Source organism: Monodon monoceros, unplaced genomic scaffold, assembly GCF_005190385.1.
Source record: "Monodon monoceros isolate NGI ecotype Baffin Bay Population unplaced genomic scaffold, NGI_Narwhal_1 Super_Scaffold_7, whole genome shotgun sequence".
NCBI lineage: Eukaryota > Metazoa > Chordata > Mammalia > Artiodactyla > Monodontidae > Monodon > Monodon monoceros.
The window spans coordinates 98,950,963-99,005,325 of record NW_021703784.1 but is presented as its reverse complement, the minus strand read 5'-3'; the positions used below and the strand labels follow the sequence as shown (position 1 = coordinate 99,005,325).

Sequence of the window (54,363 nt, the reverse complement as noted above, 5' to 3'; positions counted from 1 at the left end):
GATATCAGAATGATCTACAACACTTGGAATTAAATGACATACTTCTAAATAATCCATTGGTCAAAGAGGAAGTCTCAATGGACATTAGCAAATATTTTAAAATGAACAAAATGTAAACCCAAAATATCAAAATTTGTGTGTTATAGCTAAAGTGCCGAGAAGAAATTTATTGTATTAAATGCTTATACTAGAAAAGAAGAAAAGTTTAAAATCAGTATTCTGAGCTTCCAACTGAAGAAATTAGAAAAAAAGAGCAAAATAAACCAAAGCAAGCAGAAAGAAGGAAATAATAAAGAGTGGAAATCTATAAAATTGGAAACCGAAAACAGAAGAGGAAATCAATAGGGCCAAAGCTGTTTTTCTGAAAATGTCAATTAAGAAAAGGGAAAAAGATTCAAATTACCAATATCAGAAGTGAAAAAAGGGCTTTCACTAAAGATCCCCCAGACATTAAGATAAGAAAATAATATTATGCACTCTACCTACATATATACATTTGATGACTAAGATTAAATGGACCAATTTCTTGAAAAACACAAACTACCAAAACCAACCCAAGATGAAATAGGTACATAGCCTATTTCTATGTCCTATTACAGGAATTGAATTTTTAATTAAAAATCTTCCAAATGGAAATATCCAGGTCTAGATAGCTTCCCTGGCAAATTCTGTGAAAGATTAAAGAAATATCCCCAATTTTTACAAACTCTTCCAGAAAATAGAGGAGGGGACAGCATTACCCTGATACCAAAAACAGACAATGATAGTGCAGGAAAGTAATATTAGAGATCATTATCCTTCAAAAACCAGATGTTAAAATCCTCAAAAATATTTTAGCAAATCAAATCCAGCTACAGGCATACCTCAGAGATATTGTGGGTTTGGTTCCACATCACCACAATAAAGCGAATATCACAATAAAGAGAGTCACAGGAATTTTTTGGTATTCCAGTGCACGTGAAAGTTACGTTTGCACGGTACCGTAGTCTATTAAGCATACAACAGCATTCTATCTAAAAAACAGCATACATGCCTTAATTAAAAAATTATGCTGTTGGAAAAAATGGCACTGATAGACTTGCATGACACAGGGTTGCCATGAACCTCGAATTTGTTAAAAAATGCAGTATCTGTGAAGCACAGTAAAATGAGGTATGTCTATATTTTCAAAATGAATAATACACCACGGCAAAGTAGAGTTTATCACAGAAATGCAAGTCTGGTTGAATAACTGATTATCAACTATGTAACACACCATATTTATAGCCTAAAGAATAAAAAACAAATGTTCATATCATTTGATGCAGAAAAAACCTTTGACAAAATTCAACACCCATTCATAATAATTTGTGATAAATTCATAATAATAGTAATAATAATAAAAACTCTCAGTAAACTAAAATAGAAGGGTATGTCCTTAACTTGATAAGGGGCATCTACAAAAAATCTATAGTTAATATTATAAGGCTTCCTCCCTAATATTGGGAACAAGGCACAGAAGTCTACTCTCATTCGTCCTACTCAACATTGCACTAGAATTCTTAGCCAGCATAATAAGACAGGAAAAATAAAGCCTTATAGATTGGAAAGGAAGAAGTAAAATTGCCCCTTTTCACAGACAACATGTAAAAGATTTATGTAAAAGATTCTGTGTAATAGACAAAAACACTTCTATATATAGAAAATCAATCATATTTCTATATAATTACAATAAACAATTGCAAATGGAAGCTAAAAAATACCACTTACAATAACCCTAAAAAGATGAAATACTTAGCTATAAATCTAAAAACACATGTATAGGATTTGTATACTAAAAACTAGAAGATGCTGATGAAATAAATCAAAGACCTAAGTAAATGGTAAGACCTGTTGTGCTAGTGGATTGAAAGATTCAACATAATAAAGAGGTCAATTTTTCCCAAGTTGCTTTATAAATTTTAATGCAATTCCCTTCAAAATCCCTGCAGGATATCTTGTAGGTATGGACAAGCTGCTTCTAAAATTTATAAGAAAAGGCAAAGGATCAAGAAGAGCCAAAATAATTTTGAAGAAGAATAAAGTTGGAGGAATTACATTACCCATTATCAAGATTTACTACAAAGATGCAGTAGTCAAGACAGTGTGGTATTGGCCAAGAGACAGACACATAGATTAATGGAACAGAATAGAGTCCAAAAATAAGCTTGCCCAAATATGGCCAATTGATTTTTGACAAAGTTGCAAAAGCACTTCAACAGAGGATAGATAGTCTTTTCAAAAATGTTACTGGAATAATTGGACATCCAAATGCAAAAACAAAACCAAACCAAACCAAAAGAAACCTCATAAAACTTCAACCTAAACTGCACAACATAATTAACAATTAATTTAAAATGGATCATAGATCTATATGTGAACTATGAAGTATAAAGCTTTTAGAAGAAAACAGAGGAGAAAATCTTCATTAGGCAAAAACTTCTTAGATATGACACCAAAAATACGATTCCAGAAAAAATTGATGAATTGGACTTTATCAAAATTAAAAACTTTTGCTCTGTGAAAGAAACTGTTTAGAGAATGAAAAGATAAGCTAAGACTGGGAGACATTACTTACAAACCACATATTTAACAAAGGACATTTATCCAGCCTATATAAAGAAGCTCTTAAAAGTCAGTGATAAGAAAACAAACAACTCAATTAAAAATGGAGAAAAGATCTGAACAGGCACTGCACCAGAGAGAATACACAGGTGGAAAATTAGCACATAAAAAGATGCTCAACATCTTTAGCCACTAGGCAAATACAAATGAAAGCCACAATGAGATACCTCTACACACCGATGAAGATGGCTAACATAAAAAATACTGACAATTATGAGCATTGATGAGCATACAGAACGACTGGAAATCTCATAGATTGCTGGTGGGAAAGCAACATTCCCAAAACTACTCTGAAACAACTCTGGAAAATTGTGACAGTTTCTTATAAAGTTAAACATGCATTTACCATATGATCCATCAATCTCACTAGTAGGTATTAACCCAAGAGAAATGAAAAGTTACATTCATACAAAGACTTGTATACAAATGATTTTAGCTGCTCTATTCATTAATTGTCAAAAACTGAAAACCACCCAAATGTTCTTCAGTGGGTCAATTGTGGTACAACGGGATACTACTGAGTAACAAACAGGAATGAGTCACTGATACATACAGCCACTTAGATTAATCTCCAAAGGGTAATGCTGATTGAAAGAAATCAGTTTCAAAAGGTCACATCCTACCTGATTCCGTTTATATGACATTCTCAAAAACACAAAATATAGTCATGGAGAGCAGATCAGGGAGTTGCTGGGGGTTAAGGGAGCGGGTGGAGGAGGTGCAAGTACACAGAAGTAATGCCAGGGAATTTTTTGGAATGATGGAGCTGTTATATATCTTGATTGTGGTAGTGGCCACACAGATCTACATATATGTTAAAACTCAGAATTTTACCCACCCCCCCAAAGTCAATTTTATTGTGTTAACTAAAAAAATAAAATAAAAAGTAAGGATAACCACTAGAAGTATAAAATGGAATTTACAACTTCCAAATCAGCATAAGAAAAAAAAGGGGGAGGGTGATAAAGAAGACTTTATCAATCCAATAGCAAGTCCAAAAGCTGAAAATATGATGAAAAATAGCAATGGTAAATAGAAAACACAAAATAAGATGGTAAAATATAAATAAAACCAATATTCCGGGAACCACAGGAGTAGAACTACGGCCAGGCACGTGGTCATCCCGTGGAGGACACTTCCAGCCTCCCTTGCAGATAACGTGGCTGCGTGACTGAGTACTTGCCAATGAGATGTGAGTGATAGCGTGTGCTAATCCCAGGTCTGGGCTTATGACATCAGATGGGCCTTGTCCGTATTCTCTATTTGCCTTCTCAGCGGTTGAAACCTAGATACGGTGGCTACTGAGCTTCTGCCATGCAGGTGATGCTGATGCCCTGGGGGGTGGTGGCATGATGACTAGGATGACCCAGAAGGTCCATAATGAGCAAAGTTGCCCCACTGACCCGGACGATTTTTCTGTTTAGATGAGAAGGAAATAAACATCTAAATTTTTAAAGCTGCTGCATTTTGGAGTACCTTCATTAGGCTACAAAGCCTGCCTCCTTGTCTAGGCCCTGAAGGAAGGCATAGCCAAATCAGGCTCCTGGTGGAGGGAACTGCAGAGTTTCTGGAGCCTTCACACTCTTGTACCCCCTTTCTGCTGTGGGGTCCAAAGCACCTGCAGACTCAGGCTCCTGGTTCCAGAAGCGAGCCAGGCCTGACACCGTGTTGGCAGGTGGAGATTTTAATGAGGGTAGGAGAGTGGGGCCATCTGGTGGGGCCCCGGCTATAGGCTGCCCCTCTTCTTCTCTGGCTGGGCTCTCTGGATCCCTCCTCAGTAGTGGACGCAGTAGAGCTGGACGCTGCCACTGATTCGCAGCTCCCGCAGCCGCTCCAGGGCCTGCTGGCCCAGGCTGGTGGCCCCCACGCCCTGCCCACTGAGGGCCAGCTTCAGCTCTCCCTCTTGGCATAGGAGCAGAACCTGGGAAAGGAGGGCATGGGGCTCTGCAGGCTTCCAGACCCTCCCTTGCCTGCCTGATGCCCCACCTGGCAAGGACACGAAGACTGGACCCATGGGGCACCCAGTGATGGAAAAGACCAGGACTAGGGGCCCAGCTCATCATCAGCCCTCCCACAAGGATCTGCCCAGGCCTTGGCCTCAGTTTCACCGTCTGTAAAAGGGGTCGTTGCTCTCCCTGGACGAGTGATCTCAACCTCAGTGGCACACTGGAGTCGTTAGGGGGGCTTCTTGATGATGCTGAGGCCAGGGCCCCCCCCGATTAATTAAAGAGGGGTTTCTGGGCATGGGATCCCCAGCCCAGATCTCCTCTCCCCCAGCGGGCACTGGCTTCCCTGCCCTCCCGACACACCCCCAGTCTCCCGGATGCGAATGCGGCTCTGCACTCCACCCAAGAGGGACCAGGCACACTGGCTCCGACCCACCTCGAAGAATCGCTGCGGGTAGAAGAGGAAGGGGGCCAAGATCAGTTTCTTCCGGCCCCAGCGGGAGACCCAGGCCAGAGTTCTGTCGGCGAAGGAAGCCCTGAGCGTCACAGGAACGTGGGCGGCCTCGTCCAGCAGACTGAGTGTGAAACTGCGGAAAGGGGCCGGAGAAGGGGCTGAAGGCTTGCTAAGTGCCAGGGGCGGTGCTAAGCCTTAATGTCGGTGGCCCAGGGCTGACTTAACCTGTAGAAATGTTCTGGCTGGTCCACGGTATTCTTCAACTTTAAAGTAATACCATTTTCAAAAATTGAGAAAGTTCATATAAAAGATAGCTTTCAGCTTCTCTTTTAAATAATTAGAAGATCTGGATCTGGCATCAGAAGATCTATGGAAATATTCTTTCCACTTCACCACATTCCCAACCTGGTGCCTCACTATTTATGTGACCTGCCTGGCCTCTGAGGACACGTGAATCATGGCCCTTGAGAGAGAGAGCAGTAAAATCATTCCGTGTCACTAATAATAACCATGTGAATTGAGCTAAGATAAGCACCTGGTCTCCTGTCTCCAAGCTTGGGGAGGAGTGGGGTTCTTTCCTTCACTGGGAACTTTTTCATTTTCCCTGTAGAGTGGGATTATCTTTCTCCTTTTTTTCTGATGGGGGAACTCAGCCCTCCAGGCTAAGAGAGGTGTAGTGACTAGCCCAAGACCACAGTTTTTAAGAGGCAAAACCAGGAATCCAATCCAGTCATGCCTGGCTTTGGAGGCTCATGCTATCCAGGGCTGTGCTGCACACCTGCCCATAATTCACAGGCCTGATCAAGAGCATGCAGCACAAGGGTTAGTGAGGTCAGTGACTTCAAAAACAAAAACAAAACAGAAGCGGGTAGGGCAGGGAGAACATAGGGCACTAGCCTTACTTCCCTGGCCCTCCGCCAAAAGAATTCTGATATCACCACATTTGTGGACCACTTGCTATGTGCCTGGCACAAGTCTCCGTATTTACACCATCCCTGAAGCTGGCACTATTTTTATCCCTTTTTACAGACAAGGAAACTAAGGCACAGAAAGGAAAAGTAACTGCTGTGAAGTTGCACACGAACCGGGGCACGAACCCGCGTCCCCTGCATCGGCAGGCGGACCCTCAACCGCTGCGCCACCAGGGAAGCCCTGCACAGGTTTTAAGCGTCCTCAGCAGAAGTCAAGCCCAGGAAATCTGTCCCAAAAAAGTCATGAAATCCAATGCAATTCCAGAAGGAAGGAAGGGAGGAGGGAAGGAAGGATGGAGGGGAAGAAGGAAAGGGAAGAAGGAAAAGGGAAGAAACAAAGAAAGGGAACGAGAAAGACACTTGTCTAAGTGGCGTGGAATCCGCAGGTTTGGGAAATGAAGCACGAGCACCCCCTATGGGAGAAGTCAGGAAGCATCCACTTGGTTACTGTGTCCCTCCAAGTCCCCACCTCCCAGCACTGGGCCTCTTCTCTGGGGTCACCTGGCTGTGTTTCCTAAACCAGGGCACTGTGGGAGATCACATCCCCTCTCTGGGTCTCAGCCTGTGCCTTTAGAGGGCCTTTCCTGAGGCTCCAGCTGGGACCTGCGGTGAGAGGCTGGTTGGCCTGACCACATGCACAGGCAAGGAAGATACTCCCGGAGTGGGAGTTGCTGGTGCCACGAAGGCACCAGAGCCCTGGACCCGATCCCAGATCAGACTTGCACAAGCCCTGCGACCTTGGGCAACTTACTTCTGCTCTCTGCTCCTCTGTTTCCTGATCTGGAGGATGGGGATTGAGCAGTGGTGCTGGGGGTTAAGCGGTGATATTCATCAAGCTTGTGCCTGGCACAGAGATGCCCCTCCTTCCCCTCCTTCTGCATACTTACTCCTTTGGCTCCGGCAAGACCAGCCCCCTCACTATGATGACCTGTCCGGGCCAGAGACCCTGGGGAAGGGCACGCGAGCAGGGCACCTCCTGAGGGAACACGGGAGATGACTGAGAGGGGGACTCACAGAGGGGCTTGGGGAGGGATACTGCCCCTAGGAGCTGCTTCATGGGCTGCCCTCAGGGGCCAGGGAGCCCCGGGGCTGGTTAATCTCTGCCTCTAGGCCTGCATCCAGGAGACACTTCTGCTCAGTTATTAGACACCTACTGCAGGCCTGTCTCCAGTACTCGGCTCTCTCTGGCCTCCCCCCCCACCCGCCCAGCCCCCGTGCTGGGAGCCCCTAATGCTGTGCTCCAAACTGTAATGGCTCATTCATTGGTCTGCCCCCCTACCAGCCTGTGGGCAGCTGCGGGGGCGGCTGGGACTGATTTGTCCCTCCATCCTAGAGCCTGGCTCTGGGCCTAGCACAGGAGAGTATCAGATAATTGTGTGCAGAATAAATGGAGAAAAGGTAAAATGCAGCTGGAGTTTCAGCCTGAAGTCGACTGGCCCACCCATAGCCTGCAGTTTCCTATAAAGAAGGGGAGACCCTGATGCTGAGGCCATATGCCACCAGCATATGGGATATGAGTGGGAGGGGGTGTCCTCCCACTCCTGATGGAGCAGGTGAGGGACTGTCCCTCTGCCAGGCCGAGGAGGGTGAGGTCACTCACCAGGCTGGGGCTCTTCAGCAGGAAAGGCTGTCAAGGAAAGAAAGAGGGGACATGGAGGCCACATGGTGTTTGCTCATTGAAAGGGAACCTTGATATTATTCTTTAAAAATGGGGATATTTGGGGTTTGCCCCTCTCAGAGATAATGCGGGGAAATGACTGGAACCCCAGTGGGGCCCTCTTGAATTCAGATGGACACCAGCTCTGCAATAATGCAGGAGAACTGGACGGGGGTGGGGTGGGGGGTGGGGGGGCGGTCCTGTCATGCACACACTCTGTGGCTCTGAGCAAGTCCCTGGCGCGTCATCTCCCCTTCTGCCCTGCTGGCCAACCCGCTACGTCACAGGGACGCTAAGAACTGAAAGCTCCAATTGAGACGGATCTTCTGATAGGAAGACTGGGGCCCTGCCCGTTCCGGGAAGCCAGCCTACCCCAGCCATCCTCCCGAGCTGGCCCTGGTGCCGGGAGAGGCAAATCCAGGCTCCCAGGGACTGAGGTGGGGCCAGCCGTCTCCATGGCAACCGCACAGTGAGGGAGGGGGCAGCTGGGCCTTGTGCAAAATGAGCAGCAGCCCAGCGAGGGGCGGGTCCCGCTGGGGGAGGAGGGAGAGCCAGTGGCTCAGCTGGCGTGGCTGGGACCGCGAGGGCCAACCCTGCTCGCAGGAGACTCACGTGTCCAACCGGATACTCGCTACCGCCCTCCACAAATGGCTGTTAGGAGAGAGAAAAAGCAACAGGCCAGATTCGGGACCACTGCAAGCCCCAGAGCTTGACTGATTTCGCTCCCACCTGCCCTCCAGTGCCTGGGAGGGGGCAGAGGCCAGCTTTGGCCTTGATGGCTCCTCCTCTCCCCGAGGCCTTGTCGGGGCTTCTCAAACCCGGCATTTTGAACATGCTGATTCCTGGGCCCCACCTCCGACTTACTGAATCAGAATCTCTGATGGCGGGTCTCAGAAATCTGCATTTTTAATCAGCTCCTCAGCTGGGAATGATACTCCACGGGTCCAAGACTCCAAGTCATTTGCCTTTTGGCCACTGCTCCTCATTGACCAGACCCCATGCCCAGGCTAGGATTCTGCCCGAGGCTCTTGGACCCACCTTCTGTGGTCACCTCACCCCTCCTCACGTCCAACACCTGGATGGATGCCCTCCACCTTGGCTATAATTGGTGTGACAGGGCTTGTCTGGGGCGGGAGGGGATCCTGGGCCTGTCCAGGCATCAGGGGAAGTCAGAGGCTGCTGCCACCCAGGACTTGGCCCCAAGGGAACTTACGCTGATGTTCAGGAATCCAACGGCCGTCACCAGGATATCTCCATATATGCCCAAGGTGTCTACGCGAGACAGCGGGAGTTGGTAGCGGTAATGGAGAAAGTGTTGTCCATTTACACTCACCTAGAGAGACAGACAGACCAGGCTGGCTCAGCAGCAGCTGACGGTCCTGAGTTCATACTAACGTGCCAGGCATCATGAACATCCTTTCTGGAATTTTCCTCATTTAACTTCACACCAACTCTACGAGGCAGGCATGTTTTACAGACCAGGTGCCCGAGGCTTGGGGAGCTTAAGGAGCCTCCTCAAGTTTGGGGAGCTGGCAACTTCAACGCCCCTCCGGGCCCCTGACACCCCATGCTGGCCCCATTTCGCCTCTCAGCTGACCCACCAGCAGCTGGAGCAGCAGCCCCCGAGCCCTCCCCACCATCCACAGGTGAGGAGCCTCCGGAGGCTGTGTGACCCCTGTCCCACAGGTGCCCCCCTCCACTGTTGGCTCCCACCAGCTCCCTCTCCCCTAGAGAAGTCTGAAGATCTTCCTGGCAGGAGTTCACATCAGCGGTGGAAGCCTTGAGGCTTCACTCTCCCTGTCCCTTCCCCCTCTTCCGTGAGACGGGGAGAATGAAAGTGCCCTCCTCGTGGATTGTTGTGAGGATGCAGTGAGCTAATATTTAAGGGATTGGAACAGCGCGCGGCATACTGCAGGCGCTCTCTAGACGCTCCCTGTGACGGCGGCAGTGGTACCCTCTGCAGGGCCGGCACCATAGGGCCCGCTGAATGCTGCCATCTGTATCGGGCCAAGTGGGCCCAGGGCAGCTTGGGACCGGGCTTGGCAGCTCCTTGGTTCCCTGGGTACTGGACTCTGTGCGCCATCCCCCCAAATACCGCTTGACACAGTGACATGGGGAACTTGGCTGAAGGAAAGAGAAGCAGAGGGACACAAGTTCTAGACCCCCTGATTTCCCCTTCCGTTCACCTTCATCTCCTCATTTCCAAAGAGAAAGAGGATGAGGAAGCTCGCTCCTTTCTGCAGGGCCAGATGGGGCCACCGGGCCTCGGCTTGCCAGTGCCCACCGCGCAGGGTGTTGCAGATGACGTGCGGCTTGGTGGTGTGGAAGCGAGGGTTGAAGTGGATGGCGATATCTGGCCGGGGGTGCAGGCTGCAGCCGCACTGGAAGTCCACCTGGAACCTAGGGGAGATGAGGCCCCCAAAGGGCACCTCCGGTCAGAGACTCCCGGAGACCCTGAAGGTAGAGAGGGAGCCCTGCCGAGCACTTCCCTTACCTGCGCGCATTTAGGGGGACCGCTCCCTGGAGCACGACCATCTTGCCTGCTCGCAGGCCACCAAAAATTGTCGTGACATAAGGAACCACCTGAACAAGGGGAGAAACCCATCCATACAGGGTTGAAGAAAGGGCCTAGGGACCCCTGGGTCGGGGGGTGCGGTGGGGAGGAAAGAGGAACAAGAAGACTCAGCACTCCCACCCCAAACAGAAAATGTCCTAATGGGGAAAAATTAGTTTTCTCTGAAGTGTTCTCTTCCATCTTCTCCCCTTTCCTGGACCATCACACATCAAAGCCACACTGCACGGGCAAACCAGATTCAGCCCCACTGCCCCCTTGGAGCACCAGTCCAGCCCCTTACCCCAGCTGCTAGGGCACAGCAGTGCCCCCAGTGAGGCTTACTGTTCCCTGGTTGCCACCCTAGCCTCCAGAAGCCTGGTGTCGAGGCTTCCCAGGGAGTGTTTATTGGCCAGAACCTGGGAAGTGGGAGGCAGAAGGGTGGACAAACTGGGATCTGAGCGCAGACCCTGATATGGACACCTGGAGAGATACCTGATAATGACCCAAGCCTACCTTCCCAGCTCACCTTTCCCCTGGCATTCCTAAAATACAGCACACACTTTTACCACTCCTGACCCTTTCTGGGGTGTTTCCTCTGCTCTCCTTCTACCCTGTGAAATCTGACTTGACTTTCCAGGCTCTGACACCGTCTCCAAGCATCATCCATTTTGGTGCCTGAATTATTCCTTCCCTCACTGTGCTCTCCACTGGCATGGCGAGTTTGGCCCTTGGCCGGCTGGCTTAGAGGGAGCCGTGTGGCTGGCTGTTCATGCTGGAGGGCACAAGCCCTTCAAAGCCGAAGCCCTGTCTTTCGCTTCTACAGGCTCAGTGCCTGGCCTGGCACAGAGTGGGCTCTGAGCAGGTATGTGCAGAATAAATGTGAACATGCAGCAGGTACTCATTGGGCAGTATCTCAAGACTGGGCCTCGTGCGGTGTCCTCCAACTCCTAGCAGCCTTCAGAAGCCTGAACTGCCCAGAAAGAGCTGAGATCCAACAGTGTTGCCCTCCAGGTGGGATTTCGCAGCTTGCAAAGCAAGGAGCCACTGTAACCTGGGCGGCTGCTTCATCCCATCACTCAGGCACCTGGGGAGGTGTGGGAGACCCCGGGCTGTCAGAGCACCCACAGCTCAGCCAGGCTCAGCATGTCAGTCCCTCCTGCTTCCCAGGCTCTGGGCCTGGCCTGTAATTAACTGAGCCAAAGCAGTTCTCCTGGGAGGCGAGGACCAAGTAAAGGGAAAGTGATAATTAGTGCTCATTAGTGGGAGGGTGGAGTCTGCTGGGAGTTCAGCCTTCTGTAAAGTACTGTCAGGCTTCAGGAAATCTGCAGGGCACTGGGCTGAAGGAGGAATCGAGGAAACCCCAACACCATCTCTCACTTGGAGGTTCCGACCTGACTCCCAGGCTGGAGATGAGCCTGCCCTTCCTAGTGATCAATGTTCCCCCCAATGATACTACGCACTCCCCCAGACCCTCCTAGCCACCCATCGTACAGTAGGGGACACCACTCTGTCTCCAGGCCCTACTACTTTTAAAACGCAAGGACCCTGTGAACCCAGCAGTCATTGACACGCGAGTGGGAATGAGCTGTCAGCCACTTTGCTAAGCTCAGGATGGCCTTCCAGAGCCCATGGGCAGGGGCCAGGGAAACAGGACCTATGACTGAGGGCCTCTCCAGCCCCCAACCTGGGATACTGGGCCCAGCTGGAAGGGGGAGCCCTGAGACCCAGGAGGTTCCGGACCTGAGCGGCTGCTCACCGGGTGGAAGACTGGCGGCTGCAGGATGAAAGTGTCAGGAAGCGGGTCCAGTTTTTCTCCAGGCGACATGGTGGAGGGGGGGCCTCCAACTTGGGCTGCAGATCCTGATTCCAGGAGCCCTGCCCCCACTGGACTGACTCACCTTTCCCAGCCAGGTCCTAAATGCCTGGGGCAGCTCTCCCAGCTGTCAGTCTCACCTGCACCTGGCAGGGTCCTTCCTAATGGTGCTTGGAGCAGGTCTGGGAGGGCAGCTGTCCAGCACCCCACACCAGCTCCAGCCCCACCGGCTGGACTGGGTGTCAGAAGAGATCCGTGTTGAAGGGCGCGAAGCTTGTACTAACTAACCCTCAGGGTCTGAAACACAGAGCCCGTTGCAGAGGGAAGCCAGAGGCTGGCTCCTTTGGGGCCAGCGGGGTTTGTGATTTCCCCGGCTGCAGCCTGAGCCCTCCAGGGGTCAGAGGCAGGGGTGATGGTACACGGGGGCAGGTCCCAGGAGAAGCCCCGCCCCCAGCTTCCTGGACACCAAATGAGTGGCTTCCCCTCCCCTCCCCACGAAGGTTTCTATCTCTCTCCCTCGTTTCCCCACCCCTTTCCCCACTCTTCTCCCTTTGGCAAATTTTACAGTCCTTTGGGGCTCCAGTTCAGCACTGGGTGGAAATGTCAGGGCCCAGACGGGGTCACAAGAAAGTGGGATGGGGAGAGGTGAGAAAAGGCAGGGAGAGAGAAGACCCTCTTAGGCTCAGAAAAGGGAGTGGTGGGCAGTGGGGAGCACACAGCTGCACCGAAGGAGACCTGGGTTCTTGCTCAGCTTCTGCTCCAATGTGCTGTGTGCCCTGGAACAAGTCACTTACCCTCTCTGGGGCTCCCTTTGATTATCTGTATATAGAAAGGGTGATCACAGTAGCGTGTCTCCTGTCTCGAAGGGAGGTCTGTATCTGGGGGTGGGTCTAGATTTCTGTCTTTTTGTTTTTTTCAAGCTCCCCTATGATCCTCTGGACTGGAATCATTCCGGTTCTGGTTCAAATTCCAATAAGCCTTTCCCTTTAAAAAGCAGCACAACCTCTCAACTTTATCCTGAGTTGGGAGGCCCCAGGATCTGACCACAGCGTCAGACGTGGCAGCAGGGAATTGCTGGCAGGGCCAGGCTGGGCAAAGGCTCAAGGGCACGGGGTGGTGAGGGAAAAGTAAGCGGCTGCTCTGATGGTGGGGCGAGTACTTGGGCAGTGCTACGGAAAGACGCGTGTTAGCCGTGCTACTGAAGCTCTGCCTGGAAGCTTGTTAGAAATGCAAGGGCCCCACCCCACAACTACTGGGGGGCAGAGCCCAGGAATCAGCATTTTAACGTACTCTCCCGGTGATTCTGATGCATGTTAATGTTTGAGAAGCACTGACTTAGGTCCTAACCGGCAGGGCTTGGGATACAGAGCCAAGGTGTTTGTTCAGATCCTGCTGGGTAGGTGGAGCTGCGTGGCTGAAGGTGTTTCGTGCGGGAAATTTGATCAGAGGTGCATTGAGGAAGGAGGAGAAATGAAAGGTGGAGAAACCATTTGGGCAGGGACAAGGTTGGCCTTGCCGCTGGGAGTCAGATCTGGGTCCTGGTCCCAGCCTGGTAGCACCCCAATGGTGCCCCTCCCCCACTCCCATCCCAGCCTCAGCGCCTCTTCTGTGAATTGAGGAGCCAGGGCCACCATAGCGAAATACCAGGGACTGGGTGGCTGAAACAACAGGAGTTTATTTTCTCACAGTTCTGGAGGCTAGAAGCCCAGATCAGGATGTCAGCAGGGTTGTTTTCTTCTGGGGCCTCTCTCCTTGGCTTGCCGATTTTGTGTCCTAATTTCTTCTTGTAGGGAGATTGGTCATAGTGGATTAGGGTCCACCTACTTGACCTCATTTTACCTTAATCATCTTTTTAAAGGCCTTATCTCCAAATACAGTCACATCCTATGTACTGGGGGTTAAGACTCAACGTATGACTTGGGGGTGGGGAACACAGTTCAGCCCATAACAGAAGAGTAGTTATAACTGTTCTCTTTTTGAAACTCCAAGGTATTGCAGCAGTCCGGAGAGGGGGATGCTGAGGCCCTGCAGTGGGAAGGCAGCAGAAGGAAGGGGGATGGTGCATTTCATTTCTCTTTTCAGGTGACCCCAGCTTTTGACAACTGGGAGGGACCTGGTTGGCTTAAAGCACACGTCCAGAACTTGTTGAATCTGATCTAAGAGGCTCCAGAATAAGAGAGGGTCTTAGTGTCTGTTGTTCTGTCTTGGGGTGGACACAGGGGGGTAAATTCCTCTTCCTGAGCCAGAGTGAGGGGGGGACTTGTGGGAGAGCTCCAGGAAAGGGCTGATGGTGACCCTGACACTGGCAGGTGGGTTTCCCCTGCCCCAGACGGGCACCCTCCCACCCCATCCTCCCAATTCCCTCCACCCTGTGCTTTTTCCTCAGAGCACTTAACATAACTTGTCATTATATACTGAAGAATTGTTTGGAACTTCCCTGGTGGTCCAGTGGTCAAGACTCCGTGTTCCCAATGCAGGGGGCCCGGGTTCGATCCCTGGTCAGGGAACTAGATCCCGCATACCACAACTAAAAAACAAAACAAAACATCCCACATGCTGCAACGAAGACCTGGCGCAGCCAAATAAATAAATAAATATTTTAAAAAAGAATTGTTTAATGTTTGTCTCCCATTCCCCCTACTCCCCACCTATAGGTTCCACGAGGGAGATTTATTCTTTTTTTTTTTTTTTTTTTTTGGGGTTTGGGGCCCCTCCCTTTTTTGGCCCCTCCCGTTGCAGAGCACAGGCTCCCGACACGCAGGCTCAGCGGCCATGGCTCACAAGCCTAGCCGCTCCGCGGCATGTGGGATCTTCCCGGACCGGGGCACGAACCCGTGTCCCCTGCATCGGCAGACAGACACTCAACCACTGCGCCACCAGGGAAGCCCGGGAGATTTATTCTTACACTCTCAGTACCAAGCAAATGCCTGACACAGAGGAAGTGCTCAAAATCTATTTAAAGACTGAATGACTATAAGAGGTGATGGTTTATGGCTCCTGTCCTGTCTCTGCCTCCTTCTCTGTCTCTCCCCCAGCAGGTGTGGAATTGTGGCCCAAGCACAAAATTGTCCATATACTCTTCTAGCTGGCCACAGATTGTCATTGAGGCAATTTTATTGATATCTGTCAATTACCAGTTAATAGCCTGGGAAACATAACCCATTTTCAGGGATCTCAAGGTGCCCCACTCTCCCCCTTTCTATGATCCAACAGCCTCTTTCACAATCCCTGCTCCTGAATGGGTATAACTCTCTGGGCCTAGGGAGGGACTAATGCATAGATTAACCTACTTTGGTCTACATCTCCACCCCTTTCTTCTATCTGATTCCTTCTATCTGGAAACTCTCATGGATCCTCTTTCTCTCGGGACCAGTTTTGCATCATCCTGGAACAGAGGGTAGGATAATTAGGAGAAATACTAGGCAAGAAGAATTGACAGAACCCGACAGCTGCCTGGATAAGGGAGACAAGGAGAAAGGGCCCCCAAAAGTGACTCCAACACCTTGAATCAAATGATTGGGAAGGGCTTCCCTGATGGCGCAGTGGTTGAGAGTCCGCCTGCCGATGCAGGGGACACAGGTTCGTGCCCCGGTCCGGGAAGATCCCACGTGCCGCGGAGCGGCTGGGCCCGTGAGCCATGGCTGCTAAGCCTGCACATCCAGAGCCTGTGCTCCGCAACGGGAGAGGCCACAACAGTGAGAGGCCCGCGTACTGCAAAAAAAAAAAAAAGATTGGGAAGATTCTGGAAAAACAGGGAAGATTTACGTATAATCTGGGGCGGTGGCAAGCTGGCTAATTTCAGCCAAGACCATTTTGGAGGAGGTGGGCGCACAGGAATCAGTCTGGATGGAGCCCGGACACCAGGGATGTCCAGTCAGTGTTTTTGAAGGAATGGATGCTATTGCCTAAAAGCATGTTCATATACTCTTGAGAAAACAGTTTCAATTTCTTTTGGTGCTATTCTGCCCTGTAAGTGAGTTTTAGTGGCTGCAACAATTTTTCATAACTGGGTGCTGTGGCCGTTAAAGGGATCAACAATCAATCTTGCTCTCAGGGAGCTTCCAGTCTAATTGGAGAGAGAAGACATACACTTGGAGGGGAGAACCAATAGGACAAAGCCAGCTTCTTTTTATTTACCTTTTCCCCACAAAGAAATAGAACCATTTGATTAGAAATATAAAATCGGGCAAAGAACAAGCCTCACCCGTAACCTCAGTAAGCTAACACGACGCTTCTTGTTACTTTGATGTATATCCTACTGAACTTCTTCCCTCCCCCGCGGATCATATATTTATTACGGAATCTCAACTCAAAACCTGAAGTAGCTTGATTTTTTTCCAACCACTGCTTTTGCGCATATATGTTGACGCTCTCTTCTCTGATGGGTCGAAGACCCCATAATATCCCAGGCAGTTCCTATCAGTTTTGGTTACTGAAACTCAACCCTGTTTAGCGCTGATCATCAATGGTTGTTGACATCACACAAAGAAAGAGAAGCAGACATATTTACTTCCTGATGGTAGAACACATCATCACTCATGAAATCCTCTTGAAGAGAAAGCCATCTGATCTAAATTTGATTGAGCCTCTAGACTTCACCACCAGCGTACAGGGATACAGGGCACAAACGATCATCTTGAACAACAGCAGCAAAATTCAGACCCTGGGAGGCTTTACAGGACCGATGACCCAGTTTCTTCAATTAGAAGATTAAAAGGGAAAAAAAAAGGTGCAGGAGAAACCCATAAAACCAGAGGTTGGCAAACTTTTTCTGTAAAGGGCCAGAGAGTAAATATTTTAGGCTTTGAAGGCCATGAAGTCTCAGATGCCACAGCAACTATGCGACCCTGACCTTGTAGTGGGAAAGTTGCATAGACAATATGTAAACGATGGGCATGCCTATGTTCAAATAAAACTTTATGGATGATGAAAGTTGAATTTCATATAATTTTCACATGACACAAATATTCTTTTATTTTCGAAACCATTTAACAATGTATAAAACCAATCTTAGCACTTAGGCCACACAAAAACGGGCAGTGGGTGGTAGTTCGTGGGTAGCTTGCTGACTCCTGCTTTAGTTAAAAGAAAGTATGAGGCACATCAACCAGTTCTAACTTATGGGTTTTTTGTGGGGTTTTTTTATTGATTTATTTATTGGCTGTGTTGGGTCTTCATTGCTGCATATGGGCTTTCTCTAGTTGCGGAGAGCGGGTGCTACTCTTCGTTGCGGTGTGCAGGCCTCTCAGAGCGCAGTCTCAGTAGTTGTGGCACACGGGCCAAGCTGCTCCGTGGCACGTGGTATCCTCCGGGACCAGGGCTCAAACCCGCGCCCCCTGCATTGGCAGGCGGGCTCCCAACCACTGCGCCACCAGGGAAGTCCCTAACTTATGGTTTTATTTGGATTTTCGTTCAAAAAAAAAGAGTTAAACAACGTACAAACAGTCAGGGAGATGTGAACATTGATTGCCTATTTGAGGACATGGAACTGCTAGAATGTTTTAAAATGTGCTAATGATATTGTGTTCATCTTTATTTCTTATCCTTTAGAAATATGTAGTGAAATATTTACAGGTGAAGGAATAAGGCATCTGCCATGTGCTCCAAAATAATCTGGGTGTAGAGGAAGTGGGTGGGGGATATAGACGAACCAAGACTGGCCACGTCCTGATGACTGGAGAAGCTGGGTGAAAGGTAAATGGAGACCCATTATTGTTTCCTCTATTTTTATTTGTGTGTGAACATTTTCGTAATAAAAAGTGAAAAACCCAAACCAAACCAAAACCAACATCAACCGAACGAAAAACCCCAAATCCAAAACCACAGCTTAATCAGTGCACAGCTTTTTTTTTTTTTTTTGCAGTACGCGGGCCTCTCACTGTTGTGGCCTCTTCCGTTGCAGAGCACAGGCTCCGGACGCGCAGGCTCAGTGGCCATGGCTCACGGGCCCAGCCGCTCCGCGGCATGTGGGATCTTCCCAGACCAGGGCACGAACCCGTGTCCCGTGCATTGGCAGGCGGACTCTCAACCACTGCGCCACCAGGGAAGCTCAGTGCACAGCTTTTGATCTCTTATACTATTCACCTGGGGAGAGATGTATGGCTTAATGGCCTGGAAGTGCGGGAGCACAGTCTGCTCCTGTGGGCACCGTCCTACTACAGTACCCTGAATGGCAGGGGTGGTGGGAGCTACTGCATTTGGGGGCAGGGGCGAGGAATAAGGTTGACAGGTCCCAGGCAAGCTATGGGGCTGTCATGGACTTGCTCTAGCTCTGGGCAGTTCTAGTCTTAGGGGTGGGAGCCTTGGTAGAAATAGTGTGCACTATTTCTATCAAGTAGTAGAAAGTGTTCCAGCGCTCTCTGCCATGGAGGAGCCCCTCAGAGAGGTACCTGGAGCTCCCTCTGGGCCCTTCCAGAAGTAGGAGCCCATCTCCCCCCAGCCCTCCTGCCCAGCCTGGCTGCCTGAACAGCCCTGTGGCGCTCACTGCTCCACCTCAGCTCCTTCACACGATGCCAGGAACCTCATGAGAGCCAGGAGTTAATCACCCACAGATGTTCACTACAGGAACTTCAAAGGGCTATATTTTAGGAAGAAGAAAGATGACCTCAGAGGGACCCACCGGGCAAATCTAAGCAAATGTCTGTATAATATAATAATGGTAATAATAATAATAATAATGTGAATTTGGGGTTAATAAAGGACAGAACTAAGATAGCACGGAAGGGGCAGATTGCAGTGAGAGCATTGCAAGGTCCTCACATTGTTTCAGAGGGGTGTTTAGGATATTACTTTTAGACTTTGAACATGAATGTTAAAATTTCAAGGGCAATAAATAAAAGAATAGAGTGTAAACTTCCAAATGAATAGAGAGAAAAATGTAATACACACCTAAGATCAGATCTGTATGAAGAATATTATAAAACTCCATTGAAATACATTAAAGAAGTCCTAACAAATAGAGAGACATAATACGTAACACATCGAAGACTCAATTTTGTAAAGATGTTAAAATTGCCAAATTGATTTATGGATTCAGGGTAATGTCAGTCAAGATGCCAACAGAGTATGTTGAGCACCTTGACAAGCTAATTCTGAAATATTTATGGAAGGGAAAAAGCTCAAGAAGAGTCAAGAAACTCCTGAGGAAGAATAAGGAGGGGGAATCTGAAGATATCCGTATATTAAGATTTATCATAAAGGTATAGTAATAAAGATTGTATGATAGTAGCACAAAGACAGACACATTTGCCAGTGGGGTGGAATAGAGCCAGCAACGTTCTGCTCGTCCATGAAAACCTGACACGTGACGGAGGTGGTCTTGCTAATCACGGAGGGGGGGAAGGAGAAACTATCAGTAAGTGATGCTGACATAAATGATTATTCATATAGGGAAAAATCAGATTGGATCTCTGCCTCACACATACACAAAAATCAACTCCAGGTTGATTAAACGAAAAAGACAACATTTAAAAACTTTTACAAGAAAATACAGGAGAATATTCTTCTGACTGCAGGGCAAGGAAGGACTTCATGAAAAGACACAGAGAGCTGACCACAAAAGAAAGAATTGGTAAATTCTATTTCTTTAAAGTCCATAACTTCTCTTCATCGAAAGACTTCATAAAGAGAGTGAAGAGACAAGCCAGGAACTGGAAGAAAATACGTGTAAACAAATACAACCGACTAAAGATGAGTATTGAGGACACATAAACAGCTCCTACAAATCAGTAAGAAAGCAACTCCAAAGAAAAATGGGCAAAAGACAAGAACAGGCACTTTTTAAAAGAGGAAGTCTAAATGACTAGTAAATACATGTAAAGGTCTCAATCTTATTAGCGATCAGTTAAATGCAAATTAAAATTTCAGTGAAGTACTATTTTACATCCACTCACCTGGAAAAATTAAGTAAGATAGTACTAAGTGTTGGTGAAGATGTAAATCAACAAGAATTCTCACACATTGCTGGTGGAAGTGAAATTGGTACCACCAATTGGGAAAACGTTTTAGTGTTCTATTCTAAAGTGGAACATTTTCATACCTTCTTAGCTGTTAAATCCTATAGACTCTCTTGCATGCATACACCAGGATACAGTTTGGGTTCTTTTCAATAGTTTTCTAAATCCAAATTAGAAAACAAAACAGAACAAAACCAAGTGGTTTTATCACCATATCAATAAAATGTGGTCTATTCACATAATGGAATATTTTCCAGCACGGGAAACAAATTACAGATCTGTACAGCAATGTGTGTGTATGTGTTATAGAGACAACTTTTTTTTTTTGCGGTACGCGGGCCTCTCACTGTTGTGGCCTCTCCCGTTGCGGAGCACAGGCTCCGGACGCGCAGGCTCAGCGGCCATGGCTCATGGGCCCAGCCGCTCCGCGGCATGTGGGATCTTCCCGGACCAGGGTACGAACCCGCGTCCCCTGCATCGGCAGGCAGACTCTCAACCACTGCGCCACCAGGGAAGCCCTAGAGACAACTTTAAAAGAAGCGGATTGCAGAAGATAATACAGCGTGATACGATTTTTTTCTCTGTGTGTGATACGATTATTACAAGCTTCAAATAAGCAAAACGAAACAACGTGTTAGGACTACAAAGAAGAGATTTTTAAAAAGTTTTAAAAAGCAAGAGCATGATAGACTGGAGAGAGGTGACCTCTGGGGAATGGGGGTGGAGGTGAGGGTAGGGCTGGGAGATGGGATAAGGGAAGAGCACACAGGTAGGAGGAGCCTCTGTGCTAGGTGTGTTGCGGTTCTTAGTAGGATGGTGTTTTCATGGGTGGTAATTTTATCGTCATGTTTCATAACTACATGTATTCCATGGATTCTTTTGTATATATATTACATATTATGTATATAATTTTAATAAAAACATATAAAAGATTATCGATCGCTCGAGCTGGTCTGAATCGCCCAAGATTTTAACTCCTGAGCGTACCTCCCCAAACCCTCCTAACTTGGCCTCAACCCCTATCTCCAGATGTCGCTCCTCTGTCTGCTCCGTGGACCTTCAGCTTCTCCAGCCACATCAGATGCCACCTCTGGGTCTTACAGAAACTGTTCTGTTACTTTCCACCCCAGTCGCCTCCTACGCCGCCTTTCCCTGCCTTTCCTCTCAAAGCGCCCCCCACCCCCCGGCCCCGCGCAGGTTCCTGGGCTTTGAAGCGCCCCCATCAGCGCCGGCTGTGTTCAGACACGTGCTCACCACGCCCGCGCCGCCCTCGCCCCGCGCGCTCTGGCCGCGCGCCCCCGCCGTTCGCTGCGCGCCCGCGTGCCCACTCCGCGCCCCTCCGCCCTCCCAGCAAGCAGCGTCCCGGACCCCGCGGCTCTGCCGACCCGGGGCCGCGCCGACTGGGAACTGGCCTGGCGCGTCGCCCCCAGCGAGGCCCGGGGGCCGGCGGGGCGGCAGCAGCGGGATGGGCCTGAGACCCGCCGCCGAGCGCGAGTGCGGGCGCCTCCTCCCTAGGTTCCCCCGGCCCCGCCTCAGGCCGCCTCGGAAACCGCGAGTGTACGGACGAAATGACACCCAGCCTGCTCCTGGACCTTCGCCTGGGCCCCAGTCGGGTCGCCGCGGGAGGGGGGCTCCGCCTCACCAAGCCCCCACGCCCGGGCCTGGAACCTTCCGGGGTCGTTCTCCAGGCCCCAGCAGGCCGTTGGACCCCCAGAAAGGTCACCATGGTTTCTTTCAACTCTCCTTCTCGTAGATATTTGTTCATTGTGCGAAATGCTTGTTAACTGAAATGAGTGAATATTTTGGAATGATCGTTGGTTATTAATGTAATCGAAGCGAACCAGGCGTCCAGTGACTCTCTCGAGTATTTACCTTCCTGTTGTATTTAGGGTGGAAATGGGACAGACGGGGTAGCTGCCGGGCAGGTAGAGTTATAACAACAGCTCTGGCTCCGCAGAAGCTTCTGTCATTGGGTTTGGCCCCGAGGATTCTGCCATCTGGGATAGAGGCATCCTCTTCCCGAGTCTGTACCCAGGAATTCCAAAGCCTCTCTTTCCCGGAGGAACTGAGCCCTCTCCAGGATGGTCTCACAACCCCCTTTATCCCAAAGTTTATTGAGGGCTAACCAGGTGCCAGGCTTGGTTCTAGACTGGAGCTCCCACCTCTGCATAGCTGTCAAGGTGCTCGCTCCAATCCTCCTTTCATGGGTTTCACGCCCTATAGAAGGCAGTTGTGGTTTAAATATTCAATAACATTTTTTTTCCCCTTGAATTAGAAAAATCTGTGGGATCTCAAGAGTTGGTCCAGCACTTGCCCAAGCAGCCACAGCTGGGCACGTTAGAACAGGGCAGAAGCAGCGTCCGTCCGGCAGGGGTAAGATTCTTTCTTCGTATGTAAGGACTGGGTCTTTGGGTGGTTACAAGCCTTTTGAAGAACCGACTTTGATGACAGTTTTGTAAAACAAATCCTGAGCTGGTTTTGTGAACCAGCCTACCACTAACGAAGGCTGGTGTGCTCCTGGTAATAACAGCCAGAGGGCAGTCCTGGGACCTGCTGGAGGGAGGCTACCTTGTAGCAGTTTCCAGCGCAAGGCCGTTCTACAGACTCCTGAGAACTGAATTGCTTTCCAAGAGTGCTTACAATATTTTGCCAGCTGGGCTCAGTAACTAATGAATGATGCAACCTTCTTGCCAATTTCTGTAATTCGCTTTCATTAAAAACATGATAGTTGATTCTATTTAAAATTCTGAGAGCTGAAAGTTTGGAGAAGAGCAATATGGAAAATGAGGGGTTCCCCCACTCCCCCGCTCCCATATACTGTGCTTTTGGAGAAGAGTTAAAATTTGGGGAAGGTAAAGAAAATGCCATTTGGGGGTTGGTAATGTATTAGATGTGTACATATGCTTTCTCATTTAACCCTCTTGACAACTCTGCGAGAAAAATATTAGCATCTCTATTTTATAGACAATCAAACTGAGGTTCAGACAGACTAGTTTACTAGCTCAAGGTTGAACAGCACATATCAGAGCCAGGATTCAAACCCAGGTCTTTTTGGCCCCCATATATTTCACTCTACTTTTCTACCCCAAAAGCATACTCCTACCTTTAGTTTCAGTCCTCTCCTGTAACATTTTGTTTCTAGGAACAAAATATACTGATTTCTTTCACATTACTTGCAGTTACAGTGTTGTCAACAAGATTTCTCAGAAACATGGAGCTAATTATTGGAAGAAACAGCTCAGGAGTTCCAGGGGCTTGCCTCTGGCCAGGAGGACTGGGAGGGGAAGGGAAAGAGCAGAGGCCTGTTGCATTTCCGTATAAGTCATTATGTACAGTTACCATTTTAAAAAAAGCTATGTCCAAGTATCACTTTGATAAATATTAAAAAAAAAAAAAGATTATCAGAGGAGGGGGGGAAAGCCCCTGAAAGCAACTCATTGCTATCATTAGCATTTTAAACAATTGTCTGAAAAGCAAAAAACAGCAAATGTATGACAGCAAATGGCATCACAGAAACAAGCTGGGGGGGGGGAATGTTTCCTATAATCTGAAAACTAAAAGATATCTTAAAATCGTAAATCTGAAGTAATACAGAATTTCCAATAATTGTGAAAAAGTGTTTTGTTTATTAACTGTATAATCACAAAATTCATCTAGGGAGAAGCCCTTGGAGTCCACACCCAACCAGAAGATAGCAGAGTGGAATTCAGCTCCGGAGCCTGGGAGTGCGGGAAGGTTAATAAAGCAGGCAGCAGAGGTGGGTATCTCGGGAATTCTCAGACCAGGCATATCTTTAACTTCCTGGTGACTTCTTCCCTACATAATATTGTATTTTACTTTATTTATACTGTGGCAGGTTGAATTGCACACTGATTTGGGATGTTGCTTATGCCTTTAAAATTTTTTAAAAACAGCTTTACGGAGCTGATTATTGAGCTTTATTGAGGTATAACTGACGTACAATAAACTTCCTATATTCAGAATATGCAATATACATTTGGATATGTTTTGACATATGTATTCACCCATGAAACCATCACCACAATCCAGATAACGAACATCTCCATCACTCCCAAAGCTTTCTTTGTTCCCTTCTGTAAACCCCTCCCTCTTCCCACTCCCATCCCCAGGCAACAACTGATGCACTTTCTGTCATTATGCGTTAGTTTGCGTTTTCTAGAGACTTATATAAATGGAATCATATTGTATGTGCTCTTTTTTGTCTGCCTCCTTTCACGTAATTATTTCAAATTATATCCATGTTGCAGGTTATCAGTAGTTTATTCCTTGTTATTATTACTGAGCAGGATTTCATTGTATGGATAGACCACTATTTATCCATTCACCCCTTGATGGGCATTTGGGTTGTTTCCAGTTCTGGCTGTTACAAATAAAGCTGCTGTGAACATTTGTTTACAGATCTTTGTATAGACATATGTTTTCTCTGGGGTGAATATGTAGGAATATAGTGGCTAAATCATTTGGTAGATGTTTGTTTAACTCACTGTTTTCCAAAGTGGTTGTGCCATTTTACATTCCCACCAGCAGTATGTGAGCGTTCCAGTTCCTCCTCGTCCTCATCAGCATTTGGTTTGGTCAATCTCTTTAACTTTAGCTCTCCTAATATGTATGTCGGTATCTCATTGCTGTTGTAATTTGCATTCCCTTAATGACTAATGATGCTGAAAATCTTTGCCTGTGTTTATTTGCTTTCCTTATATTTATATATCATCTTTGGTGAAGTATCCAAATCTTTTGCCTATTTTTTCTCTTGGTTTATCTGTTTGAGAGTTCTTCAGAAATTCTGTATACAAGCACAGATGAAGTTCATCATCGCTTGCAATATTCTCTCTCAGTCTGTGGTTTGTGTTTTTGTTTTCTTAACAGTGTCTTTTGAAGAACAAAAAAATTTAACTCTGTTGAGGTCCAATTTAGAAGTTTTTCTTTTATGAATTGTGCCTTTGGTGTTGTAGCTGAGAAATCTTTGCCTAAACCAAGGTCACAAAGGTTTTCTCCTCTTTTCTTCCAGCTATTTTAAAGTTTTAGTTTTTACATTTAGTTTTTACACATTACGTTTACATCTTTGATACATTTTGAGTTGATTTTTGTATATGGCACGAGGTATAGATTTTTTTTTCCTCGTGGCTATCAAGCTATTCCAGCACCATTTCTAGAAACGACTATCCTTTTCCCACTGAGTTGCCTTTGCACCTTGTAAAAACCAGTTATCCACATACTAGTGGGTCCCTTTCTGGGCTGTTTTATTCCATTGATCCCATTTGCCTATTGTAAGGCCAATACCACACTATGTTGATTACTGTAGCTTTGTAATAACTCTTGAAGTCAAGAATGTTAGCCCTCCGATTCTGTTGTTCTTCTTCAAAGTAGTTTTGGCTATCCTAGGTTCTATAAAATGCCTGCTGAGATTTTCCCTGGAATCACATCAAATTTTAAGAGAATTGGTGTCTTCACAATATTGTCTCCTGACTCATGAATAAGGTGTTCTATTTACTTAGGTCTTCTTTAATTTCTCTCAGCAGTGTTTTGTAAATTTCAGCTTCAGATCCTGCACATCTTTCTGAAAGTATTTCATACTTTTTGATGCTATTGAAATGGTATTTCAGAAAATTTTAAATTTCAATTTTGAACATTTAAAGTGAAAAAAATGTCAATTTCTGATTGTTTATTGCTAGTAATTGGAAATATAATTGACTTTTTCCAGGGTACTTAGATAAGGATACTTATCTTGTATCCTTCAACCTTATTTACTGACTTATTTACTTGAGTAACTTTTTTTGGGTCGATTCCATTAGACTTTTTACATATCATGTCACCTATAAAGACAGTTTCACTTTTTCCTTTCCTAGCTGGATGCCTTTATTTTTGTCTTAAACTGTACTGATACTAGCCAGAATCTTCAGTACAATGCTTAATGGAAGTGGTGGGAGCAGACATCTTTATCTAATTCCTTAACTTAGAGGGAAAGCATTCAGTCTTTACCATTTAGTATGATGTAAGCTGTAGGTTTTTCATAGATGCCTTTTATTAGGTTAAGAAAGTTCCTTTCTTTTACCAGTTTGTTGAGAGTTTCTTTGGAAAAAAAATCAGGAATAGACATTGAATTTTAACAAATGCTTTTTCTGTACCTATTGAGATGATCATATAATTTTTCTTTTTTAGTTTGAATTATATTGGCTGGTGTTCAGATGTTATAACAACCTAGAAATCCTGGGGGGGGGAAAACACATGTGACCATGATGTATTATTCTTTTTGTATAGTGTTTTATGCAAGTTACAAAATTTTGCTTTGAATTTTTGCATTTATGTTCATAAAGGGTATTAATTTGTTAAATTTTATTTTCTTGTAGTTGTCTGTTTTGGTATTACGGTAATGCAAGCCTCATAGAATGAGTTTGGAAGTATTCCTACTCCACAGAATTCTTGTGAAGAATTGGTATTATTTTTTCCTTTAATGTTGGTTAGAATTTACCAGTGAAGCTGTCTAGGCCTGGTATTTTCTTTGTTTGAAGGATTTTTAACTACAAAATCAATTTCCTTCATATATTTTGGGATAGTCACATTATCTGTTTCTTCTTGAGTGAGCTTTGTCAAATACATTGGCATAAAGTTGTTCATAATTTTCCCTTGTTATCCATTTAGTATCTGTAGGACATGTAATGATGTCACCTCTCTCATTCCTGATATTGGTAATTTGCGTCTTCTCTTTTTTTCCCTGATCAATTCGGTTAGAGTTTTAACAATTTTATGGATTTTCTCAGAGAACCAACTTTTGATTTCATTGATTTTCTTCTGTTGTTTTTCTGTTTTCTCTATCTCTGATCCTGTTCTGATTTTTATTATTTCCTTTTTTCTATTTACTTTGGTTTTAATTTGCACTTCTTTTTCTGTCTTCAGGTGGAAGTAGAGGACACTGATTTCAGACTTTTCTTCTTATCTATTATAGGCATTTATTACTATAAACTTCCCCTTAAGCACTGCTTTGTGGTGTCCCACAAATTTTGGCATGTTGTATTTTCATTTTTGTTCAATTCAAAGTAATTCCCCCCCCTTTTTATCTCCTGTGGGTTATGAAAAATGTTATTTAGTTTCCAAATGCTTGGAGATTTTCCAAGATATCTTTTGGTTATTAAGTTATTCTGTTGTGGTCAGAGAATGTATTTTGTATGACTTGAATCCATTTCAATTTAACGAGACTTGTTTTACAGCCCCAGATATGGTCCTTCTTGGTAAATATTGTTAGTTTTTGGGAAGAACGTGTATTCTGCTATTGTTGGATGGAGTAGTCTATAAATATCTATTAGGTCAAGTTGGTTCATAGTGTTATTCAGGTCCTCTGTTTATATTTTTCTATTAATTACATAGAGGAGTACTGAAATTTTTGGCTATAATTGTAGATTTGTTTATTTCTCTTTGTAGTTTTATCAGTTTGTTTTTAATGAATCATAAGGCCGTATCATTAGATATGTAAACATTTAGTATTGTTATTCATTATTGATGAATTGACTCCCTTATTATTACAAATAATACCTTCTTTATTCCTAGAAAGATTCATTGCTTTGAAGTCTACTTTGTCTGATATTAATATAGTCACTCCAGCTCTTTCAATTAGTGTTAGCATGGTATGTCATTTTCTTCCTTCTCCTTTTAACCTATTTATGCATTTGTATTTAAAATGTGTTTCTTGTAGGCAGCATAGTTGGGTTTTATTTTTTTATCCAATCAACAATCTCTACCTTTTCATTAGGACGTTTAGACTATGTACTTTAATGTGACTATTAATAGGCTGAGATTTAAGTCTGCCATCCCTATTTGTCCTATCTGTATTTGTCCTATCTGTTATTTCCTATTTGTCCTATCTGTTTTTTTGTTTCCTTTCTCCTTTTTTTCCCCGACTTCTTTTTGATTGTTTTTTGTGATTCAGTTTTATTTCATTTGTGGTTTATTGACTATAATTCCTTGTGTTTTGTAATTTTAATTCTTGTTTTAGTTTTTATATTCTACATTTTTAACTTATTATGGTCTACCTTCGTGTGATACTGTACCACTTTATTTATAGTATAAGAAGCTTACAGTAGCTCCGTTTCTCCATATCTGGCCTCACTGCATTATTAACATCCATTTTGCTTCTACATATGTTATAAATCCCAACATACATTGTTGTTATTGTACTTTTGCTTAAGCTGTCAGTTACCTTTTAAAAAAATGACAACCTTATTGAGATACAATTCACATATACCTAAAATTTATCCTTTTAAAGTGTACCGTGTGGTGGTTTTTAGTATATTTACAGAGCTGTGCAACCATCGTAATGGTCTAATTTTAGAATGCTTTCATCACCCTAGAAAGAAACTCCACATCATTAGCAGTCTCCTCATTTTCCCTTGTCCGTAGTCCCTGGAAACCGCTAACCTGATTTTTGTCTCTAAGTATTTGCCTCTTCTGGACGTTGCATGCGAATGGAATCATACAATCTGTGATCTCTTGTAACTGGCTCCTTTCACTTAGCATAATGTTTATAAGGTTCATCCATGTTGTAGCCCGTGTCAGTATTTCATTCATTTTTATTGGCCAGTAGTGTTCCATTGTATGGATATACTATCAGTACATTTTGTTTAGCCATTCATCAGTTGATGGACGTTTGGGCTGCATCCACCTTTGGTTGTTAGGAATAATGCTGCTATGAACATTCATGTACAAGGGTGGACCTGTGTCCACACTTTCAGTTCTCTCGGATATATACAGTTATCTTCTAAAAGAATTTAAATTGTAAGAAAACATGAGTAGATTGATCCGAAGTTTTGAAGGTGTCTTCTAGCAGTGATTGTAGTGTCATGTGATCCGAGGTACTCAGGGTCTGCTAGAGAGCTTGGCCATCACAGTTACTGCTGGACTTACTATGACTCGCTACGTTGTACTTGTTCAAATGGTGGTGAGACTCTTAATCTCTTTAGTAAAATAATAATCCTTACAGTCAAAGGTTTTTACTTCTCATTCTATGATAGGAGAGGAAGGCGCCAGTTGAGTTGGTCTCAATTGTATGGTTTAGGAATAGAGAGGCGTCAAGATTCCAACATTATTACCAGGCCGGTGAGTTATCAAGCCCAACCACCAATAGGAATTTCAGTTCCTCCTTGAACTACAACAATTTCTAGAATGTCTCAAGACCACTTTGTTCAGATGGTATTCTAAGGACCGATTTATATTAACAGAGAACAGAACAAGTTGGTGACAGTTAATGAATATTCAGGAAGCCTCCATATTGCACAGTATCTCAAACCTGATACTCTTGTGTTTTCAATTTGATACTTTGTCAAGTCAGATTCTTTAGCAAGCTTAATGCCGTGGAAAGATACAGCTATCTCTGCAGCTGCAGGGTGGCCATCACTTTAAACACTTAATTTTATTTATTTATTTTTAACATCTTTATTGGAGTATAATTGCTTTACAATGGTGTGTTAGTTCCTGCTTTATAACAAAGTGAATTAGCTATACATATACATATATCCCCATATCTCCTCCCTCTTGCATCTCCCTCCCACCCTCCGTATCCCACTCCTCTAGGTGGTCACAAAGCGAAGACTCCTTTTAAATGGAAATTTATAAGGACTTGCATTTTTTTTTTTTTTTTGGCGGTACGCGGGCCTCTCACTGCTGTGGCCTCTCCCGCCGCGGAGCACAGGCTCCGGACGCACAGGCTCAGCGGCCATGGCTCACAGGCCCAGCCGCTCGGCGGCATGCGGGGTCCTCCCGGACCGGGGCACGAACCCGCGTCCCCTGCGTCGGCAGGCGGACCCCCAATCACTGCGCCACCAGGACTTGCATTTTTTAAGGTTAGGCTCTGGAGTTTCTTTAGTATAAGTGCTGCCGAAGTGAGCACTCTGGAGTTTCTTTTGATAACGTTATAAGCAAAAGCAGGTCTGTAGAGCTCAGTGTTAATGGCAAAAATGTAATGCAAGATGAATAGGATTTTACTTCATAGCGAAATAAGGTGTGTGTAGCATTGCTTCTCTACAGTGTTTTGCTCAGCAGAGACCGGGGAGGCTAGTCTTGTCCTTGGCCTCAAGGTGCTTGTGGACTATTTGGGTAATAGGAGGAAGAGCGGAATTTATCTTATAAAATGACAAGCAACATCATTACCAGCTCCCCATATGAAACTTTGTGTAACATTCATACATGGTTTCATTCACTTGCCCCTGTTTCAGAGAGTCCGGACAAAAACCTGCTGGGATGTGTCACTTCAAGCTGTTCTGTTTTCATCTTAACCTGATTGAGGTCTACGTGTAGGTCTTTGACGGACATGCTTACTTTTCACCTTCACTAACCTCATGCCATTTTGAGGCTCTATCATTTGACTCCTATTTCTGCTGATTTCATCAAGACATGTACATACCCTTTAAAATACATGGAACGACTTACTGCTTTGTGTAACAGGGGTGAATTGATGCCAAGATAGGACAGATGAAATAAATGCATCTTGAGGTCCTAGCACATGAGGAGCGCCAGCTCTTTTACTCAAATGAGGCCTCAGAGATTGCTCACCATGGACACGCGTCCACCCCCCACCCTGCCCACATTCTCTCCTTTTTGCTTTCTATTGTCTGGATCTGTATATCATCTCCAGATTCATCTTGTATCTCTCTCCTCCCCCTGATCACTCTGTACCAACCATCCCCGCCTCTTTTCTGTACATTTCATGAACCCAAGTCCTCCCTTTCTCAGAGCTTTTGCACTCACTGGGTTGCCAAGACTGCTCTTTCCTGGTTTTGCAAATCCAGCTCACATATGTTGTTATGGACTCAGTGTATGTGGGTCCCTCCCTCCCCCCACCACATTCACATGTTGGAGTCCTAATCTTCAGCAGGACTCTATTTGGAGTAAGAAGTAATTAAGGTTAAATGGAATCATAAGGGTGGGGCCCTAACATGATAGGATTAGTGCCCTTGTAAGAAGGGACACCAGAGAGCTAGCTCTCTCTCTCCACACACAAAGAAGTAGTCACTTGGGAGTTCCCTGGTGGTCTAGTGGTTAGGATTAGGAGCTTTCATTGTTGTGGCCAGGGCTCAGTCCCTGGTTGGGGAACTGAGATCTCCCATGTGTCGTCATGTGAGCTTGCAGTGAGGTGGCAGCTGCCTACAAGCCAAGAGAAGAGGCCTCGGAGTGAAACCTACCTTGCTGGCACCTTGGTCTTTGGACTCGCCAGCCTCCAGAACTGTGAGAAGATAAATTTCCCTTGTTTAAGCCACCCAGCGTGTGGTATTTTGTTATGGCAGCCCAAGCAGACCAGTGCGTGTCTTCTGGTCAGAAAGGCCCTCCCTGACCTCTCTATGGGAAGGCAGCTCCTCCTCGGGGGCTCTTGATCTCAGCCCCTCCCACTTTTTCAGGCCCCTTTGCTGCTGATTAATCTCCTCTCTCTGCCGCCTTCAACGTCTCCCTCCCGCCGGAGCCGTGCTACCAGCACTCGTGTGCTGTCGTCTTTCCTGTCTTGAAAATGCCCTCCCTGGACCCCTGTTTCTGTCCATTTCCCACCTGGTGCCCCTCCTCCCTTTCACAACCAGTATCCTGAAGGACTCGTCTGCCCTCATGGTCTCCTGTCTATAACTGGTGTCAGAAAGACCTCCGCCTCCACCATGATGGGGTCCTTTTCTTCTTCTACAGTCTCATCCGACCTTCTCTCCCTTCATATTCAGCCACACTAAACCCTCCTGCCCAAGAGTCTTTGTCCTGCCCCTGCCTGGAATGACCCTCCAGATGGTCACATAATTTTCTTCCTCATGCCTTTACCTTCTCAGCCTAAATCTTACCTCTTCATAGAGGTCTCTCCTGCCCTTGGGGCTCAGAGTGTATCCACGGTCACCCTCTGCCACACCACTCCCCTTTCAGTTGGATTATAGAAAACCAGCTTTAGCTAGTATAAGTCAAGAAGAGATTTTTTTAAATTGGAAGGTTACTAGGGTAACTTAGAGTCAGGGAGGACTCACCGTAGGAACCTGGGCAGATCTGGGCTCTTTAGAGACTGGAACCAGGATCTGGGTCCCTGTTGCTGCCAGGGGATCCTGTCTGTCTGGCCACCTCTCCCCTTGATTTCTTTCAGATCGATGGCCTCAATTTTCCTCTACATCAACAGCTTCTTCCATGCGGTTTAGAGAAGGGAGGCCCTGCTTAGCAACCCCAGAGGAAATAGACAACATCTCTTCCCTTGCTTTAAACACAAAAAAATCCTGAAAACAGACAAACAAACCCCAATTAACCAACCAAGCAAACAACCCCCCCCACCCCCGAGCTCATAGATACAGAGAACAGATTGGTGGTCGCCAGAGGCAGGGGGTGGGAGGTGGGCAAAATGGGTGAAGGGGGTCAAATGGTACAAATGTTCAGTTATAAAACCGAACAGGCTGTGATGTACAGCATGGCGGCTATAATTAATAATGCTGTATTGCATATTTGAAAGTTGCTAAGAGACTAAATCTTAACAGTTTTCTTCACAAGGAAAAACAAATTCTGTAACTATGTATGGTGATGGGTGTTAACTAGACTTATTGTGGTGGTGACCATTCTGCAATATATACAAATATCAAATTATTATGTTGGATACCTGAAACTAATATAATGTTGCATGCCAGTTATACCTCAATAATAATTAAAAAAAAAAAAATCCCAAGGGAAAGTATCGGATTGGCCTGAGTTGAAAGGGTGCAATGATTGGCATCCCCACTAGGATCACAGGGCTGGGGAGGAAGGGAGAAGTTACCCGAAGAGAAATGAGACGGCTGCTATCAGAAGAATCCAGACCATCTACCATGGCTAGACTTTAGTACATATGGTACTAAAGTAGTCTTAGCATTCCATCATATCACCCCATTTATTGCCTTAATAGCATGTATCACATTATATAGTCATTTTGCTTATTGACTGTCTGTCTCCTTCCAAAAGAGGGCAGAGCTTTTGTCAGCCTTATTCACTGCTGTATTCCCAGTGCTTAAACTAGTAGGTGCTTGATAAATATTTGTTGATTGAATACATAAAGGGAGAATTTCTGGGGGGAATAAAACCATCGTATTCACTGCAAGGGATTAGAAAAAAGTTCACCATGGCAGATTCATAACAGAGTAATTAGGAGTGAGGCGCTCCGTTGGGGCATACAATAATCTTTCGACATTTGTAAAATGTTCTTTTGTAAAGACCAACATCTTTGCTCTCTCGGAAGTTCTACTGAGAATGTGTCGAACACCTAGTAAGTGGCAGAGTTGGGATTTGAACCAGGTCTCCTAACAACAAACCCTGTCTTCTTTCTATGACTTTGTAGCTGCCTACCATTCTTTTTTTTTTTTTTTAAGAAATATGCACATTTTATTTCAATAAATACATACACACAAACCCCCTACAAATGAACATTTATATGTATATATATGCTAATCTGTTGACTTGGGGTAAAACTTTTTCTTTGAGTATGAATCTTGCTTAAGTACAAAAAGTATCTTCTATGATTTCTATTTTCCATTTCTTTTAGATGGTACATAAACTTGAAGATGCTTGTAAAGCAATCTGAGTGCAGATATCTTTTAAGTATTTACAATTTTTCCAAATCTTTTATGATTATCTTCCCTATACCATTTTTTTCTTTCTTTCTTTCTTTTCTTACTAGTCATCCATTTTATACACATCAGTGTATACATGTCAAAACCAATCTTTGTTTGGCTTGTTTTTGTAGGTCCTTTTCTTCTCTTGTGTTTCCCACTTAGAGAAGTTCCTTTAGCATTTGTTGTAGAGCTGGTTTGGTGCTGCTGAATTCTCTTAGCTTTTGCTTGTCTGTAAAGCTTTTGATTTCTCCATCGAATTTGAATGAGATCCTTGCTGGGTAGAGTAATCTTGGTTGTAGGTTCTTCCCTTTCATCACTTTAAGTATATCATGTCACTCCCTTCTGGCTTGTAGAGTTTCTGCTGAGAAATCAGCTGTTAACCTTATGGGAGTTCCCTTGTATGTTATTTGTCGTTTTTCCCTTGCTGCTTTCAATAATTTTTCTTTGTCTTTAATTTTTGCCAATTTGATTACTATGTGTCTTGGAGTGTTTCTCCTTGGGTTTATCCTGTATGGGACTCTCTGCGCTTCCTGGACTGGGATGGCTATTTCCTTTCCCATGTTAGGGAAGTTTTCGACTATAATCTCTTCAAATATTTTCTCGGGTCCTTTCTCTCTCTCTTCTCCTTCTGGGACCCCTATAATGAGAATGTTGTTGCGTTTAATGTTGTCCCAGACGTCTCTTAGGCTGTCTTCATCTCTTTTCATTCTTTTTTCTTTATTCTGTTCCGCAGCAGTGAATTCCACCATTCTGTCTTCCAGGTCACTTCTCCGTTGTTCTGCCTCAGTTATTCTGCTATTGATTCCTTCTAGTGCATTTTTCATTTCAGTTATTGTACTGTTCATCTCTGTTTGTTTGTTCTTTAATTCTTCTAGGTCTTTGTTAAACATTTCTTGCATCTTCTCGATCTTTGCCTCCATTGTTTTTCCGAGGTCCTGGATCATCTTCACTATCATTATTCTGAATTCTTTTTCTGGAAGGTTGCCTATCTCCATTTCATTTAGTTATTTTTCTGGGGTATTATCTTGTTCCTTCATCTGGTACATAGCCCTCTGCCTTTTCATTTTGTCTGTCTTTCTGTGAATGTGGTTTTTGTTCCACAGGCTGCAGGATTGTAGTTCTTGCTTCTGCTGTCTACCCTCTGGTGGATGAGGCTATCTAAGAGGCTTGTGGAAGTTTCCTGATGGGAGGGACTGGTGGATGGTAGAGCTGGCTATTCTCTGCCTACCATTCTAACTCGAATTCTCTCCTTGGTGTCATGTCCGTGTCTGAGGCTTCAGGTTTTATTTCTGAGGTATCATCTGGGTTAGGATCAGAGCTGAAAGTGAAATTCCTAATACCTGTATCATGATGATTTTCTTCTGCTCCCATCTTCCCACATCTGCTCCAGTGCCTGGTCAGGGACTGACCCAAGAATCAGTGTGTTTCAGAAACAGCTAGGGACTTTACATTTTTACTCCCAGGAGTTCAAAATAAAGCTCTGTCTTTGTGGTTTTCTTCCTGTCTCCCTGCCGCATGCTGCAGGCAGGAACGAGCCCTCCACCCACTTCCCTGCACCACCCCTGACATAGTTATAAGACTTTCAGAAACTGTTATCATCCAGCGGCCTTATGAAAGACTGGTTTTTCCAACCAGGTGCCTATTTCTGAGAGAAGGGCCAGAGCTGGGTTGCCAGCTTGTGCAAAGGAAATAAATAGCAGATGGATGGAGGATTTCAAAGTCATATCTTATTCCAAAGAGAGAAAAAGGGGCAGGGAAACCTTAATCTGGATTTGAAGATTGGAGCATCAGCTGGGAGTGGAGTTCGCCCTGGAGGATATAGACAGGTTCCCTAAGGTTCATGAAATGCTGGGGACAGGCTAAAGTTAAGGAAAAAGGAAGGATGGGACCTTGGAAAAGCTCCCAATATGGCTACAATCTTGGCTGCCATTAGAGTCACCTGGGGAGCTCTTAAAATTCTGGTTCCCGGGCCATACTCCACATCAATCTTAATTTTTAAAAGCTCAGCAGGTGATTTCCATGTGCAGCCAAGGTTGAGACTCAAAGCTCAATACCATCAACTTATAGTGGGAGAAACTTCAGCAAGAGAGCAGGTAACTCTAGGTGATTATTAAGTCTGTTGTGAATCCCATTCAAGTTTCCACCTGACTACCCCATCCAGTGGCAATATTGCAGGTGGAGAGTGTTAAGGAACAAAAGAAAACTTAAAATTCTAAAATCCACTCCCCTCAACCCCAGAATTTTTTGATTCCTGTACCACAAAGCTTGTTCAGCATCCTTGATGACCAGCACGTGGATTTCTTTTGATTTTTTTTTTTTTTTTTTGGCTTAGACTAGCATCACAATGAATTGTGCTGTCTTCCTACTGGCAGGTAATTCGAGGATAAAACAGCAAGGATAGTGATTCTGCTTTCCAGATGAGAAGCCTAGTTTGGAGCGCCCTCTAGTGGGAGCTCAGTTGCCACCGTATTTTCTCTTTAAGGCAGAAGGAGTTGGTTTGGTCCAGGACCCCAGTTCTGGTCCTAGCTCTGCCACTGACTTGCCTAGGACCTTGGACGAAGCACTTCATCTTTCTTGGCCTGCTTTTTGCCCATAAAAATTCTAAAATCCACTCCCTTTCTTGGCCTCAGTTCCTTCCATGTAATATCACTGAGTAGATGGTCTGCTTTTTACCCATAAAAATTCATTCCGTCAAGTGGGCAGGACATCTGGAGTGGCTAACAGAGCATCTCAGAAAAATCTCCCCAAACAGCAAAAATAAAGCTGGACAGAACCATCAAAGACAACCATTTAAAGACTCTGGAATTTGACCAAAAGCAGACAACAAATTGATAAGTGTTGAATCAAGAAAGCCTACTGAATCTTGGAATCTCAGAACAATGGAGATCTGTAGTGTCTTAGTAAGTCCCCCACCTCCCCCAGCTCTGTGGTGGGGAAGTTGTTACCTGGGTGGGTGGGACCTGCCAGGAGGACTGGCAGTGGCAGCAGAGGGCAACTTTATTTGGAGCAGAGTGTGGAAAATTCCATGCCCAGAGATGTTGTGGAAAACAGTAGTTATCTCAGTGACAAACATCATGGAAGGCCTAGCCTGAGGTTGCAATACTGGTTGGGACAAATGATGGACTAACAGACCAGCCAGAACTTTAATACGGAAACCCAGGTAATGAGACAGCTAAAGAGGGTCTAGAAAAGCTGCTGTTCTCTAAGGGGTGCACAAGGCTGCACACACATTTGGGAGAGAATAGAGGGGCCTGCGTGAGTCTCTAGCTCCTGGAGGAACATGAGGCCTTGTGAATGCAGAAAGTAACAGCTGGGACAGACTTTTAAACTTTAGAACCTGAATGAATTCTCCAAACCACACCGAGCTCCGTAGGAAAAGAGTGATGCCTTATTGGCCCAAGATGTGGCTTAACCTCTGACCAGTCACTGGCTGACCATTATTTTTATGCCAGGCTTAAAAATAAGAGCAAGAAAAAACAAACAAACAAAGAAAACTGAAGCATATACACCAGTGGTTGCTCTGAGGGAAACAGACACCACAGAATCAATCCAGGCAAACCTCTAAACAAACAAACAAACAAACAACGGCAACCACCAGCCCTGGGGGGGAATCAGAATCCAAACGGCTGAAAGCCAAACACAAAGAGAAAATCTTGAAAGCAACAAGAGAAAGAAAGACTCATCATGTACAAGGGAACCACAATAAAATTGATAGCTGTCTTTTCATCAGAAACGACGGAGGCCAGAAAGCAGTGGAATGGCATTTGAAAAGTTCCAAAAGAAAAAATGTCAACCAAAAATCCTATATCCAGTAAACTGTCTTTCAAAAATGAAGGTAGGGGCCTCCCTGGTGGCGCAGTGGTTGAGAGTCCGCCTGCCGATGTAGGGGACGCGGGTTCGTGCCCCGGTCCGGGAGGATCCCACATGCCGCAGAGCAGCTGGGCCCGTGAGCCATGGCCGCTGAGCCTGCGCGTCTGGAGCCTGTGCTCCACAACGGAGGGACCACAACAGTGAGAGGCCCGCGTACCACAAAAAAAAAAAAAAAAAAAGAAGGTAGAATAAAGGTAGTCTCAGATAAGTGAAGACTGCCTTAAAGGGAATAGCAAAGAAAATTCTTCAGGCTGAAAGGAAGTCACACCAGATAGTAACTAATCCACATGAAAGAATACAAAGCATGGGAGATTCCTGGTGGCCCAGTGGTTAAGACTCTGCTCTGTCACTGCTTAGGGCCCAGGTTCAATCCCTGGTCAGGCAACTAAGCTCCTACAAGCCATGCGGTGTGGCAAAAAGGAAAAGAAAAAAAGCACCCATAAAGGTAATTACATTGGTTATTATTATCAAAGAGTATAAATATGTATTTTAGCTTTTATCCTAATTAAAAAGACAATCGAATTAAACAGTAATTATAAAATTTTATTATTGGCCTTTTAACATGCCAAGATGTAATAAATATGACAATAATAGCACAAGGGAGGGAGGCTGAAATGGACAGGGAGAAATCAAATCAACAGGGAGAAATGTGACTCAATTAAACAGTCCAGAAAAGGCAGAGATCATCTGACTTGATAATACAAGATCCAGTTATATGCCACCTACAAGAGGCATAGTTTAGATTCAAAGTCATAAATAGGTTGGAAGTAAAAGGATGTAAAAAGATGCAAGCAGAACCACAGCTGGAGTGGTTACACTAATATCAGAAAAAATAGACTTTAAGGGAAGAAGTATTACTAGGAAAAAAGAGAAACTGTTTGTAATGATAAAACGTTAATTCATCATGAAGATATAACAGTTATAAACACACACATTTAACAACATAATCCCCAAATTCATGAAGCAAAAGCTGACAGAATTGAAGGGAGAAATAGACAATTCAGAAATAATAGTTGGGGGTTTTAAATACTACAATGTCAATGCTGGATAGAACAATGTGACAGAAAATCGGTGAGCATATAGAAGATTTGAACGACGATATTAACTTGACCTAACTAACGTTTACAGAATAGTCCATTCAACAATAGCAGAATACATATTCTTCATAAGCAGACATGAATGTTCCCCAGGAGATGCCATATTCTAGGCCATAAAGCAAGTCTCAGCAAATTTAAAGGGACTGAAATAATATAAAATATTTCTTTGTTCACATGAAATTAAATTAGAAATTAATAACAGAATGAAATTTGGGAAATCTACAAGTATTTGGAAATTCAAAAACATACTTCTAAATAACCCATGGGTAAAAGAAAAAATAGAGAAATTGGAAGATATTTTGAGTTGAATGAAAATGAAAACAGAGCATATCAAGTTTTATGAGATGCAGTTAAAGCAATGCTTAGAATAAAATTTAATATAGGCTGGTGCGGGTTTGATCCCTGGTCGGGGAGCTAGTATCCCACGTGTGTCGTGGCCAAAAAACCAAAACATAATAAACAGAAGCAATATTGTAACAAATTCAATAAAGACTTTAAAAATGGCCCACATCAAAAAAATCTTTTTAAAAAAAAGGAAGATTTCAAATCAATAATCCAAATTCCTACCTCAGTAAACTGGAAAAAGGAAAGCAAACTAAACCCAAAGCAAGCAGAAGGAAGGAAATAATAAGTATTGGAGCAGAAATCAATGAAATAGAAAATGGAAATAAATGGAGAAAATCAGTGAGGCCATATGTTGGTTCTCTGAGAAGATAAATAAAATCGACAAAACTTTGGCTACGTTCATTGACCAAGAAAAAGAAAACTCAAGTTACCAAAATCAAGAATGAAAGAGGTGGTTTACTACCAGTCTTACAGAAATTAAAAGGATAATAAAGGAATACTATGAATAACTTTATGCTAACGAATTAGAAAACTTACATGAAATGAACAAACTCTTAGAAAGACACAGATTACAAAACTGGCTCAGGAATAACTAGAAAATCTGAACAGACCTATAACAGGTAAATTGAATTAGTAAATAAAAATCTTTTCACAAGGAAAAATTCAGGCCCAGAGGACTTCACCATACATTTGAAGAAGAAGAATTACCAATTACCAGTCCCTCACAAACTCTAAAAATAGAGGAGGGAATGCTTCCCAACTCATTCTGAGGTCAATGTTACCCTGATACTAAAGTCAGGCAAAGAAAAGAACTACAGACTAATATCCCTTATGAATGTAGACGTGAAAGTCCTCAACAAAATAGTAGCAAACTGAATTCAGCAACATATAAAAAGGATTATACATCATTACTAGGTGAGATTTATCCCAAGAATGGGAGTTTGGTGTAACTCCCCAGCCCAAAGCCAGAACCTGCAGGAGAACCTTTTCCTCTTGCAGTGTCTCTCTAGCGCCCTCTATTGAGAAAGCTCGCATGGTGCTGAGTTTCCAGGAGAAATGCTTACAGGAGCTCCTTTGCTTATCACAGGGCATGTATGCATACGGAGCTGTGCATTTGGAGCTGGCACTGTCAGCCTCGGTGGCTTTAATAATGAGGGTGGTAGCAGGAGTGGGCGGGTCCCTCGGCCATTTGTGTGAAGAGAGCTTTTTGCGGCCTGGGTTTCTGTAAAGTGATGAAAGGCAGTGTCTTCAGGCTGAGCTGTAGCTGATCCCCAAACAAGGAGGTCTCTGGACTTCCTTGGGCATGTGAAGTCTACTTTATTTTATTTTATTTCATTTCATTCCATTCCATTCCATTCCATTTCCATCATAGGGTAAACCAAGACCCAGACCTGAGACCTGATTGAGATTTTCCGGGTTGGCTACGAGCACTGGGCCGTCTATGTGGAAGATGACTGTGTGGTCCACCTGCTCCCACAAGTCAGAGTGAATACTCTATTGAAATATTGATATTGAAGTTAGCAAAGTAAAGAGAAGGACAGCGAATTACTGGTTCCTCAGCTGCTGCCTTACTTTAGCAACAGAACACCCAAAGCATGACTGGACCTTAACTTACTGTGTGATAGAGCTCGGTCTCTGTCCACCAAAAACCACTGAGTGTCCAGCCCTAAGACAGATAAAAGTATCAAGATCATTCCTAAGTTCCCTGACCACCTAGACCACTCTTTCTTTTAAAATAGGAGCGTAAGAACCGGAGCCTCCGTTTTGTAACGACAGCAGTTCAATACCCTTCCTCTATTTCTGAGGGTCCCCTGGGAGGGGTGTAGATGCTTATGCGTTCTGATTGTCACTTGCTTCCTATTGCCCCAAATGCTGCATCCATCTGGCTTCCTGGTCACCTCTGGCACCTCCATCCTCACCTTGTCTCCTTGCTTTTCCAACCCGTCCCAGGCTGCACCACCCCCAGTGTGGGCATCGTTCTCCTTTAATTGCAGCATTAACACAGGGCTGAGATTAAACGGGTGACTAATTAAATTTTGGTGGAGATTCGATGGGGGCAGAAGTGGTGATAGTGGAAGATGACAGCACAGAATGTGAAACAGCTTAAAACTGGACGTCCAGAACCATTGGTCACATGGTGGCCTCAGGAGATGGGGGAGCTGGGAGAAGGGGAAGCGGGGGCTCCTCTGTGTAATCTTTGATGCTTTGGGGATTTTTGCCTCCTGTGCAAGTACTGCCCGTTCAAGATTAGATTACAGAAGGGCACTGGTACCAAATGCCTGTGGCCGCACCTTGTTCACAGCTCTCATCCTTGTCTCCTGTCCCCCTCGGTTGGCCCCGCCCCTCATCTGGCTGAGACCTTCCTGCAGAGCAGAGTCCCTCTCCCCTCGCTTTGCTTCCCCATCCCATCCACCCACACCCGTCCCCCTTCCTGTCTGGATGCCTACACGAAGGATTAAAAATTGCTCCACGTTGCATTCATCTTCACCTCTCCTTTCCAGACTAAGTCCAGGAGCCTTCCTCTTGCGTAACCAAAGAGTTGTACAAGTTAACAGTTTTGTCACTACCGCCCCCCATCAGATCTTCCTTCAAACATGAATTCTGCCATCTTCGTTCCTGAGAGCCGAATTGCCTACTGCCAGCTTTTGCAAAATCAGCAGATCGTCCTCAAATACTTCAGAAAGGAACAAGGGACATTTCTTGCACTCAGACAACTTACAGAGGGGGAGGGTTCCCACGTTTGCCTATCCATATGGTTGTAGCAGAAAAACAGTCCTGATATTAAATTACCACCCACCTGGTCTTGGGCAGCTTCCAGACCTTCTCAGGAGCTCTCCCTCCTCTAAGGACTAAATATGGTAATACAGCAGTTTTCAGACGTTTCTGCTTTTCCAAGCTGTGGAACCCTGTTTTCAAACAAACACTCAGTGAGAATCCTGATACTTGAGCAGAGGGAAAGGCAGAGTGCCTCTGGGTGGAAGCGGGTTGGAGCGGGTCTGCATGGTGGCAGAGGGAGGCCTATTCCTGGAACCGCATGACAGCCCCTTGTCCAGGAGCTGACTCTTACCTGTAAGGGTATTCGTCACGTGTTTGTGAAGACTGCTGGAGTCTGGTTAGGAAAGCAAGACTCCAGTCCTAGGACTTGGTCAGGTCTGTACACGGAGTGGAGTCTGGGCCTACACCATAAGGTACGCCTGGAGCTTGATGAGAAAGAGATTGCAGTGGTGGTTGAAAGTGGGGAGTGCGGAAAGCTAGCCCTTTGCAGTTCATTTAGTCCAACTTGCCATCCTCTGCTGTGCCTTTTAGAGACGGTGAAACCAGGACCCCAAGAGGAGCCACTGATCCAGCGGCTGGACTGAGCCGGTGCTCTGCCCCACTGCCCCCTTGCAGCTTCCAACTTTGGCTTGTCTTTGGCCTCTAGGTGAGGAATTTGAGGCCAGCAGCATCACGTCCGTCTTCAGCAACCGGGCGGTGGTGAAATACAGTTGTCTGGAGGACGTGCTGCATGGCTGCTCCTGGAAGGTCAACAACGAGCTGGATGGGACATACCTGCCCCTGCCCATGGACAAGGTCATCCAGCAGACGAAAAAGACGACCAGCAAGATAGCGCAGTACAGCCTGATCGACGGGAACTGCAAGTGCTTTGTCAACGACCTGAGATACGGCGTGCCCAGGAGCCAGCAGGTGTGGCACCCCCTGCCTCCGCCCGGCTCTGACCCGGGGTCTTGGGGCTTGTTGCTGCATCAGGGGTCCAACTGGTGATCGGTGTTTTCATTATTATTTGTTGGGCTTGTGGGGCCTTCCGTTGCTCCAGGACAGCTCAGGAGGTGTTTTCACCTCTACTGACCCATGGAGGAGTAGAGGGGGCACTGGGCTGCATAGTAAGACCACCAGGTGGAATCCCTCCTCAGCCACTTAAACTGTCATGGTCTCCTCGGCCAAATCATCTTATTTCTGAAACTGTTTTCTTCCTTTACAAAAAGGGGAAAAACTGCGGTAGATACTCAGAGCTAAAGTTGCAAACTAGCAGCCCACGGGCCACACCTGGCCCACAGATGTGTTTAGCTTGGATGACTAGTATTTTTTTTTTCTTAATTTGAATGACTTGCAAACATTTGAGAATATAGAAATTTTATATAAAAAGATCTGGGGCTTCCCTGGTGGCGCAGTGGTTGAGAGTCCACCTGCTGATGCAGGGGACATGGGTTCGTGCCCCGGTCCGGGAAGATCCCACATGCCGCGGAGCGGCTGGGCCCGTGAGCCATGGCCGCTGAGCCTGCGTGTCGGAGCCTGTGTTCCACAAGGGGAGAGGCCACAATGGTGAGAGGCCCGCGTACCGCAAAAAAAAAAAAGATCTGGATTCCCAGCCTCTCTTGGACAACCTATTGATCAGGCCACTGGGCCCTCATTCCAGCTTGCTAACACTCTACGGGGCCGAGTAGGAGCTCCCCCTTTAGAAGGGGTGTGGGGCATCGGTATGTCACCTACCAGCTTCACCCACATTCCCTGCCTGGCTTGTGTGCATTTGGGTCGGGCCTCCTTCCCCCACTCCACTTCCCCCACATATAGGATGGTGATAAACTAAATGTGGTACGCTACATGTGAAAAAGCTTTGGAAACCTAAATACCTGTGACAGTTTGAGCTGCTCTTGTTACTATTTGGACCTTACTAAAACCCCATGAGATGAGAGGAGGAAGTGTGCACTGTTGCCTTTTTAATAGATTAGAAAGATCAAGATTGAAAGGTGGAACATAATTTTCCCATTTTCTTTTCTATGTTACCTGTGTTCTCTTGACTTACGGGGCTCGAATCCCAGTGCTGGTCCGTCCCTCTCCTGTTTCTCAGTGAGGGTTAGCAGCCCCGCCCACTCAACCCCCTCCACTCTGCATCTTCCTCCTTCCTGCTCTGCCTCTTCTCCCAGCCATTCCATGCTTGTGAGACCTTGTACTAGTGCTCGGGCCTGGTGGGCTCTGGTATGAGGGATCTCCTGTCTCCTGAGCATCTGTGCATGGAAAGAAGACCCCAGGGCGCAAGGGGGTTATAGGAGGTCCTGCTAAGGATCCTGGGCCTGGCGTGCATGAGACCCAAGCCCAGATCTAAGTGCGGATGCCGTTCACTGTGTCACTTTGTCCAAGTGAGCTCCCCTCCCTGGCTCTCAGGTTCCCTGTGTGTAGAATGAGGGACTCAGTGGCTGTGCTCCTCTGAGCCCCGTGCTAGTGGCAGACCGTGGGCTGAATGGCTCTCGGGGAGAGGAAGGGGACCAGGGGCCCTGGATGCCTCCTGGGGAAAGGGCTTGCTTCTGCCTCTGATGTGCACCTCAGGCCGTCCTGGCTTCTCCAGGTCTCTTGCAGCTCTAGGGTCTTTGGGAATCGAAGGTGACTGCTTCTTAGGCAGGCCAGCTCCTGATGGGGTGTGGTGAGGTAGGGGTGGGGCAGGGTGCGAGCCTAGGAGTCTCACGGAGGGTCCTATGAACTGGTCTGCTTTGCAGGTAGAGCACATGCTGACGGAGGGAGCCAAGGCTGCAGGGGCGGTGCTTTCAGCTGTGGTGGACAGCCTAAGGCCCAAAGCAGCAATGGCCTGAAGCCTCTGAAGAAGAGGAAGAGCTACTGACGTCGGCAGAGAGAACGTGCCTCCTTCCCTCCCCTGCCTCGCTCTCCCCACTGCCCCGTGTGAGAAAATTGTGAGTTTCTGGAAGAATCTAGAATGTACCCAATTACCCCGCCAGAAATACATCCAATATATGTGCTCATCGACCCCTGGACCCTCAGGGTGGGAGGAACCTAATATTTATTCTGCATCTATTAGGTGCCAGGCACTGTGCTAGGCATTTCACATACTTCATCTTACTCTCTTTGTAGGAAGGAGCCTTACTTACTTTTTAGGCTGAACCTAGTCTGTGGCGCTTGAAACATCCTGGAAATCTCTGCCGAGCGTTCCCAGGAATGAAGAATTCTTTTCAGAAGGTCGTTTTATTGCCCTTTCAGACCCACAGTGCGATTCAGGGGAGGAGGCCTTTTAGGAAACCTGTAACTTGCTGCTCAGGGCCACCTGTGCCTTCATCTAGGAACACCTTTCCCAAGAAATATTTTCTTTTAAAAATTATACATGGGGCTTCCCTGGTGGCGCAGTGGTTGAGAGTCCGCCTGCCGATGCAGGGGACGCGGGTTCGTGCCCCGGTCCGGGAAGATCCCACATGCTGCGGAGCGGCTGGGCCCGTGAGCCGTGGCCACTGAGCCTGCGCATCCGGAGCCTGTGCTCCGCGGCGGGAGAGGCCACGGCGGTGAGAGGCCCGCGTACCGCAAAAAAAAAAAAAAAAAAAAAAAAAATTATACATGACTTTTATTTTTTTTTAATTGAAGTAACGTTGAGTTACAATGTTGTGTTAAATACTGCTGTACAGCAAAGTGACTCTTATACATACATACATACATTCTTTTTCATATTCTTTTCATTATGGTTTATCACAGGATATTGAATATAGTTCCCATTGCTATACAGTAGGACCTTGTTGTTTATCCATAGCTTTATTCTTTATTGTCTAAAAAACCTCCCAACTTAAAGTTTAATCAACGAGAGCATTTATTTTGCTTTTCTGCCTCATAAGTACCAGAAAATTAGAAATTTCTATCTTCACCGATTTCAGAGGAATACTTAAAATAATTTAATCAATGGACTTCAGTGTGAATGAGGGAGAGAAAAGAGTGGTTTTTGTGCTTTGAACAATGTGGACGTGATGGAAGATCTAAGATGATGGCTGGAGATCGTTAGTGCCGGCTGAGAGCTGAAGCCACCCCAGAAAGCCAGAGAAGGGCTCTCGAAATGCCCTGGGGAAACATGAGGAACGTGAAGAGAGCAGGATGGAACCCCCGAGCATCTCACGTAAGATCTGTTAGGATCTTCTAGAGTCTTTCTCCTGTTTGGAGGAAACAGACCTGCAGGGAAACTCTTCAGTTTCCCCCTCTCTGTTCTGTTCTTAGCAATCCGAGCTTGACTGCCTCTCTCTGTTTCCTAGATGCTGGAGTCTGGGTGTGTCTCTTTGATTGTCTTCCCTCTGCTCGTCCCGAGCGGCCCCTCTCTCTGCTTTGCACAGCAGTTACAGGTGCTGGTAGGTGGAGCTCGCCCCCATTTCTGTGAATCACGACTAGGATAAAGCCATTGTCCCTAGTTCCCATAATCACCTCCTCCCCACCCCACAAGATCACTGGAGTTCCCAATACCCCTCCCTCAGTCTCTTTATTCATGATACGGTCTAGGTTGGAATCTTCCTTTGGAGGAGAACCCAAGTGCCGGGAATTTATACTTTATAAATTTTAGCTTTGAATTAACTCAGTCATGGGTTAGTAAACCTTTTGATCTGAAGATCACTTTGAACTCATAGACCATATTAATCATTAATCAAGGGGACCAGGTGTTGTTTGGTTAACAGACCAACAACTCCCCCATGCCAGGGCGTACGTAGTAACTTCGAAATACAGCACTCATCTGTCTTTTGCTTATTATGTTTGGGACAGAAAGACACTTCCCTGGGTCCTTTCTGGTTTGTACCCAGTGAGGCAGAGACCCTCAGGAGCATTTCAGGGCTTATGTTCACTCATCCATCCAACAGATATTTTGGAGTGTCTGCCATGTGCCAAGCCCTGGCTCCGCCCACCTCTGCCTGAACCCATGAGCGCTGGTCAGGGCTGCAAGTGAGCAGTTCTGAGATGGTTGGGGGGATGCAAGACACAGTGGAGCATGAGGTGGATACTACCTGCTGGCCAGTGGTCTCCCCTGCTCCCGAGCTGTCCATAAAGTCATGAGCTCTGGGATGCACACACCATATTTTTCAGATGAAGAGGGGAGCGTTTCCTGAAGTGTTACTAAAAAACCTGTAGCAGTTCCTGCATTCTAGGGTAAAAACAATTCTGCTTTGAGTGGGACCCCTTGGTGAGCCTATTTGGGCTTGTAGATATAAGGCACATACCCACTGTTGGAGGGGAGATTCCAAGGGAAAGTCATCTGAATGCAAATGTTTCTGAGATGTTAAATACTGGTCTCTTGTTTGTGTTCTTATTTTTTTAGTGTTTATTCCTTTTTGCTTTGGGGGCATGGGTGAGTGGGGACAGTGGTGGCATTGGTTCGCTTGGCATATCACAGGGAACAGAGAACAGAAACGTTCTGTGTTCCTTAATTAGGGAGGCCCAGTCTAAGTGACACATGGCCCGGCAGGTGCTACGTACAACCCAGTTGTTTTGCTTAAGGATGGAAAGATGGACTTCGGGAAACCCTGAATAACCTCTGCAGAGATTATTGTGATGACAGAGGGATCTGGTGTTGCTGGCCAGGAGTGGGAGATAACGAGGGGAAAATATACCAGTCAGACGTGCCAACTGACACGTGGGGAATGAACCCCATCTCTGGGGCAGCAGGCCAGAGGCTGAGGAGAGAACCAGACAGAGGGGACCCCCTAGTGACACCGGGAGTAGGGATGAGCTGCTCCCCAGTTCCTAGTTTTATGTTTTTGTCTTACGCTTATAATCACCTTCTGTTAGCCGCAAGCCACCTGCTCGCTGTGTGTGGGGGGCATAAAGGAAGGGGCTAGTGTGCACGGCTTTTAGCACCCGAGAGGGCTGCAGCTACAGGGAGAAGAGGTTCAGGGATGCCCCAGAGGGAGTCCGTTGGGAGCAAGCAGACCAGAGTTTCCGTGTGGGAGCCCTCTGGAACCTTCTGGGACGGAACTGGATTTCCCGCAGTCAGGCGGGAGGGGAGCTTGTTCAAAAAAGTAAAGATTTTAAAGGGAATCATGACTTTTGATTCTGCAGGACTGGGATTTTTGTGTCACACGTAGTCAAGCACAGCACAAGGGGAGGGGGTGTTGGATGCATGGCATGCTGATGCTAATAGACCATTCTGACCCTACACTGTTCCTATTGAAACTTCTTTTATCACTTTAGCCGAACAGTACAAACTCTAAGAATGCTTTCTGAGCCACTCAAAGTTCTGTTCTCTTGAAGTGTCTGTTCCCAGTGCTTTTTTTTTTTTGCAGTACTTGGGCCTCTCACCGTTGTGGCCTCTCCCGTTGCGGAGCACAGGCTCCGGACGCGCAGGCTCGGCGGCCATGGCTCACGGGCCCAGCCGCTCCACGGCATGTGGGATCTTCCCGGACTGGGGCGCGAACCCGTGTCCCCTGCATCGGCAGGCGGACTCTCAACCACTGCGCCACCAGGGAAGCCTAGTTCCCAGTGCTTTTGAAGCCCACCAGCCCATCGTTAACTGGGCAGATGCTTTAACCAGAAGACAACTATTTATGGACCACACGATGTTTCTTGGTGCAAAGTGGTTCGTTTTTTTTTCTTCTTCTTTTTGTTTGATTATGGTGGGTATTAAAATATATTTGGTTTGTTAGGTTAAATATAAAAAGACAATTTTTTTCTGTGTGCTTTCAGAAAGATTGCTTAAAGTTCAACTTCAAAGTTAAAGCATATCTGAGTTTGTAGCAACATGGGGGGTGCCTTGTAAATGAGTAATTTGGGGTTCTGCCAGTTCCGTTTCAAAAGAAGGGCGTTTGAAAAGAAACCAATGGAGGCCACAGGTTCCTGGTATTTCCGTCTTGATGCAGGATGGCTCCCCCAACCTTTGCTTGATCCTGCGAGTCGTGAGCGTGTTGGCAGGGAGAGTTCTGAGTTGGAAAGACAAGGGAGATCTGGCTGGCTTTAGTGGACTTTCCAGAGCCCTGGCTTCTGCACTTTGCATGAGCATCAGAACCCTCCCTTTAGGCATAATATCATCGAGCTGCCTGATGAGTGAAACGGGAAAAATGGAGCAGCTCTGGGCTGGGCAGGGCCCAGAGCTTCACTTGGGCAGCCTGGGGGGCGTGTGCTAGACCCGAAGCCCTGGCGGACAGGCTCCGCCAACAGTTGAGGGCAATAAAGTAATAATGACAAGGACAGCAGTGACATTCGCGGACCGTTCACGCTGTCCCAGGTGCCGTTTCTTTCCTTTTTAAAAATTTATAGTGAATTTTATTAAAAAATTTTTTAATGTAATTTTTATTTTATATTGGGGTATAGTTGATTTACAGTGTTGTGTTAGTTTCAGATGTACAGCAAAGTGGTTCAGTTATACGTATACATATACCCATTATTTTTCAGATCCTTTTCCCATTTAGGTCATTACAGAGTATTGAGTAGAGTTCCTTGTGCTATACAGTAGGTCCTTGTTGATTATCTATTTTATATATAGTAGCGTGTATATGCTAATCCCAGCCTCCTAATTTATCCCTGTGCTGTTTTAAATACTTTTGGACGACCTTCAGTCACCCTGTGGCTCTATGTGTTCATTATCTCCATTACAGACTTGGCCCCTGTGAACACGTAGCACCCACTCACTCAGCTTTACACAGTGCTCCAACTGGGTAAATGTTTATAGCAGTAATGTCTCCACTTGGCAAAATAAGGACTTTAAAATCAAGAGCTGCTTTATCATGAACCCAGAGATAAATACCAGAAGAGGGTATTTAAGGCCCGAAGATGCATAATTGAAAAGGGAAATGTGGGCAGGGAGAAAGGGCTAGTCATCCACGGGGCTCACAGCAGAGGCAGAATTAATTGCATATAATCCTAATACCAGACCTTGGCTTTTGGGTGAATAGTAATAGATATTCATGAGTAGGATAAGCTTTCGAGCTGACCTATGATACCTTTGGGACAGAAAGTCCCTGCAGGGTACAGACACTGAATTGTGATTACCCAAATGCAGTGTCTCTCACAGGGCTGAAGCAACAAGGTGTGTCCTCTTTACCGGGAGGTGGCGGGAAAAGACTCAATCCCGGGAGGAACTCGGGAGCCATGGATAATCAGAACCTCTTTGGTGGGAATCCACTTCCAGGATTGAGGCTGCACAGGGCCACCCACCAGTGGCTGCAGCAGAGCTTGCCCGGATGCTGAAACCCACCGGGAGGGCAGCATCTGGCGTCTCAGGGATCCCAGTCTGGCACATTGTAGCAGGAGCAGCCTTCACCGCCATCTCGGCTCAGGGGGATAAAACAAGAAGTTTCAGTATTTCTCACTCACATGCAGACACTGAGGGTTCTGTTCTTCCATTCCTCTGTGCCCCATGGGTGGCAGCCCTGGGGCTTCACAGGGCAATAGGAGAACAGTGCTCTAAACTGATGAAACTGCTTTTTGGGGGCTCACACCCAGGACTTCTACTCTGCAAGGCTGGGCTCCGGAAGGGTGAGGCGGGAGAGGCTCACTGAGCCTTGCCGGTTTAAGGGCACTACCCAGACCCCAAACACGAGGACCCGGCCAGACATATAATATTAAGAAAAGTGTGGAAAGAAGGATATTTGGCATGGTTGAGCTGTCATCCTCCAAATACAGGGAAATAACCTGTTAGAGACGTCTTGAAGTCTCACCCCTGGATATCCCCTGAGCCACAAGTAGACCTGCGTTAGGACTCTCTTAGTTTCAAGGGACAGAATACTCAACAACAAAAGTGCTTAAGTGAAGTGACGAATTTACTGGCTTAAGTGACTGTCAAATCCTGGAACAGAAAAGAGTACATCTGGACTTAGGCCTTCATAACATCAGCGTCAAAATACCCTGATGGGCCAGTTCTCCAGAACTGTGTGATTATTGTGGGTTAGGAAGTGAAGGAGTCAGGCGGGCAGAAACAGCCAATGACCACAGTACACCTTACGATCTCAGATCTTTGCTCTTCCTCTCCCAGTAGGACCCCAAACACGATCTAGTGCACAGAAGCTGATCGTTCTGTCCAGACTCATGGCTGGGATTCCTTAGAGAAGCTTTCTATGTAGTGAGATACACGGGTAGCACTGGTTAACAGTTTCCCCCCCTTAGGTTATTCCATAGGAAATGTGTGTTTTCTCCTGCTCCTTGGACGATAACATATCCTCTTGTGTTTCTGGAAAATGATTCCGCTCCTGGGCAATCAAAACCACAGAATTAAAGCCTGCACACAAACTATGGTATGTGCTCTTTAGGCTACTGGGCATTATACAGACCAATTGAAGATCCACGCTGTAGGACTCTTATGTATCCAATGATTACTTTAGGGGGTACCCACAGAAGTGACCGATAACGTTCTCATGATGGATATTACCTATTGATAACAGGCCAGCAAATGGCAACAGAATTTTAAGATCCAGATTGAAGATCAGTGAGCTCTCTCATTTATAGTGCAAAATGTGGCTCCCTCCCGCCTATGCTGTGTGGACTGGTATTGATTCAATGACTTTGACGTAATCCCTATAGTCAAACTTTATCCGTTCAAGGAAGAACAGAACTGGGGCAAAGTCTAAAATTCATCAGTCCCTAAGGAGCACCAGATGCGTTATGCACTGATGAAGGTGTATTGGGGAACTCATGGCAACAAAGGAATCTCTTCGTATTTTTGGACACTGAGGAAGAATTCACTGTGCTACCAGGAGGTACTCATGTTACACTGGGAAATTACTTTAACTGGATATGGAAATAACTTTCAGATTGGACAGTGGACTGTTGTAATTTTGTGGGTGGGAACTTCAGGGCTGATACACGTCAAGTAGTGATGATTGATACTGTATTGTGGGATGTATTGTGGGACTCGGTATGTTCTATCTGTGTAGTGTTCTGGTTATTGTAAGGGACGTTCCCAATGGGGAAGTGTCGCAATTCGAAGCAGATCAGTAAGATAAGTGCACACCAGGAACCATCTATCTTCGTAGAGGATAGCATTGTAGAGGGAAGCAGGTTACTATGGTAATCATGGAGATAACGGAGGAAGAAGAGCTTAATAAAAATACCACATTATTAAATAGCTTTGTGTGATCAATCAAAAAAGTCCAGTGAAGCTTGGTGCTCCACCGTGGACCCCTGAAATTTAGGGAGGCATTATCTCCCTTGCCACTGCAGTTGTGATATCATGAAGTCATGGAGTCGTCATGGAGTCCATTGTGCAGACCGAGGGCACGTGTTAAGCAGTGATGATGACATTGCTAATGCCTGTTAAGAGACAGTTTCTTATTGCCATTTGGGTTCTAGTGAGGTATGAGCCTTCCCGCTCTGCCTCCCTCAGAAGGGAGCTGCCGAGTGTAAAATAGATACTTTAGCTGCAGGCTAGCATCAGCTCTTCATCAGTGGGGTGTCCCACAACTCAGATTGTAGTCTTCTGATCCCTTTTTGTGACCTCCTTTGTGGGTTGTGGTACAAAGACGATGAAGAACTTGTATCCTTGGCTACTTGTCACTTCACTGTCTATGTAGATAAATAAAAATGTTTGTTCTATCTGTACTCTCTGGATCAGTTAAGGCTCTGATCCTTTTGATGGGATCTTGACAGACTAAGGATGAGCTCTTGGAGTTGTGGTTCGAAAAGGGAGCATGGAGGAAATATAACCAGCAAAAGAGATATTAGGAATAGCTCGAAAATCTATGTTAGATATTGTCTACTTCAGATATTCTTTTACTTATTATTGCTTGCTTCTCCTGATGTCTCTGTACATTTTACCCTCACCCATACAAATGGATCCATATAAATGGATTAATTTTCATTTCATCCAAATAAAATGCCTGGTTTTCCCTTAACTCTTTATTGTCCTTCCCTCAAAATTCAAACAGTGTCAAATTCGGTCAATTCTATCCACTAAATCTGTTTCCCTCATCATAATGAAATCAGAATGAAAATCGTAACATTTCCTGACCTAATACAATTTTAGCCCCAAATGAAGAAACAGTATTCACGGTCTCTTGGTGTGCAGTAAAGACTTTAACTCAATGGCTTAGGATGTTCAAAACCTGCTCTATCTGAGGAAAGGACTGGCCTTTTTCTCTCTCCTGGGAGACAGCCTGTAAGTCTTCTGAATATTTGATTTGATAAGGGTTTATTTGTATATCTGGGACTTGGGCTATGATAGATAGTTTAGCTATGAATCTGATTTATGGTGAATGAGTGCTTTTGTTAACCTGGGGCCATGGGTCATTTTATATCAGTCTGACCTCTTGGGGGACTAGAACTGAGTAGTTAAGGGCAGTCACTTGGGGTGGTCCAACTTACAAGACGGACACCCAATAAAAACCCTGGACACCTAGGCCTGGGTGAGTTTCTGTGGCTGGAATTTCTTCACACGTCTTGTCATGTACCACACACGCGTTGCTGGTAGAATTAAGCGGTGTACGTAACTCCAAACAGGAAAGGCCAACAGGAAGCTCGTGCTTGATTCCTTCTGGGTTCCACCTAAGGCATTTTTCCTTTTCTGATTTAAATTTTTCTTTTCGCTCTAATAAACCACAAGCATACTATAAGGACTTTTCAGAATTCTGTTACTTCTTCCAGTAAATCATGAAACTCAAGTGTGTTCTTGGGGACCCGCAACACTCTTGGGATACTTCAGTGAAGGTAAATTAACAGATTAGTCTTTGTTTTGCGTCTGGTGTTTTGGGATTAAAAAAACCCTCTTAACCATTGATTTTCATGCAGGAGGTTTATTAGAACTACAATCTATAAGTTTGTGAGGAAGGCATGACTGGTTACAGCTAAATGTTGAACCAGTATTGTTGCAACAGAGTGCCCAGGCAATCTACGGGAGGAGGTAGAGATGGAAGAGCCCTTCAGAAATGTCTGGTCTCGAGTCACAGAATGAGCCAAGTTAACGCCACAAGGATGAGTTATTGTGTATGAGCAGTCCCTCAGGAGTGTAACATTGAAGGGTGTACATCAGTTTGACCAAGGACCAGTCCAAGGAATAGATGTGTGCATTAAGTCATACTCCTGTTGTAGCCCATCTATCTTGCCCATAGGGATGGTACGCTTTATTTATCATTGCCATAGTTTATCTAAAATAGAACAGTACATGCTATATCTAGGAAGTGAACACATTGATAAATGACAAAAAGCAGCTCTTTAGTTGAGATATCCTTGTATAAGAGTTTTCAGCTCCTATAGAACGTGCTATACAGACAATGGCTTATGGTGACTAAGCCACTTAGTCTCTGTCTTGTGATCAACAGCAGCTCATGGACTCTGGAGAAAATAGATTCTGGGAAACAGGGATCAACTAATGTATCTTTGAGTTTTCTGAAAAGAAAGGTGATAGGATGGTAAAAAACAAAAACAAACAAACCCCAGCTTTACTAAATTGCATGAGTGCAATTGCAGGTCTCTAGCTTTCACACATTTCCTTTTCTCAGGTTCACTACAAGACTATATTCCACTCAGTGATGTCCTAATAACTTTGAGAATAATAAAGGGTAATAACTTAGAGAGGGTACCAATGGAAGCCTCTTTCAGCAGAGATTTCCATGCCACGTCATTACATAAATCACCTGCTGTCCTAAAAATAGCTGCACTTGCTTTATGTACTATCCTTCTTTAGGAACCGTTGACTAGATTCCATGATACTATTTCTGAATAATTAATAGAATCAGATATTATATAACGATTGTCAAAAATTATATACAGCCTCATGGTTCAAAAGGGTATG

At 45.6% G+C, this 54,363-nt stretch overlaps 2 protein-coding genes across 4 annotated transcripts; one reads left to right on the top strand and one right to left on the bottom strand.

Moving 5' to 3' along the window:
• Window positions 1–3,602: 3,602 nt before the first annotated feature.
• On the bottom strand, window positions 3,603–12,408 carry LGALS12 (galectin 12). 3 transcript variants are annotated; one of them, XM_029206803.1, is made up of 9 exons: window positions 11,982–12,408; window positions 10,166–10,254; window positions 9,858–10,071; window positions 8,885–9,004; window positions 8,284–8,322; window positions 7,615–7,641; window positions 6,902–6,990; window positions 5,026–5,176; window positions 3,603–4,840 (listed from the first exon to the last, which is right to left on the bottom strand). In XM_029206803.1, exons 1-9 carry the CDS (start codon window positions 12,048–12,050, stop codon window positions 4,799–4,801), a joined length of 840 nt encoding a protein of 279 aa, XP_029062636.1. In that variant the 5' UTR covers window positions 12,051–12,408; the 3' UTR covers window positions 3,603–4,798. The 3 variants fall into 3 exon arrangements, with proteins under 3 accessions (XP_029062636.1, XP_029062635.1, XP_029062634.1); XM_029206802.1 differs by having other exon boundaries at window positions 3,603–4,564; XM_029206801.1 differs by having other exon boundaries at window positions 3,603–5,176.
• Window positions 12,409–21,458: 9,050 nt separating this feature from the next.
• On the top strand, window positions 21,459–44,625 carry PLAAT5 (phospholipase A and acyltransferase 5). The gene is given in 7 exon segments (XM_029209529.1): window positions 21,459–21,711; window positions 22,269–22,366; window positions 23,655–23,750; window positions 40,276–40,294; window positions 40,297–40,388; window positions 42,330–42,587; window positions 44,393–44,625. Coding segments are annotated over 7 exon segments (909 nt in total). The 3' UTR covers window positions 44,486–44,625.
• Window positions 44,626–54,363: the final 9,738 nt, after the last annotated feature.

Bases quoted from the DNA above. Each gene is read 5' to 3' on its own strand.
- LGALS12 (XM_029206801.1), bottom strand. From the start codon at position 12,050: ATGTCGCCTGGAGAAAAACTGGACCCGCTTCCTGACACTTTCATCCTG. The intron at 10,072-10,165 runs GTAAGGGAAGTG...CATCTCCCCTAG, and splicing joins GTCCCCCTAAATGCGCGCAG to GTTCCAGGTGGACTTCCAGT. The intron at 7,642-8,283 runs GTGAGTCTCCTG...TTTCCTTGACAG, and splicing joins GCGAGTATCCGGTTGGACAC to CCTTTCCTGCTGAAGAGCCC.